Below are 72,089 nucleotides of genomic sequence, written 5' to 3' on the forward strand. Positions count from 1 at the left end.
CTCCAGTGTTGGGTACCTAGATATTTACAGTTGTTGTATCCTCTTGTTGGATTGATTTCTTTATCACTATGTAATGCCCTTCTTCATCTCTTATTATAGTCTTTGTTTTAAATTCTATTTTGTCTAAGTATTGCTATCCTGGTTTTTGTTTTTGCTTCCATTTGTGTGGAATATCTTTTTCCACCCTTTCACTTTTAGTCTGTATGTGTCTTTAAGTCTAAAGTGAGTCTCTTATACACAGCATAGTTGGGTGTTGTTTCTTATCCCTTCCTCCATTCTATCTTTAGTGTGGAACATTTAGACCATTTAAAGTAATTACTAATAGGTATGTACTTATTGCCATTTTGTTCATTGTTTTCTGGTTATTTACATTCTCTCTTATTTCTTATCTGCAATTCTTGAATGGTGTAATCTATCTTCCATATTAGTATAGAAGTTGCTCTTCCAAAATGAAAACCTCATGTCATCTAAAAATCCACTTTGAGTTCTAGTAAAGTGCATTGTATATAATAGAAAGTCCATGAATTCTTTTTAGATGAATGAATAAATAAACTAGGTGATTGACAGTTGAGTAGTTTCAGTTATTTTCAGACTTATTAGCTATAAAACAATTGTTGGAAGAATGCCAACCATTTAAAGACATTTGCTCATCCTTAACCTTTGAGACAACTAGCCATATCACATCAAACTATTGTAAATGAAGTTGTTTTTCTTTGTAAGTTTCTTGATTTTATTAAGTCAGCTGGAAACAATGATCATACTTTATATGAAATTTTGGAACTGAATACATCAATAATAATAATCATAATAACTACAATAGAATTTCTGCAGTATTATAGACACCATGGAGATGTATTTCCTAGTGGCAATTTAAAATTCAGAATTCTTTCAGCTCCAAACATATACTGTGCAACACAAAGGAAGACTCTCCCTTAAATAAAAGTGACTAATTCTCATCCACTACATTGTTATTCAAAGCACATTCTTTGTAACTGTACCTAAACACATTTCTGTAAAGCTAAAAGCATCCAGAGATATATAGCGCTCATCTTGCTATAAATTTAGATGCAATCCTGACCTGTATTTTTATGAATTAATAAAAATGTTACTTGGGCAATCCAGGTTTTGCAATTAATCAAGAGAATTGTATCTTTAAGAGAGTATCCTAGCAACCTTTCAGCAGCTCAGGAAAGACCCAACTGACAATATACACCGATTTAATTATGCTGCTGGCTCTATCAAACTTTGCAGTTAATCAAAAAAATACTTAAATACAGAAACAGAAATTAAGTCACAGCTGAAAATGAGAACTGGCAAAGGAGCGTAAGGGAGGAATTTCATAACTAAAGGAGAACTTTTTACTTGGAACATGTTTATCAATAGAGTAGAAGTGAAATTGGTAAAATTATGATTTCACAAATAAATTGGTAAAATCATGATTGCTGTGGGGGTGTCAGAACCAACATATTGATTTCTCTAAGAGACTGCTAGTCCAGGACCAAAATTACATTGGGATAATCACAGCTTTAAGAATATATTTAAAACTTGCAACCCCACTACATTTTCTAGTGGCAATGCATTTTATGGGACCTAAGCCCTGGAAAAATACATTTCTCCTGAGTACACTTTTGGGAATATAGCTAATTTCATTACCCCCACACTTCCTTTAACCACCACTCCTCCTACCTCACCACCACCACCACCACCACCACCACAATTTTACATGGTCCAATACTTTACACCATCTTTATCTGTTTATATATTTATCTGTTTATAACAGATTATACAGCATCAGGTCTGTCCTTGATGAGGTGGGGTTTTTTGGTAAGAGCCATCTAAATCAAGGAAGCCAGAGAAAGACAGATGGAGATTTTACATAGCATATAAAATCCAAACTCATGAAAACATGACCTACTTCATCTATAAGTCAAGCACTACCTCTAGGATGTATATCAAAATTCTTTTTTATATACATCTGTCTTCACCGATGCAAAAAGTGGACACACGAGAAATTCGAATACTTCTAATTTTTCTTTTATTTAACATATTCCTTGTCTATATAGGCTAATTTCATTTAGATAATTTCAGTATTTATTAAACCTCAAGCACAGAAACTATTTGCCTGGACCATTAAGTACACACACACACACACACACGCACAATTTTTCTCAAATTTTAAAAAAGCTAAACTTTTAAATTTAATAAACTTCTTGCTGTGCCAAAATGCATGCTCTACAAAGAATGTCAAATTTAAACCACATTGATTAGTTCTTCAGGCAGTACTGTAGGACATTGTGAAGGCTTTTCTGGAAGCTTGGGGATTAGAGACTATGATAGAGAAATGACATATGAACCACCCAATCGTTTTGGTCCTGGTTGTTCCAGTGGCTTTCTTCTTTCCTCAGTAGTTTAATTCTTCTGGTGTATTAACCACAGAGAACTGACAGTTACAGACCATAACTGTCATAGCCATAAAAAAGACAGTGGTTTGTTTCTAGTCCAGAAAGTACAGTGTGAGGGGGCAAAGGTGAGTTTGTATACTGTACGTGCACACCGTGATCCCAAGCTGTGCTAAATTTCAATTTGCAAGACCCTGCAGGTAGCCAGTCTAAATAGAAATGCCTCCAACCACCACCTACTAGTGTTAGCTTGGAGCACTGGCTTTCAAACTTGAGTTGCAACAGAATTCCTAGAAGACTTGTACAGATACAGACTGCCTCACCTCCAGGATTTCTGATTTAGGAGGTCTGGGATGGATGCTGAGAACTGGCATTTCTAACAAGTTCCCAGGGGACACTGGTGAGGCTTGGGGGTTGGGGAGAGGAATACTTTGAGAATTACTGCCTAACGTATAAAGCAAATTTGTTTATTTAAAACTAGACTTCAGAGTTATGGGCCCCCTTGATTCTGGACCCCAGTGATAATGTTTGAGGTGATAACATTAACAGATTTTCCTAGCATATGTTCTTTGGTTCTACTGATTCTGTTTCTCTACTGAAAAATATTCTGGACACAGAACATAGAGATTTGTGATTACTTGACTGAGCTTTTCTGTAAGTGCTTAGGAGCGTAAACTTTATGGATGTCACGGACATTAGAAACAAACATTAAAGCTAAATTTAAGATTTGGAGGGAAGTTCATGTAGAAGGGAAAAAGCTGCAATAAACCCTTGTTTCTAGGTGTACCCAGAAGTTTTCAGTACCCATGATTGCCTATGTATGGTAACTCTCAGGTTTTTAACAGGGTGAAAAAACTAAAGTCTGTGATCCTATTACAGATAGTGTGAAAAGTAGGCCTTACCAGGATCCATATTAACTGGGACAAAAATTCTGAAATTTGATATTCAAGTTAGTTAAAGAGAGAAGAAAGGCAGTGCCTTTGGCCATGCTCTTCACGGCCTCCCCCCGCTACAGTAGCAGGGCGGCTTCTTCCTGAATTCTAATGCTCTGCCTTCAGACCAGCGTATGGGCTCCGGATTTCTGTTACTCCTCCATGGAAACAGCTGGAGAAGCAAAACTATGTGTGTAAGACTGCTTCTCCCACAGGCTGCCTGCTCATGGAAGCAGCAAAGTGCCTTTTGTGGGAGACTGCTACTTCTGCAAGGGTCCATAAAGACAAGATGACTTCAAAGGTGGCAGATTATAGGAAAAATAACACATTTAGTTTTTAAAATACCACACTGACAAGCTTCTGTTGTTTAAAAAAAAAAAAAGTTTGGGGTGCTGATACAGAAACAAAAGAAAAAGCTGACTAGGTAATACTCTCCCTCTACTGACATGCCTATTTACCTATTCTCTTCTCTCAAGAAAACATCATCTCATTTAATCCTCACAATAACTGTAAAATATGATCAGTCCCATTTCACATCCGAGGAACCTTACGAAAAATTAAATTATTTGACCAAAGTTGTAATTAGTAAGTGGTAAACTCCAATCCAACTCCTGCCTGAAAAGCCAGTATTCTTTCTACCCTATCCTGGCTACTCATTTCTAAGTTTTGTTTTATTCTAGATTGAGAGACAATATGTTCATTTATATATGAATATATTTCACAGATATAGCATTTAGTATGAAAAAACATTTATCTGGAACTTTTCTGTGAATTCCAAAGTGTAGTTTAAATGTCTTGCATACTTATCTGACATGCTGACGGAACAGCCCACCCTTCAGTAACAAAATGAACGTCATAGTGCAACCCCATGGTTATAATGACATCACAAAAATAGCTCGCTCCTAGGAATAAGGTGTTTTGAGTAACTAATGCTTGTTCCATTAAGAGCCTTTCAATGTTTTTTCCTAAGAGCCATTAATTTAAACATTTTTCATTGGAAAATACAGGCATACCTCATTTTATTGTGCTTTACTTTATTGCACTTCACAAATATTACATTTTTAAAAAAAATAATTGCATTTTTTATCATTTGAAGGTTTGTTGAAACCCTGCATTGAACAAGTTGGTGTCATTTTTTCCAACAGTATTGGCTCACTTCACTTCTGTGTCACATTTTAATGATTCTTGTTAATATTTTGACCTTTTTCATTTTATTTGTATGGTCATCTTTAATCAGTGATTTTTTTTTATCGAAGTATAGCTGGCACATGATGTTACATAAATTTCAAGTGTACAACATAGTGATTGAAAAAGTCTGTATGTTACGCTGTGCTCCCAGCAAGTGTAGCTACCATCTGCCACCATACAAAAATATCTACGTGATCTTTGATGTTACTATTGTAATTGTTTTGGGACACCAACTGCTCCCATACAAGATGGCAAATTTAATCGATAACTGTTGTGTGTTCTGACTGCTCCACTGACTGGTCATTCCCTGCCTTTGTCCCTCCCCTTGGGCGTCCTTATTCCTTAAGACACAAAAATACTGAAATTAGGCCAATTAATAGTCCTACAATAGTCTCTAAGTGTTCAAGTGAAAGGAAACATGTCTCTCACATTAAATCAAAAGCTAGAAATAATTATGCTTAGTGAGGAAGGCATGTTGAAAGCTGACATAGACCAAAAGCCAGGCTTCTTGTGCCAAACAGCCAAGCTGTGAATGCGAAGGAAAAGTTCTTGAAGGAAATTAAAAATTCGACTGCACTGAACACATGAATAATAAGAAAGTGAAACAGCCTTATTGCTGATATTGGGAAGGTTTTAGGGGTCTGGATAGAAAATCAAACCAGCCGTAACATTCCCTTCAGCCAGAGCCTAATCCAAAGCAGGGCCCTAACTCTCTTCAGTTCTGTGAAGGCTGAGAGCGGTGATAAAGCTGCAGAAGAAAAGTCTGAAGCTAGCAGATATTGGTTCGTGAAGTTTAAGGACAGAAGCCATCTCCATAACATAAAACTGCAAGGTGAAGCAGCAAGTGCTGACGCAGAAGTTACAGCAAGTTCTCCAGGAGATCTAGCTAAGATCATTAATGGAGGCTACGCTAAACAGATTTTCAATGTAAATGAAACAGCCTTATATTGGAAGATGCCATCCAGAACATTCATAGCTAGAAAGAAGTCAGCGTCTGTCTTCAAAGCTTCAAAGAACAGGCCGACTCTTTTGTTAGAGGCCAGTGAAACTGGTGACTTGAAGTTGAAGCCAATGCTCATTTACCATTCTGAAAATCCTAGGGTCCTTAAGCTTTATGCTAAATCTCCTCTGCCTGTGCTCTGTAAATGGAGCAACAAAGCCTGGACGACAGCACATCTGTTTACAACAGGGTTTACTGAATATTTTAAGCCCACTGTTGAGAGCTAGTGCTCAGAAAAGATTCCTTTCAAATTGTTACTTCTGACGACACATTAAGTCACCCAGGAACTCCGATGAGGAACAGTGAGCTTCGTGTTGCTCTCACGCCTGCTAACACAGCATCCATTCTGTAGCCATGGATCAAGGAGTCATTTTGACACTCAAATCTTATTTAGGAAATACATTTTGTAAGACTGTAGCTGCCACAGGTAATGATTCCTCTAACGAATCTGGGCAAAGTAAATCGAAAACCTTCTGGAAAGGATTCACCATTCTAGACGCCATTAAGAACATTTGGGACTCATGGGAAGAGTTCAAAATATCAACATGAACAGGAGTTTGGAAGAAGTTGATTCCAACCCTCAGAGATGACTTTGAGGGGTTCAAGACTTCAGTGGAGGAAGTGTGAAGATGTGGTGGAAATAGCAAGAGAACTAGGAGCGGCGCCTGAAGATGTGACTGCATTACTGCAATCCTGTGATTCAAACTTGAATGGATGAAGAGCTGCTGCTTATGGGTAAGCAAAGGAGGGTTTTCTTGGGATGGAAATCTACTCCTGAAGATGCTGTGAAGATTGTTGAAATGACAACAAAGCATTTAGAAGATCACATATACTTGATAAAGCAGTGGCAGAGTTTGAAAAGATTGCCTCTAATTTGGAAAGAAGTTCCGTGTGTAAAATGCTGTCAAACAGCATCACATGCTACAGAGAAGCCATTCGTGAAAGGAAGGGTCAAGCGATTTGGCAAACTTCATTGTCTTATTTTACAGCCACCCCCACCTTCAGCAGCCATCACCCTGATCAGTCAGCAGCCATTAACATTGAGGCAAGACCTCCGCCAGCAAAAAAATTACAACTTGCTGGAAGCTCAGATGATGGTGAGCATTTTTTAAGCAATATTTTATTTTATTTAAAAGATTTTATTTATTTATTTATTTGACAGAGAGAGCCAGCAGGCAGAGGGAGAGGGAGAAGCATTTTCCCTGCTGAGCAGCGAGCCTGATGTGGGATTCAATCCCAGGATCAGGACCTGAGCAGAAGGCAGCCACTTAACTGACTGAGCCACCCAGGTGCCCCTTAGCAATATTTTTAAATTAAGGTACGCATGTTGCTTTTACGCATAATGCCATCGCACACAACAGACTATAGTGTAAACCTAACTTTTATATGCACTGAAAAACAAAAAAAAAAAATTTTTTTTTTGACTCACCTCATTGTGTTCTAGAACCAAACCCACAGTAACTCTGAAGTAAATGGATTTTTTAGGTCTAAAATTTCTTCACCAGGGAAAAACGCCTCCACTAGCCATAGAAATTGTGATTATTCCATGAAAAGGGATAGTAGAGTTTCATCCCTCTATACAATGCCACCCGCCCTGTAGGTGGGCATATAAGATAAACTAGCCAACTAGACTTTTGCCAGAGCTATAGGAAAGCTTTTCTTCTGGAAGTGGGTGCCAGCGGAAGGGAGCCAAGCTAAAAGGGAGACAGAGTAAGCACTATTACTTGAACCTCCAGATCAAACCACACTTTCCTGAGCTTTCCATATTCAAGCCAAAGATAATTTCCTCATTTTGTTTAAGATGGTTTGACTTGGGTTTCTGTCACTTAGCCCTTAAAGAGTACTAATGCAAAATTCTTTTCTAAAACATTTTATTTCTTTGGACTTCTTAAATTGAGACTACTGAATGTAGTCTGTATTACCTGTATCCATCACTTTCATATTACAGTCTACTAGCCCCAACTGTAAAATGGGGGTAACAGCATCTACTTCAGAAAAAATTTTATGAGGAGCTAAAGCACGTGCATAAAAACACCAACTGCCATGCCCGGCATTCAACAAATATCACTCCTCTTCCCTGTTTCTCCATTACCTTTCCAAAACATCAACAGCAAATATCTGAGCCTTTACAATTGTTTTTCACGTATCAACGCATTTAATATATGCAGTCACCATGAGCTAGGTACCATCAGTAGCCCCATCTAATAGACGGGGAGAAGGAGGTGCAGAGAGATTTTGTAGCTTATCCAAAGATACACACATTGTAAGAGAGCTGGGGTACAAATTATCACACTATGCAATCATAAAGTCCTGTGTTTTATATTTCATTTTTGCTGCGAGGCTTACTACAGTTAATGCTGAGTAAAGCAGAGAAAGTTCTAAGTGCAGACCTAAGGGACACAATATATTTAGTGTAGATGTTTTATGATAATTTGGAGGGTTTTTTGCTTGTTATCTTGTGCAACGTGTAGCATCCATATATGTACATACCTATGGTCTATTTTTCAATTATACCCTAAAAGAATCTCAATCAGCTATGAGAACAGCTAATGTTTACGGACCACTTATAATGTGCCAGGCACCCTGCCAAGCATTAACTTACGTATTTCATTCAGCCCTCATAACTGCCTTAAAAAGTATGAAACAAGAGCAGTAACAGCTTGGCAAACTCAAGGACATTGAGAGAGTGGGTGGGAGGGCAGGGATGGAAATGTGTGCAGTCTGGCTTACTGTGCTCTGCATTCACTGTGAGGGCAAGGGGCAGGGTCTATCCGACTCTCCTGGCACCGACTACATGCAGGGCGGGCACCCAGTTAATGAGTGACTATATGCTCTTTACTAAAAAGCGCTTTCAAATGATATAAAAGGCAACTTTAATGTGAAAGGGGCATTTGTTGTGTAGAAAGGAAAAAGCTTTAAAGGCAGATCTTTTCTTGACAATTTACAGTTCCTTTTTTAATCCTAAAACCCCACATTGTCACTGTAACACACATTTCCCTTCCCTTTTTCATCAGGCAGATCTGCATGCTGTATCCAACTAACACCCACCCAGGGATCCCAGAAGGTGAGTATGTCTGACAGGAGAAGGAGAGGAGGATCAGAAAAACAGTGAATCGGCCACTAAATAAGTTTATTTTATGATTCAATTTAATTCTCCTTACCCCCACCTCTTTTATATTATGAGCAATATATGCCATTAGGATAGCTATTAAGGGTGAAAGGATTAATTAAAACTATAATTATCTGATAAGACTAGCATACTGTCTAACCTGATTTAAGGCAAATTCATCTACTTCAATTAAAAGTACTGGACAGGAAAAAAAAAAAAAGAATAATGAAATAAAAATTAACTATGTAGGTCCTGTTTCTACCATGAATTTCCTAAATAACCTAAATTATCATTCAAACAAAGAGCCATAGTGTGTTTTTAGTTTTTATTAGTTAAGAGTTCTGAGTACAAATAACAATTTTAACTTGACATTTAGGGAAAAAAATGATTTACTCTGTGAGGTTTATTCATAGAGAAAAACCTGTTCTGTACATTTTAATCTCAATTTTAATGCCTAACACCATAATGCTTCTAAGTCTATAACTTAATTTTAGGTTTAATTTTAATAATTGTATTATATCTAGTGAAAGAGACTAGAAAACATTATGTAGAAAAAAAGCAAGAGAGTAATTAAATGACCTGAATATAAAACTTTACTGAAAGGCTTTTAAAAAGCCTCTTAAAACAACCTAAAAAGTAGAATACTTTTGGCAGAAAAATTAGCAGCTATGAACAAAATTAACATTACATAATATTTTTATCAAGAACTGCATTACAGTATTGTGGTTTACATATATTAGAATGATTTGCAACATACTAAAAGCTTATTTATATCAGACATAAAAATCTCTTTGCTAAAACAACTTTTTAATGTAGTTTAGCACTTTTGGGAGATTCAGTTCCCAATAAATGACAGTAACACAATTTAAAAGATGATAGATATGAGCATATCTTTTCATTAGAGACCTACCCAGGTAAGTCTTGCCAAATAGTTATGAACTTACATTCAATAATAAGCATTCATAAGAACTCAAGATAAAACAGTAACTCGGGTCCCCTCATCAGTATATATGCTAAATTCGGGGGCGGGGGGAGAGACTCACTTTAGAATAAATGTCAATCTACATTTTTTAATGCTTTCCCTGACACACAGTTCCCACCACTCTTCATTTTAACAGTGTTTTCTCCTTGGTTGGTGGCATATTACCACTTCTTAAAGACCAGTCGTACTCCACACAACCCAAGGTCATCAACTCCTTTGTAGCTGAAGTAAGCTACAAACAGGAGACCAACACCAGGCAGAAGCCCCATCTCTAAAACATTTTTAACCAAAGGTTGCTTTAAAATTAGTCCTATAAGCCCAACAGTATTACACTATCATTATCATTGGTTTTGACAGTAAGCTCAAACCTTAAAAGTATATATTAAAATTTCCAAGTTAGATTACTCTGGAAACATAATTGAGTTGAAAAATCTTTCTATATCAGGATGAAATTAAAGAAATTTCATGTATTTGCATATGAAATCTCATACCCAGTCATTGAAATACAGAGTATAGGAGAAGGAAGAAAAAAATTACTGATTATTACAGTGTACCCAAGCCTCCAGGACCCACGACAGGGGAATTATCCATGCAAACAGACAAATGTCTTCTGAATTCAACCTAATATGTTAGCACAGTTGTCGGTAAGCGATTTCATGTACCTCTGAAGTGGGAAATCCCTATGTCGTCACTGCTTCCACTTCAGAGTAGCTCAACTATGCTATGTAAGAAAGGAGCCCCTGTCCTGTCCACAGAGGACAAGGCTCCTAAGTAGCACCAGTGCTCCGCCATCTGGGAGCTACGCTTCCCAGCCCAGAGCTTCCCACCTTTAATCTCCACTCAACAAGACTATATTTAGCTCAGTGAGGACAGGACCAAAAATAAGTAAATAAATAAACGGATAAAAATAGGAAATAAACATGAACTCCAATGGAGTAAAACTTCCTTTAGAGCTGATTAAGAGGTAAAACCTATTTGTAAATAAAAAGCCAAAGCAAGTAAGATACATATCTACTTTGGGTTTCATTCAAAAGAGTCTCCTTCATTCCTGGCAAACTAGCTACGTGGTGTGATATGATCTACTTTCATTTACACTGTATTTGTCAACTAAAAATCATTCCTTAATAAGGACTTTTTAATATTAAAAATTCTAAAGGTTTATAATAAATATTGTATTAAAATATTTTAATATTTACAATTGGAAAAATGTATAGTGGAGTCAGTCATCTCAGGGCTACTTCTTCAATTTCATCTTCTACAGATTCCACTGCTTTCACTGCTGGTTTACTGTTTGCATGTTTTAATCGGTGTCTATTTGGATTAAAACTTCTTCCTTCGCTGAGGAAAAAGTCATCCTCTTCATCATGCTCTCTATCCCTGCTGCTCTTCTCCCCAGGGAGAAAATTTAGAGGGTCAAAGTCCCCTTTGCTGGCAGCCAGAGAATTTGGGTCACTGCTTTTAGAGGAAATGGTGCTGCTGCCACTGGCACCAAATAGCTGTTCCATCAGATTAGCTTTTTTCTCTCGTCTTGTAATTAAATCTACACTGTCTTTACCAAGCTTCTCTATACTGTTTCTTTGCACGTCCAAAAGGCCACTCTTTTGGCTAAATGGATTTGACTTCCCTGATGTTTTCGCAAATGAAGGCACATAGCTGCCAAATGCAAGCTCATTGGGGGAGGCTGGGCTTCTAATATGTCCTGGATTCGGACCATCTCCTTTTGTAGTGAAAAGGCTGATGTCTTGCAGATGATGCCCATTAAATACTCCCTCTGAGGATTCAGAGAACATGTATGTTTTGGGGCTTCTCTCTGGGGAATGCAGTTTTGATTCCAAATCAGGTAGCAAAGGCAGAGGAGGGCATTTTATATTCCGAGAATCTTGGAGTTCTCTGTTGATTTCATTCAGTTTAGCAAGTAGCATTTCTCTCTTCAGCCTTTCTTCCTCCTCTTCTTCCAATCTGTCAATATTTTGAATTTGGTACATTTCCATTTGGTATCTTCCAGTTTCCAATGCAGGCTTTTCTTCTCTCTCCAGCAAAGATATCTTGTCTTTTTGCTTTTTGGCAAGTTCTTCTCTTTCCCACTCTGTATGAAACCAAATTTTAAAAATGGGATTTTACAGCAGTCAATATTTTTAAGTAGGAAAACTCAATTCTCATCTTTTACAAAACAGTCTATCTAATTTAGTTATCCGTACAGGGAGAATGAACACCATAAATTTCACTGCTACACTTGATATTCTGGAATTCAGAAAGAATATACTGTGTGTTACACTTAAAATTCACATTTAGAGAAAAAATTTTGTTCTTCAGTGTAGAGGTAAGGAAGAAGGTTCTCTATTTTTTATACCTAATATAGTGCTGTACACTGAATGGAGGGTGATGGATGGATGAAGTTTAAAATAAACTTAAATTGAACCTCTGGATGTCATACCCTGAGAAGGACACAACATACTTATTTGGTATTCTGACTAAAGATACATTAAGTTGACTCTAATTAAGAGAACACTTCAGATAAACCTCAAATGAGGAACATTCTATTTTTAAAAAATGGGTCTTCATTCATCAAAAATGTTAACCTCACAAAATATTAAAATATTTAAAGAGATAGAACTAAATGCAATTCGTCATATCCTGGAGAGAAGAAAATGCTATAATATGACAATACTATGCCAACTAATAAAACTGTAATATGGACAGCAGATTAGAGAAATGTGTTGTATCAAAGTTAAATTTTCTGAAGTTGAAAACTATACCTGAATGGTGTAAGAAAATTATTTTGGAAAAATATCTTCAGGTATGGGCATGAGATACACAACTTACTCTCAGTAACTTTAGTAAATGGCATACATTCTCACTGATATTTGAGATCATTATTCCATATAAACTCCAGGGGGGAAAAATCCATAAAGATGGAATGGAAAAGAAGGGGCCAGTCTTCTGTTATTTTATTCCTTTTCCTGGTACCTAGATACAATACATAATACCTTTCTATTCTATGTTTTAATAATGTGAAAGCACCTCCCTTTGTGCCTTAGCCAATAGTAATATATCTTCTATTTCAACTGTTACATCGTTTTAAGTACACACACACAAATATTCACTCACTAATTTAAGCAACAATTAGGTCATAATTTTATATTCCATTAACTTTAAACAGAAAAAAGGATTTCTCTGCAAGAAACTTCTATAAAACTAATGAAATATATGCAGAGGACTAGAGTCAGGGATCCCTCTTGCCCATACTTTTCAGACATTTTATCCAGCTGGAAATGAATTTATCCCTGAACTTCAGTTTCAGATACTGAAACGACGTGAGTTGGTTCACTAAACTTCCACACTATTGGTTGAAATGTTAAAGATTTACTTTCATACTAAAATGAAAGAAAACTTACAGGAATATATTCAGGATCTCACAATTCCTTGATTTTAGTGTTTGGGCTAGTCTACAGACTAGAGTCGCAAGGTCAAGCCAATAGAGTGCATTGTCTTTACGTGTATGTTAACCAAAGTTTGATGAAGAGTTAACTGAAAAATTTCCTCTTTTATCTGAATTCTACTTCCTCTGACTTTTCTGAAGGTAACTTGTCCTTATTTCCTAACCCCAAACAGCAACTTAACAGTTATGCTTCTTTCCTTAGTAAATTTATTCAAATGTTTGTGATTTCCTAATAGACCATTCCCTACCACTGTATCAGCCTTTTCTTATTCTGTATAACCTATTCACTGTTCAGCTGGAAAATATCAGGGGATGTTAACCCTTTCTTTCCCAAAGGATGCTAATTCATCACTTGATTAAACAAATTCTTTCTTACCATCCTCCAGCTTCTCAACCTCCTGATTTACAACATGGAGTCCTTGATCCTTAACAAATTTTTCTTCTCTTTTCACGATTGGGTGTAGAATCTCTGCTTCTTCATGTTTACCTCTCTCTTGCAATTCCAGGTCCTATTACGTATTTTTTTTAAAAATGCAAGTTCACATGTCAAACGGGGAAAAACCTATTTAAATATCATAGAGTCATCTCTCATTAAGTATGACACCAACTAAGTTAGAAATTAAAGCAAATTTTAATTTAATAAAGCAGGAAGTCACAAGTTAGCACCCTTTAAAAGATGCTTTAAAAGCGCACAAGATTATTTACTTTAGTTAAAATTTTTTTTAGAAAGTATAATATATATCAGAACCAATATCATGGAATTAAAGCCAATACCCTACATAAAATTCTGAAGAGACATGTTTCAGAAGTACCCTTGCTTTGTACGTTTCACAACAAAATGCGGTAATTCAGTTAACCGGGAAGGTTAGTTAGCCAGCTATGGAGGCCTGTGAGAAGGTGCTGCTGAACTAGCATACAGGGAGTAACAGCCACACTGAATCTTTCGAGTTTATACTTACTATGTCCAAAGCCTCCAGTAAATTTTATAATATTTAAATCAAATAAAAATGTAAACTTAAAATTACTTGGTTTTTTTTTTTATGGTCCCTTTCACATGTGTAATTTTTCTGAATAAAAGTAAAATACCTATTATTACAGCAGAGGATTGTCCCCTAGTATTAATTTTCCTCTTCTTCCTTTTTTTACAGAATCCCTTGGGTTTTAGCAGGGCATAAGGCTGCTTTGCTAGTCTCCCTTGCACTTAAACAGGACCAAAGGGATTTGAGTGAAGGGATGTATGCAGCTTCTGATCACATTTATAAAAATAAAAGGTGCCTAGCCTCCACTTCCTTGTTCCTCCTCCTCACAAAAGTGGTGAGCCAGTTCAACCACACAGAGGAAGCCAACACTCTTTAAGACGCAAGAACAGTGAGACAGAGGATGAGGACCAAGGAACAAAGCTGTCTACCTATAATGGACTACCCACCGACCTTCAATCTATTAGAAAAGAAAGAAAACTTGCATCCTACTTGAGCCACTGTGTTCTGGGTCTCTTTTTAACAGCAAATGAGCTTGCACTTTAACAATGCTCCCTTTTCCTGAGACCCATTAAAGCGGCAGGATCAGGCTTAAGAGCTTTATAAACTTTGTGATTAGTTATTACCACAACCTGACGGGTAGCCCATCCTCGTTTTATAGATTAGGAAATCCAGGCTCCAGGAAGTCACTAAAGTCATTAAAAAGGCAGTGCTAACTCCAAGGCTATACTCGTGTCACTGCACCAGGTTGCTGCTCCTCATGCTGAATTGTACAAAGACCATTTTTTTTTAGTCCTTTTAAAGTTAAGCATGACTTTGCTATTCCACACTTTACCCTTTTCAAAAAGACAACATGATTTAGTTTCAATGATAGTGAAAATGTAGGAAGAAAGACACTTAGCAAATATGGCTACCCAGGAACCAAATCAGACCATCCTTTCTGTTTTATACCACAAGAAAAAATCTCAGGGTCACTGGGAAACCAATAAGGCACAAAAATGCAGGAATATATGAAATGTGCTGGATCCCTGGTGTATTGTTTTCTTTGGAATTTAAACTATAAATACAAAATATACAACCCTCTTAGAGAAAAGAACATTCTGGTATTCTATTTATAAGTCCTTTTAAATGAAGGCCCAATACCAACTCCCCTGAATTTCACTCTGATTTGAATGGTCTAAAGTCAGATTTCACTGCAATACTTTGCTCAGCATTCAGCTAATCTGTAAAATTCTCACATAATAGGAGGCCAAAAAAATATGTAGACAAATCCTAAAAAATTATTCAAAAACTAGTAAAATTTGCTATTATGTGTAAAAGCAAGGAGGGTTTTAGAGATTATCTGGGTACATAAAAGGTAAGAAACCTATCTCTGGGGCACCTGGGTGGCTTCAGTCGGTTAAACGTCTGATTCTTGATTTCAGCACAGGTCATGAATTCAGGATCGAGAGATCGAGCCCTGCTTTGGGCTCTGCACTGAGTGTGGAGCCTGCTTAAGATTCTCTCTCTCTCTCTCAAAAAAAAAAAAAGGGGGGGGGGGAGAAAAACCTCTCTTTCCAACCCAGAAGGTACAACTAACCTTCCTGAAGGATCTGGAAGATCCAATGATCTTCCAGAGTCAATCTAAAGGAATTTAATAAACATTCCCTTTAGAAGGCTACTTGCATATTTACAGATACAGTACTAGTTTCATTGCTTTTAAAATGTTTGATATTGTGTTTTTAGGAATAACTTCAAACCTAGAATTTAGTACCTCATCATGTTGCTTGACTCACCAAAGTAAGACGTTCAGGTTCTTCCCATCTGTTTTCAAAACACATAACCGTTTGTGGTGTTACAGGAAATTCTTCTAGCTCGAAGTCATCACAGGTTTGTACTCCCTTTGTACACTGGTCTGTAAAATCACTCTGGCATGCAGCTACCGTGAGAATTACACAAGAATTTTTCCCACCATGTTGAACAGTGCTCAGATCTATGGAACTGAACTGGTATGTGCTCACCATGTACATGAGCTAACGCAGGGTTTGCTCAGCTCTGTGACAACTCAGTATTTTTGTTTCTAGGATTTATTGGCAATTATGTCATTTGAGGACAATTTAGACAGGTAAACCCTACTAAGCTTTTACAAAGTTTGTTTTTAACTTTCTGAAATTCAGAAGAGGAAAATTTATACTTTTGTTTAAAAAAAAAAAGGTAAAAATATGCATAATACCACCAAAGTATTTATGAGTGAAATGAAATGACAGCTGGGATTTACTTAAAATACACTAAAAAAAACATAGATGAAATAAGATTAGTAAAATATGTAACTGTTAAAGCTAAATGATACATAAATAAAGGTTCATTAAAATATAACCAAGCACCAGTTTGGAGTCTTCTTACTTATTTTCATAAAAGTTTCAAAAATAAATAAATTATAAGAAAAAAATTAAACCTTAGGAAAAACTAAGAAAGTTGGCAGGATTTCTGAAAATTAACTATAAGGAGATTTAAATTTACTTCAATGAAGTTCTTTCCCCTTCCTCTACTTTAGAGTTATTTGATTTTATTATTAATAAGTGACAGCTACAATGTTTTTCAATAATAATAGCTACTATACCATTTTTTCTTGATCTAAGTTCTTTTTCTTTCTTTGGAGAAGACTTTGGCAGACGATTAGAATATATGTTTTTTATATCCAGTTCTCTCTCCTTTTCCTGAAAAGAAACCCAATACAATTAAGGATGTAGAGTATCAGTTTAAAATAAAACAAAAATTCTCACCTTGTCAACTGGTATTTTCCTTACCAAACTGGAATATACTATACTTAGTTCAGTTTCCCTTCCTAACTACTGAACTATAGAAAGGAATGTCTCCAGAACATCTAGGTTTGGGCAATGATTCTCCCTAAAATATGCAATATGTACTGGCAAACAAAAAAATTAGAGTAAATAAGACAAAATTCATTTTCTACCCACTCTTACCAAATAGAGCTAGTAGTGTCTTAAACTGTCTTTCAAGCTTGGCAACAGAGACCAAAAAAATTTCGTTAGCATCTTTTAAACATGGCTTTTGAGTTATTGACAAGTTAAAAATCGGACTTTTTAAAAACACAGTGTTCTTTGGCATTTTGAGGCTATGGTTCTTTCTGAGAATTTGTCAGACAATGCATGAACATTCAATTTTGCACAAAATTTCCACCCAGCAACGACCTCTGGATGGAATTAAGAACACCTTTAACAAAATTAAATAATGTGAATGCTCCCTCTCAACACTGTGAAAATGAAGGGCATTATTTGAAACAACTTTTAAAATAATCCTAAGATAACCCTCAACCACGCAACAGAGAAAAACTCTAGGTCCCATAATTCCTTTCAGGGTTTCGTAACTTATTTCAGTTATATCAATTCTATTAGGATTCAGTGTTTCACTTTGGGCATTTGTCATCGTGATTATATTTTAAAAAATTTCTTTAAAAGTACCAAAGAGAATAGAACTTTGTAACTTGTATTGTCCCAACTTACTAATGTGAGTGCTTTAAAATGCTAAGTGTTCAATATATTTTATATATATTATCCATTAAATAAATACATACTTTTAATTTGTGATACAGTTGTTGTAGCTCCTTTTGAAGGACTTTATTTTCATCATGAGCCTCATATGCCCTTTTCCTTTCAGCAAGCAACTGCCGTTGGAAACTGTTAGTACTCAGCTCAAGGTTTTTGGATAGTTCCTATGATGTGTATATAAACATATAAAAAATAGTACTTGAAAATAACTGAAGAGTAAAACATTGCACTTAGCATTGAAAATTTTTAGTAGTATCATACGAGACCTACAAATCAGGCTGGGCTTAGTGTTCATGAACATAAAATAAACTGGAAAACAAATCTACCAACAATTTAGTAAGGTACTTAGCCTATTATTCCTTATTTTGCTTTTCACAATGTTTTGTAAATAAATTCTTAAGCATTTGCCTGAAGCATACATGAATAGTCATTTAGGTTGGTTGCGAATTCAGCCAAAGGATGTGATGAGAAACACTGGCTTTGGGAATCACAGTTCGGGCAAATATATAACAAGACAGCTGCATAAAATTATACAGCACTATTCAAGGTGCAGAGATTACCCTGTAAAACATTTCTAGATAAAAATAATAGTCATTTCCATGGTCTTCAAACGTTTTCCATAAAGCCTGCGAAAAAGTTTAAAATATTTTCTTTTAGGTGACATCAACATCATGGTGGCATGAGTCATTCCTTTTTTCCCCACCTTTCAGTTTACAACTAATCAGATCCATAAAGCAAACATCCATAATTAAACAAAAGCACTTCTGCACGCACACCAGGACACCTGAGAGAACCACCCATCTCTGCACCTGAAAGTGGGTGGACTGGACATCAGAGAAGGCTGTGGAGCCAGGGGTGACGGTACAGGTGGCAGAGGAGGTGGAGGGTAAAGGTGTTAAGTGGGGATCTGTCCGGCCACATGTGCGGCAGTTGGAGGGACTCTCTCTCTCTGAGGAGAGACCACAGTGACTAAGGGGAGGGAAAGGAAAGGGAAGGAAGCAAAGAGAACTGAGGGAATACCATTTCCTGCTAGAGCAGGAAATCCTGCCCAGGATTCTGACAAGAGATCATCCATGAAGCTCTAGGAAACATCCCCCAACTCAAGGATCCCCTAGTGGAAAATGGGCACAGCCAAAGCATTAAGTGCTAAGCACACACCTCCCTCCACTCTGCCACCACATCTTTTCTTTCCAGTCCATCAGCTTTTTTTTTTAATTGTATAATTTTTTTCTCATATGCATTTTATTTGAAGGCCCCTGATTTTCTCAGTACTGTTACATATGTAGACCCTTCCGGTCCCTAGGGATGGCTTAAGGGCTTTCAGTAGCTCAAAGAACAATTGGTACCACTAACTAGATATTTGAAAACACTAAAAAGTTGTTAATTTTTTAGATGTTATTCTTGGTATCAGTTAATGGCATTGTGTTTTTAAAGTCTATATTTTAGATACAAGATGAAATATTTATGAGTAAAACAAGATATTCAAGATCTACTTTCAAATAATACAGAGAGGTGGAGGAGAGTATATATGAAAAAATATTTTCTATAAGGTGGTATTTTTAAAGTTTTAATTGGCACCCACTAAGCTTCAGCTGTTCTGCCAGGGTGTCCTCTACATGAAGAGACCCAGGACTGACCCGGCCCCGACCCACGTCAGCTCTAACCGTCCCAACACGGCAGGCCCAGCATGGAGTGCCCTGGGAACCACAGCCCATGCCAGACACAGCTTCAGTCAGCTAACCTAAACCCCAGGAACACACAGTCTACACAGGAGAGGACCATATACAAGACCACTCCTTCAAGTTTAGGAGAAGTAGCTGTTCTGCCTAATTCACAGAAAGTCAAGGAAATGAAGAGACAGAGAAATATGCAACAAATTCTAGAAAAGAACAAGACAAAAACCTCAAAAGACTAACTGAAACAGATAAATTTAGCTAATCAATAATTCAAAGTAATAATCATAAAGATGCTCACACCGAAGAGTGGAAGGCTCAGTGAGAACTTCAATAAAAAGATAAAAAATATAAATAAGAACCAGTCAGAGTTGGTTCTGGTCTAAGACGGCAGAGGAGTAGGAGACCTTAGTTTCGTCTGGTCCCGGGAGTTCAGCCAGGTAGCTACCAAATCATTCTGAACACCTACGAATTCAACCAGAGATCTAAGAAAAGCAAAGCCGAAACTTTACAAATAGAAAAGTGGCCACTTGTTGCACCACAGGATGTGCGGGGAAACGAATCTGAGGCGACGTAGTGCAAGATGAACTGCCGGGGAGGGAGCCTCCGCCAGCCAGCAGAGAGCGATACAGCCGCGGAGCACAAAATCAGAACTTCCAGAAGTCTGCTCTGGTGAGGGACCTCTCTGCCTGAAAGGTGCCTCGGTGGTGAAGTGGGGCAGAATCCTAGGTGGGACAGTGTGGTCTCTGGACCCCTGGGGTCACAGAAAGAATGGGGTGTCTGAGTGTGGCAGAGACCCAGGAACTGGAGTGGGGAAGCTGGCTACAATCAGCAAGCCCAGGAGTGCGCTTTCAGCTCAGTGTTGCCGTAAACCATGAACGGCAGGTCAGGTGGCCGCTCCCTGAGCAAGGACCCAGCAAGCAGCAGAACTTGGCAGAGCCCCTGCCTCCCTGGCCGGGCGGGTGCATGCTGCAATACTCTGCAGGGTTTGGAGACTCAGTGGGGTCACATGCCTGAGAGAGAAATGCTTGGTCACAGGCTGGGTGAGCACAGAGTGTGGATGGAGACCAGGAGACAGGAGTGACTGACTGCTTTTCCGAGGGTGCACAGAGGATGGAGAATAAAGAAGCTGAGGAGTTGGGGAGTGACCCTTCAGCTCCAGGGCTGGAGACTGGGAGGCCGCCATCTTCATCCTCATAAGCAGCATGGAAAGCCTTCAGGGAACAAAAGTCACATAGAGCAAACCGAAACCACTTATTTAGCCTGGTCCCTGGAAAGGGTGGTGCAATTCGGCCTGGGCAAAGACACCCGAGAATCAGTGCAACAGGCCCCTCCCCACAGAAGATCAGCAAGAACATCCGGCTAAGACCAAGTTCACCTATCGCACGGAACTGCAAAACTCCAGTGCTAGGGGAAAAAAGTATATAGAATTCATGCTTTTATTCTCATGATTCTTTAGTCTTTCCATTTTAATTTTTTTCTTTTTCCTTTTCAAACAATTGCTTATTTTATCAACGTTTTTAAAGTCTTTCTTAATTTTTATTTCTACAGTTACATTCTATCCCTTCCTTGTATTTAATTTTATTTTTGTATATATGTATGTTTTACTTTATAATTCTGGGATGCAGTTTCTTCTAACAAACAGACCAAAATACACCCAGAATCTAGCTTATTGCTCTCTTCTCTTCACCTGATTATATTTTTTTAAAAGTCTATTTTAATTTTCATCTTTACAGTTACATTCTATCCTTTCATTGTATTTAATTTCATTTTTGTATAAGATTCTTTTTTTTATGATTATGGGATGAAGTTTCTTCTAACACAAAAACTGTAATACATATACCCATGATATAATGTATTGCTTTGTTCTGTACACCCATCTGTTTTATATTCTTTCTATTATTTATTTATTTAAAAGATTTTGTTTATTTGAGAAAGAGAAAGAGGGACCACACAGAGTGAGAAGCAGACTCCCGGCTGAGCACAGAGCTGGATGCGGGGCTAGATGCCAGAACCCTGAACCAAAGGCAGACACTTAACCAACTGAGCCACCCAGGTGCCCCTATATTTTTTCTTTTTCTGTTTTTTTTTGTCTTTTAATTTTCATTTTTACAGCTACATTCTATCCTTTCATTGTATTTAATTTTAGTTTTGTACATTTCTTTCTTTACAATTTTGGGCTCTAGTTTTCTAACAAACAGACCAAAAAATCCAGTGTATTGCTCTATTCTGTTCACCTGTCTGATTATATTCTCTTTTTTCTTAATTTTTTTTTTTCAGTTTCAGATCTCTTCTGATATGCTTAGTGTATATTTCTCTGGGGCCATTGTTGCCATTTTAGTACTCTCATTCATCTATTATCTGGAGAGAGTGACAAGATGAAAAAACTCACCTCAGAAAAGCAAACAAGAGGCAGTATTGACTGCCAGGGACCTAATCGGTATGGATATAAATAAGATGTCAGAATTAGAGTTCAGAATAATGATTACAAAGACACTACCTGGGCTTGAAAAAAGCACAGGAGACACTAGACAATCCCTTTCTGGAGAAATAAAAGAACTAAAATCTAATCAAATTAATATATATATATAAAAGGAATATAAATGAAATACAATAAAAAATGGTGACACTAACTGCTAGGATAAGTGATAAAGAAGACAAAATGATGGAGAATAAAGAAGCTGAGAAAAAGACAGAAACAACTACTGGATCACAAGGGGAGAATTTGAGAGATGACTGATACCATAAAGCAAAACAATATTAGACTAATTGGGACCCCAGAGGAAGGGGATGCAGAAAGTATACTGGAGCAATTTATAGTGGAGAACTTCACTAATCTGGGGAAAGAAGCAGGCGTTCAAGTCCAGGAGGCACAGAGAAACCCCCTCAAAATCAATAAAAATAGGTCAACACCTTGACATGTAATAGTGAAACTTGCAAATCTCAGAGATAAAGAGAAAATCCTGAAAGCAGATCAGGACAAGAGGTCCATAACCTACAAGGGTAGAAATATTAGACCTGGCAGCACACCTACTCACACAAACCTGGTAGGCAGAAAGGACTGGCATGATATATTCAGGGTGCTAAATGAGAAAAATACATAGCCAAGAATACTTTATCCAACAAAGGTGGCATTCAAAATAGAAGAAGAGATAAAAAGCTTCCAGGACAAACAGAAACTAAAAGAATTTGTGATCACTAAACCAGCCCTGCAAGAAATATTAAAAGGGATCCTGTAAGCAAAGAATGAGCCCAAATAGTAACATAGACCAGAAAGGAATAGAGACAATATACAGAAACAGTGACTTTACAGGTAATACAATGGCACTAAATTCATATCTTTCAGTAGTTACTCTGAATGTAAATGGGCTAAATGCTCCAATCAAAAGACACAGGGTATCAGACTGGATAAAGCAGCAGGACCCATCGATATGCTGTCTGCAAGAGACTCATTTAGACCCAAAGACACCTCCAGACACAAAGTGAGGGGGTGGAAAACCATTTATCATGCTAATGGACCTCAAAAGAAAGGTAGAGGTGGTCACCCTTATATCAGACAAATTAGATTTTAAACCAAAAGCTGTAATAAAATATGAGGAAGGCTACTATATCATAATTAAAGGGTCTATCCACCAAGAAGATCTAACGATTGTAAATATTTATGCCCTTAACATGGGAGCAGTCAATTATATGAACCAATTAATAACAAAATTAAACAAAAACACTGATAATAATACAATAACAGTAGGGGACTTTAACACCCCACTTACTGCAGATCATCTAAGCAGAAGACCAACAAGGAAACAAGGGCTTTGAAAGACACGCTGGACCAGATGGACTTCACAGATAAATTCAGAGCATTCCATCCTAAAGCAACAGAATTCACATTCTTCTTGAGTGCATATGGAACATTCTCCAGAACAGATAACATACTAAATCACAAATCGGGTCTCAACCAGTACCAAAACATTGGTATCATTCCCTGCATACTTTCAGACCACGATGCTTCAAAACTTGAACTCAATCACAAGAGGAAATTTGGGAAAAGCTCAAATATATGGAGGCTAAAGAGCATCCTACTAAAGAATGAATGGGTCAACCAGGAAATTAAAGAAGAATTTAAAAAATTCCTGGAAACAAATGAAAATGAAAACACAACTGTCCAAAACCTTTGGGATGTAGCAAAGGAGGTCCTAAGAGGGATGTATATAGCAATACAAGCCTTTCTCAAGAAAGAAGAAAGGTCTCAAATACACAAGCTAACCTTACACTTAAAGGAGCTGGAGAAAGAACAGCAAATAAAGCCTAAACCTTTACGTTTAGGAGAAGAGAATTAATAAAAATCAGAGCAGAAATCAATGAAATAGAAACCAAAAGAACAAAACAGAGCTATGACATCAGGAACCGGTTCTTTGAAAAAATTAGTAAGATTGATAAACCCCTGGCCAGACTTATCCAAAAGCAAAGAGAAAGAACCCAAATTCATAAAATCATGAATGAAAGAGGAGAGATCACAACCAACACCAAAGAAATACAAACAATTATAAGAAATATGCCAACAAATTAGGCAACCTGGAAGAAACGGATGCATTTCTAGAGACATATAAGTTACCAAAACTGAAACAGGAAGAAACAGACAACCCGAACAGACCCATAATCAGCAAGGAAATTGAAGCAATAATCAAAATCTCCCAACAAACAAGAGTCCAGGGCTAGATGACTTCCCAGGAGACTTCTACCAAATATTTAAGAAGAATAACTCTTTTTCTGAAGCTGTTTCAAAAAACAGAAATGGAAGGAACAATTCCAAACTCTTTCTATGAGGCCAGCATTACCTTGATTCCAAAAGCAAAGACCCCGCCAAAAAGGAGAATTACAGACCAATATCCCTGATGAACATGCATGCAAAAATTCTCACTAAAATACTAACCAATAGGATCCAACCATACATTAAAAGGATTATTCACCACGACCAAGTGCAATTTATTCCTGGGCTGCAAGGGTGGTTCAACACCCGCAAATCAATCAATGTGATACACTACATAAATCAAAGAAAGGACAAGAACCATCTGATCCTCTCAACAGATGCAGAAAAAGCATTTGACAAAGTGCAGCATCCTTTCTTGATTAAAACTCTTCACAGTGTAGGGATAAAACCATATCCCTATTATAAAAGCCATATACAAAAAGCCCACAGCAAATGTCATTCTCGAGGGAAAACTGAGAACTTTTCCCCTAAGGTCAGGAACATGGCAGGGATGTCCACGATCACAACTGTTGTTCAAAATAGTCCTAGAAGTCCTTGCTTCAACAGTAAGTAAGTAAGTAAGTAAGTAAGAAAGAAAGAAAGAGAGAGAGAGAAAGAAAGAGAAAAGAAAGAAAGAAAGAAAGAAAGAAAGAAAGAAAGAAAGAAAGAAAGAAAGAAAAGGCATCTGAATCAGCAAGGAAGAAGTCAAACTCTCACTCTTTGCAGATGATATGATACTCTATGTGGAAAACCCAAAAATCTCCACCCAAAATTGCTAGAAGTCATACAGGAATTCAGCAATGTGGCAGGATATAAAATCAATGTACAGAAGTCAGTTGCGTTTGTATACACTAACAATGAGACAGAAGAAAGAGAAATTAAGGAGACAATCTCATTTACAATTGCACCAAAAACCATGAGATTCCTAGAAATAAACCTAACCAAAGAGGCAAAGGATCTGTACTCAGAAAACCATAGAACACTCAAAAAAGAAATTGAGGAATACACAAAGAAATGGAAAAATGTTCCATGCTCATGGACCGGAAGAACAAATATTGTTAAAATATCTATGTTACCTAGAGCAATCTACACATTCGATGCAATCCCTATCAAAATACCACCAACTTTCTCCACAGAGCTGGAACAAATAATCCTAAAATTTGTATGGAACCAGAAAAGACCCCAAATAGCCAAAGGAATATTGAAAAAAAAACCAAAGCTGGTGGCATCACAATTCCAGACTTCAAACTATATTACATAATCACCAAGACAGCATGGTACTGGCACAAAAACAGACACATAGATCAATGGAACAGAACAGAGAACCCAGAAATGGACCCTCAACTCTGTGGTCAACTAATCTTCACCAAAGCAGAAAAGAATATCCAGTGGAAAAAAGAGAGTCTCTTCAACAAATGGTGTTGGGAAAATTGGACAGCCACACGCAGAAGAATGAAACTGGACCATTTCCTTACACCATACACAAAGATAAACTCAAAATGGATGAAAGACCTAAATGTGAGACAGGAATCCATCAAAATCCTAGAGGAGAACACAGGTGGCAATCTTGACCTCGGCCACAGCAACTTCTTGCTAGACATGTCTCCAAAGGCAAGGGAAATGAAAGCAAAAATGAACTATTGGGATTTCATTAAGATAAAAAGCTTTTGCACAACAAAGGAAACAACTGACAAAACCAAAAGACAACCGACAGAATGGGAGAAGATATTTGAAAGATATTGAAGATACTGAAAGATGTATGGATAAAGAAGATGTGGTGTATATATATACAATGGAATACTACTCAGCCATCAAAAAAAAATCTTACCGTTTACAACAATGTGCATGGAACTAGAGGGTATTATGCTAAGCGAAATAAGGTAATCAGAGAAAGACAATCATCATATGATCTCACTCATATGTGGACTTTAAGAAAGAAAAATCCAGAGGATCATAGGGGAAGGGAAATCAGAGATGGAGAGAAACCATAAGACTCTTAATCATAGGAAGCAAACTGAGGGTTGCTGGAGGGCAGGGGCTGGGGGGATGGGGTATGGATGAAGAACACTGAAGAGGGTATGTGGTGTAATGAGCACTGGGTATTATATAAGACTGATGAATCACTGAACTCTACCTCTGAAGCTAATACACTATAATTAATTGAATTTTAAAAATAATTTAAAAATAAATAAAATGAAAAAAAGAGAACCAATCAGAGTTGAAGAATACATAACAAAAATGAAAAATACACTAGATGGAATCAACAGATTAGCTGATGCAGAAGAAAGGAACAGCAGTCTTAAAGACAGGGTAACAGAAAGCACCAAAGCTGAAGAGCAAAAAGACAAATGCATTAAAAAATGAGGATAGCTTAAATGATCTCATGGACAACATCAAGCAAACAAACATTCGCATTACAGGGATCCCAGAAAGAGAACAGTGAAAAAGGCAGAAAATTTACTTGAAGAAATACTAGCTCAAAACTTACCTAACTTGATGAAGGAAACAGACTTCCATGTTCAGGAGAAAAGAGAGTTCCAAACGAGATAACCCTAAGGAGGTTCATACCAAGAGACATAAAAATTAAATGTTAAAGATTAAAGAGAGAATTTTAAAAGCAGCAAGAGAGAAACAAGTTACATAGAAGGGAAAGCCCATAAGGCTATCAGCTGATTTTTCAACAGAAACACTGAAGGCCAGAAGGGAGTGGCATGATATATTCAGAGTGCTAAAAGGGAAATACCTACAACCAAGCAAGGTTATCATTCAGAATGGAAGGAGAGAGAGAGTTTTTCTGACAAACAAAAGTTAAAGAAAGGAGTTTATCACCACTAAATTGGCCTTACAGGAAATGTTAAAGGGACTTCTTTAAGTGGAAAAGAAAAATCCACATCACAAGTAAAATAAAAAGTTATAAATTAAAAGATATAAAATATGACAAATGGATGAAATGTAAAAAAAAAGATTTCTTTTAGAATGTGTCCAAACTTAAGGGACTATCAACTTAATAGAGACTTCTGCATACTTAGGATCTTATAAATGAACCTCATAGCAATCACAAATCCAAAACCTATAATAGATACATTAAAAAAAAAAAATAAAGCCAAGCATAACCCTACAGAAAGCCATCAATCACAACAAAAAGGAACAAAACAAGAAAAGAACAGAGAAGAAAAAAAAAAAAAACCAGAAAAGATTTAATAAAATGGCAAAATGCACATAACTATCAATGACAACTTTAAATGTAAATAGTCTAAATGCTCCACTCACAAGTTATGGAGGCAGGAGGGTGGTGATAAAAAACCAAAACCCATCTATATGCTGTCTACAAGAGACTTGTTTCACACCTAAAGACACATACAGACTGAAAGTGAAAGCATTGAAAAAGATACCTCATACAAATAGAAGCAAAAGAAAAGCTGGGGTAGCAATACTTCTATCAGACAAAATAGGACTTAGACTGTAATAAGACACAAAGAATGGCATTACATAATAATAAAGGGGTCAATCCAACAAGAGGATATAAAAAATTATAAATATATGAAGGAAATATTAAGACATTATGGGAGAAGTTGGTAATACTACAATAAAAGTAGGTGATTTTATTACCCCACTTACATCAATGAAGGGATCATCCAGGCAAAAAGTCAAGAAGTAAATAATCTCTCTGAATGACACATCAGACCAGATGGATGTAACATATATAACGAAAAACATTCCATACAAAACAACAGAGTACACATTATTTTCAAGTTCAAATGAAACATACCTAAGGACAGACCACATGTTAGGCCACAAAACAATGCCTAAATAAATTTAACAAGACTGAAATCATACCATGCATACTTTTCTGACCACAACAGTATGAAACTAGACATCAAGGGGAAAAAAATGGAAAACGCACAAACACATGGAGTATAAATAATATGTTACTAAACATCCAATGGGTCAATCAAAAAGTCAAAGAGAAAATTAAAAAAAAATACATGCAGACGAACAAAAGTGAAAATATAATGTTCCAAAATCTCTGGCATGCAGCAAAACCAGATGTAAGAGGGAAATTTATAGCGATAAAGACCTACCTCAAGAAACAAGAAAAATCTCAAGGAAACAATCTAGCCTTACACCTAAAGGAACCAGAAAACGCATAAAACCCAAAGGTAGAGGAGGGAAGGAAAAATAAAGATTTGAGTAGAAATAAATGAAACAGAGACTAACTAAAACAAAACAAAACAGAAAAGATCTGTGAAACCAAGAACTGGTTCTTTGAAAAGATTAAAAAATTGATAAACCTCTCACCAGACTTAATAAGTAAAAAAAAAAAAAAAAAAAAAAAAAAAAAAAAAAAAAGACAGAAGACCCAAATAAGGCAGAAATGAAAGAGAAGTAAAACCAACACCACAGAAATACAAGGGATTATAATAGTGTGAAAATGCCAACAAACTGGCCAACCTAAAAGAAATGGATAAATTCCTAGAAACATACAATCTTCCAAAACTGAATCAAGAAGAAAATCTGAATACACTGATTACTAGTAATAAAACTGAACCAGTAATCAAAAAACTCCCAACAAACAAAAGTCCAGGACCAGATGGATTCACAGGTGAATTCTACCAAACGTTTAAAGAAGAGTTAATACCTATTCTCCTCAAACTAATCCAAAAACTAAGAGGAGAGAAAGCTTCCAAATACATCAATGAATCCTCAATAATCCTCAATAAAATATTAGCAAACCTAACTTAATAATACCTTAAAAGAATCATTCACCACAAACAAGTGAAGTTTATTCCAGGAATGCAAGGATCGTTCAATATTTGCAAATCAATCAGTGTGATACACATCAACAAAACCAAGCATAAAAATCATATGATCATCTCAATATGTAGAAAAAACATTTGACAAAAGTCAACATCCATTTATGATAAAAACTCTCTACAAAATGAGTTTAGAGGGAACATACCTCAACTTAATAAAGACCATATAAACCCACAGCTAACATCATACTCCATGGTGAAAAAATGAGAGCTTTTCTTCTAAGAACAGGAACAAAACAAGGATGTCCACTCTCACCACTTTTATTCAACATAGTACTAGAGGTTCTAGCCACAGGAATCAAATATAAAGAAATAAAAGGCATCTGGATTGGTAAGAAAAAAGTTAAACTATAATGACGACATAATACTATACACAGAAAACCCCTAAAGAAATCATTTAAAAAAACCATAATTTATAAATTCATTCAATAAAGTTGCAGGTTGCAAAATTCACAGAAATTGGTCATGTTTCTATACACTAATAAAGTAGCAGTAAGAGAAATTAAGAAAACAATTTCCTTTACAATTGTACACCAAAAAAATAAAAAAATACTTGAGCATAAATTTAGCCAGGGAAGTGAAAGACCAGTACTTTGAAAACTATGAAACACCTATAAAATGAAGATGACACAAACAAATGGAAAGGTATTCTATGCTCATGGATTGAAAAAATTAATACTGTTAAAATGGCCATTCTATCCAAAATAATTTGGATATCACAATCAGTTTTAAGAAATGCTACAAAATGTAGTAATCAAAACAGTATGGTACTACCACAAAAGCAGACACATGGATCAATGGAACAGGATAGAGCCTAGAAATAAACCCACACTTAAAACATGGCCAATTAACCTACAATAAAGGAGGGAAGAGCGTAGAATGGGGAAAAGACAGTCTGTCAATAAATAGTGTTGGGAAAACTGGACCGTTTTCTTATACCATACATAAAAATAAACTCATAATGGATTAAAGACTTAAATGTGAGACTTGAAACCATAAAACTCCCAGAAGATAACATAGGTAGTATTATCTCTTTGACAGAGGCTGTTGCAACGTCTTCTAGATGTCTCTCAGGCAAAGGAAACAAAAGCAAAAATAGACTATTGTGACTACACTAAAATAAAAAGCTTTTACACAGAGAAGGAAACCAACAAAATGAAAGGGTTACCTAGTTAAGGGAGAAGATATTTGCAAGTAATATATCTGATGAGGGGTTAATATCCAAAATACATAAAAATTCAACAGCACAAAAACAAATAATCTGATTAAAATGGGCAGAGAACCCAAACATTTTTCCCAGAAGATATAAAGATGGCTAACAGACCCATGAAAAAATCCTCAACATTCTTCATCATAAGGGAAATACAAACCAAAACCACAATGAAATATCATCTTACACCTGTCAGAATGGCTAGAATCAAAAAATCAAGAAATAACAAATGCTGGCATGGATGTAGAAGAAAAGAAACCCTCGTGCACTGTTGGTGGGAATGTAAATTGGTGCAATCACTGTAGAAAACAGTATGTAGTTTCCTCAAAAAATTAAAAATAGAAATATCATTTGATTCAGTAATTCTACTACTTATCCAAAGAAAATGAAAACACTAATTTGAATTAGTCATTCTTTGAGAATTTTTATAATCTTGATACCAAAACTGGATAAGGACAGCCTGAAAAATAAACCATAAACCATTCTTGTATGTGAATACTGCTGTAAAAATCCCAAACAAATATTAGCCAAAGGAATAGAGCACTGTACAAAAAATATATCACAACTAAATACCATTTATACCAAGAAAACAAAGGATAAGAGTAGTTTAATAACAACATATAAATGTAATTTTCTGTTAATTAAATGAGAAAAAATAATCATTTCAATAGAAGAAAAGCATTTGAACATTTAATAAAATTCTATTATTATCCATGATTTTTAAAAAATTCCTAGCAAGCTAGTAATAGAAGTAAATTTCTTCACATATAATATGCATAATATGTACACACAGAAAAGATCCAGGGTATACACTAAAATGCTAAAATTGGTGATATCTGAGTGTAAGAATGTTTTTTAGTTATTTTTCTCGTTTTTTTATAATGCATATGTGCTACTTATACAAAAATAAAAGGACAATTTCTAAAAATATGCCTCAATGAAAATAAAATAGGAAGGAGATGTATCTATCACCTTCAGAAAAATAATTACTTCTGAGGAGAGAAAGCAGAAAAAGGGATGTTTTGGAGAAAAGTGTACAGGGAAGGCTTAAAGTAACATCTTTTAAGTATATGATTCTTTAGATGACTGTTTTAAATAGTCCCTTTTCTGTATGTTCAAAATATTTCATAAGAAAAAAAAGTGCTTTTAGAAATTAAAGATATGGAATTGAAAAACGTAAATAGTGATTATCTTTTGCTGGAAGGACTACAGGTATTTTCCACCTACTTTACTGTCAATTTCAAAATGTCTTTGAACAAAAATTTAAATACTTAACTGATATTTCACCAAAAGGAAACATCACAGAATTGTAACTCTTTAAAAGAAATAAAGGTTTATATAATTTAGCAACTTTTGCAAGCAAACCCAAATCTAATCTTACCTCCACTTACTGCTTTTTAGTAAAGCAATGTATACTTACATAACAATGCCTTTGTTTACAGAGGTCTATAAATGTCCGTTGTTTTTATCTCTGCTGAGTTATTGTAACTCAATCCTTCAGATTTAGACCCTTGAGTAAACAAGAACTATAGCCCAATTTACAGGAATAGTTTTTTGGGTTTTTTTTTTTTTTTTTTACAACAGTGCTAGTAGGTGATCATTCAGCCTCTGTACAAATAGTACTGGTGGCAGAAAGTTCAGTAATTCAAAGGGTCTGATTTCACTGTCATTGGACGATTCCAATTATTTCGAAGATCTTCCTTATGAATAAGCAGAAATCTGCTCCAAGAAATATCCGTTAGGTTTGCACTGCCTTCAGGAACATCCAAGAGCCTATCTATTTCTCCTTTTCCAACAAAACAGCTCTTTAAATACTGAAATAATTATGTTTCCCCTTAATTTGAATCTTATTGATGGTTCCACGGTTCTTCCACTGTTTCTTATATTCCTATTTCTTCACCCCCTGGTTCTCTGCTTGCTCTCTGCATGTCAGTTTATTACTTAAAATTTGGTACCTGTTTTCAGATATGATCTGGCTGGTAAAATTAGTTGTTATTAATTCCTAGGGCCTGGGCACCAGGATAATTGGTTAACTGTTTTTTTTTTTTTTTCCTTCTTTTAACTTTCTAAGCAGCTATATGACCATTGGTTCAACAACTAAAACACTGTGCTTTTTTTAAAACTTGAAATAAATCAGGTCTCCCCAGATGGTACCCATAAAAAACTGAGGACTCAACAGTTAACCAGATTAAATTTTATCTTGCTTGTTTGGGGCCAGATTTTGAGCCCAGAGAGATCTTAATCTTGTCATCCATCAACTTAGCTGTCCCTATTTCTGACCCTGTCATGAATGCCACTTTCTTTCACTGATGCATCTACCCACTCATTCCTTTAAAAAACATTAATTCTAGCCAGATAGAATGTCAAATGTTACAAATACAAAATGAAATAAGACTTGTTCTTGCCCTTTAGGAGCCTGGTCAAATTCACTGATAAATATGCTGACAAAGGGCCAGGGCCTAAGATGGCACCCCAAAGCACCTACCTATAAACGTTCTCTCCAAACTGATAGCTGTTTATTTATTTGCACGCTTTGGGTTCAGTTACTGATCCAACTGTAAAGCTTTCTAAGATTTTCAACCAGTCCACATTTCTCCATTAAAACACAAACAAGAAAGATTTCCCATATCTACTATACTGTATCTACTATATGTGAAGATACTATATCTACTAGCATATACTGTATCTATTCTTTGTATAGAGAAAAATTAATAGGTATAGTATACTTTGATGTACCAATCTTGCAGTCTTATAAGGAAAAGAGTAAGGGTAGTTCTAAGTGAGAGATACGTTCCAAATCATTTGGAAATTTGGTAGAGACTGGCATTAAGTTTACTGATTAATAATGTCTAACATTTACCTCTGCCTACCTTTGAAAATACTGGTACTTCCTTTTTCTCACTTTTCTTACCTGTCCCTAGTCTTCCTAACTCCCCAGTGTATACTAACAAAGGCTCTGAAATCACATTCATAAGGTTCTTCAGTCCTCTGGGGGATAATTCATTTGAATGTGGAGACTGAGCTCATTTAAATAAGTTATCTATCTCTTATTATTTCTTCTGCTTTGAGCAGGACAAGATAGAAGCGGACTTGGAATCTAATAGTTATACTTTCTCTGAGTATTACAACCAGTGGGGCTTTGCTCTTATTACTCCTAATGAAAACTCGGCTGTTTTCTTTTAAAGTATTCACAAACCTTTGCTCACTCTTGAGTTTGTCTTCAAACATATAACTAGATTTTACTCCATAGTATTTAGCATGGCTAGTACCAAAAATAAAACAGATTTCAGAAGTGGTTCCTGCTCAACAAATTGCATATAAAGAATCAGCATGATATGACTGATTTTGAAAAAAACAATTTGTTTCTTTTCCAGTGTGTGCATCATCTTATCAGAAGATACTGATAAACAGCCAAATTTAATTTTAATATTTTAATTCATGCTACCATAAAATTATGAAAACTCAAATGTACTATTACAAGAAGATATTACTCAGCTTTTAAAAATGTGATAAAATTACAAGGATTTTACTAAAATGGTAACAGAATAAAAAGAGCAACAGAATGGGAGACAGCAGACTGCAGTTCTAGTTACAGACATGTGGTTCTAGTGACCTGTGTGATTCTGTGCGACCTGGAAGAAGAAAAATAACATCTCTCTATCCCAGCTTCCTCAATTGTTAAATGCTTGAGTTGGACTAGAGAGTTCCCTGACAAGGTGTTTCAGGGCTGCATCAGATTGCTGGGCTACTGAGTTTCTGCACCCTAACTCACCAGTCACCACACAGAGTAATTCAACCTTTATCTGGCTGCCTGTAAAGAAATGCTAAAATTTGAAAAGCCAATGGATGAAATCGGTAGATTTTAAATATTTTTGGAAAAACAACAGAATCATTGAGGTACACTGAACTCACTTGAAAACCAATGCAAAAACAATTTCTATGGTCCTTCCAAAGTCTGGAATACTACTATGCTGTGATGTATTTACTTTTAAATAATGTACTTTGAGAGCACTTTGTTTTTCAGTTATACATTAGGTGCCTAATAAGTACCAGGCACTGAGATAGAATCATCATTAACTTTATCTCTAACACTGTTTATCACCACCTGCAAGATTTTATAGACTGAAAACGGGAGTTCGGATAATCTAAGTGGTAGTGGATATCATAAAACTAGACCAGTAGAGAACCAGAATTTGAACCTAGGTTGAGTATCTGTGTGCATGTATAAAATTCTGTTTCATGAGGAACTCAACATCTTCAGAAGTAGTTATTAGGTAACAGCATAACTAAATATAAACTAAATAATTTTTTAATTTGGTCTTAAATTCTGAGCCAATAATTTTTGACAAGTTAGCAAAAGTCATCACTGTTTCCATATTAAAGATGCCTTCATAAAAATGCATGTATTCTAAATCTTTTTGAGTGATATTAATCACAGGAAAGCCAATTTAATCATAGTTTTTCTTGTAGTAATAAAGTTAAATTCTTTTATTTTAAAGATTTTATTCCTTAAAATAAAAAAATTTAACTTTAAGAATATTTTATATTTATTATAATATTTAACTTTTATAATAAAGAATAAAATCTTTAAAAGAATTTAACTTTATTACTACAAGAAAAACTATTATTCAGTAGCATAGTTTAGATTCCTTATATCAACAAATAACCAAAACTGATCTGAAAATGCTTTACTGATTTCCATTTCCAGGAATTTTCCATTAGTATACTTACATATGCATGCGAAGACTTAAGTTCACTGCCATTATGTATATTTATACTACAACGAAGCAAGTTCCTAATATAAATGTTAGTAAGGGAAGAGGTTCAATATATTATGATATATATACAATAGAATAGTATATCACCTTCAAAAAGAATGAGGCAGGAGAAAGTGATGTCACCAAAATGATGACATACATCATTCCTGACATCATTCCCCCTTCTAAGAACAATTAACAATTACTCATGGACAAGACACCACTGAGACAACCCTAGAACACAGGAGTGAGGCTGAAGCAACCCCCTGCACCAGAGACCAAGACAGACTGCATCAGAAGGAACAGCTACACTCTGATCCCACTGCCCTTCCCCCAGGCTGCCACAACACCACACCTCTAGTTCCTTCCGTGGGAAGAGAGAGCCCAGAGGAACATCCAGCTCCTGCAGAACTGTCGGTTACTTTGTGGGAGCCCTTATTCTGGTTTCATTTTACGAGGATCACAGGAAACTGCAGGACTCAAGCACTGGGAATCTGACTGTGACAGAAGTGGAGAGAGGCTTCTAACAACCAGCACTCAGATCTTGGCAGACCAAATTCCTATCTGCAGAGCCCAAGCAGTAATACCCAAGCCGCGGCCCTGCTCATCTGCAGATCAAGTCTGGGGTGGAGTCTGACTAGGAAACTCAGTGGTGCAGGTCTGCCTACACTGGATCCCCAAATGAGGGGATCCCCAGCCCTCGGGTTTGGTCTTCCAAGACCAGCAGGGCTGAGTCACAGCCCTAACCTGTTGCAGACTGTGGCTCCCAGCCTCTTGAGACCAGAAAGCCCGTTGTAGAAAATTTAGGAGTTGTCTAGAAAGGGCCCCCCTAATCCTGCCTAAGTAGGAGACTGAGTCATAGCCCCCTCACTGCAGAACATGGCTCACAGTCCCATCTGACAGAAAGAGCTGGCAAGAACAGCTGGAGACTGCATAATAACTGAGTAACTCTCAAGCTGAGAGGTGGGCAAGCAGAGCTGATGACCTGTAGACAAAGCTAGTGGCCCTGTTCATCCAGGGAACTTGGGGCACAGGTCAGGTTGAGTCAAGACCATAAACAAAGAGCATTAGTGGCCTTGGAGCTGCTTCTCCTTCTCCTGCTGTGCCTTGACAGGGAAATAATTCATTGCCTCACCTATTGCTGAATAACAGCCTTCAGCTGCCTGACCAGGGCACCACATGGGAAACTGTGTAACCCATCCAACAGCCGTGCTTACAGTAACACTTGAATAGAAAGCACAGCCTGTGACTTTTCTTATCTGGAGAGCAAAACCAGTGGCTTCACCAGAACCGGATATTTGATGCACACTCTTGCTTTACTTGGGTCCCCAAACAATGAGCTGTGCAGGTGCTGGGTCCTGTCCTGCTGCCCCACCTACTGCTGTGAATAATACTCAGGCCCTGTCTAATAAGCCTGATTAAAGGGTCTAGGCAATAGCAGAGACCATCCTACAACCTCACTTGGGCAGGGAATCAAGCCAGCAGTCCTGCCAGCTGTTCTCAGTGGCATGTCCCACCACCCCTGACCTCAGAGTGCAACCAGTTGCCTCCCCCCAAAACAGACTGTAACAGCAGACCCCACCTGTCCAAGGACATTACCAGCAGAAACCCAAGCCAAGCTAACTGATGAAGAACCGTCTCTGCCAAAGTGAACCTGCAAAGTCTAGAAGAGACTACTTACTCAAATGTGCAATACCAATGTAAGTATCAAAGATCACAAGAAATCAAATAGGATACCACTAAAGGAAGCCAATAAAGCTCTAATAATTAATCATAAAGAAATGGAGATCTATGAACTGTGACAATTCAGAATAATCCTCTTGACAAAAGAGAACCCTCTTACACTGCTGGGAATGCAAACTGGTGCAGCCACTCTGGAAAACAGTATGGAGGTTCCTCAAAAAGTTAAAAATAGAAGTACCCTACAACACAGCAACTACACTACTAGGTATTTATCCAAACGATACAAAAATAGTGATTCAAAAGGGCACATGCACCCCATTGTTTATAGCAGCAATATCCACAACAGCCAAAATATGAAAAGAATCCAGATGTCCACTGACAGATGAATGGATAAAGAGGATGTGGTATACACACACACACACAGACATGCGCACAGTGGAATATTACTCAGCCATCAAAAGGAATGAAATCTTGCCATTTGCAACAATGTGGATGGAACTAGAGGATATTATGCTAAGCGAAATAAATCAGAAAAGGACAAATACCGTATGTTTTCATTCATACGTGGAATTTAAAAACAAAACAGATGAACACAGGCGAAGGGAAGGAAAGGAAAAATAAAATAAAAACAGAGAGGGAGGCAAACCATAAAAGACTCTTAACTATGGGAAACAAAATGAGGGTTGCTGGAGGAGAGCTGCGTGGGGGGATGGGGTAACTGGGTAATGGGCATTAAGGAGGGCTCTTGATGTAATGAGCACTGGGTGTTATATCCAACTGATGAATCACTAAATTCTACCCTTGAAACTAAGAATACACTATATATTAACTAAATTGTGTTTAAATTAAAAATTTTAAAAAGAATAATCCTCTTAAAGTTTAGTGAACTAAACAGGCTAGAATGTAGGATATTTCAAAATATCCAGTCAGAGGAGCATAAGAAAAAAGAATGAAAAAGAGTGAAGAAAGCCTATGGGAGGGGTGCCTGGGTGACTCATTCGTTAAGCGTCTGCCTTCGGCTCAGGGCATGATCCTGGGATCAAGCCCCACATCAGGCTCCCTGATCTGCTGGGAGCCTGCTTCTTCCTCTCCCTCTCCCCCTGCTTGTGTTCCCTCTCTCGCTGGCTGTCTCTGTCTCTGTAAATAAATAAATAAAATCGTTACTAAAAAAAAAAAAAAAAGGAAAGAAAGCGGATGGGAGTTATGGGACACAATGAAAAGAAAGGTTTTCACATAATGGGAATTCCAAGAAGAGAAAGAGAAAGGGACAGAAAGTATATTTAAAGGGATAATGGCTGAAAACTTCCCAACCCTGGGGATAAACACAGACCTCTAGATTCAAGAAGCCCATGGGACTGTAAAAAGGTTGAATCCAAATAAGCCTACATCAAGACATGTTATAATGAAATTGTAAAAAGTCAAAGACGGAATTTTATAAACATCAAGAGAAAAGAGAAGTTACACAGAAGGAAACACCCATAACACAATCAGTGGATTTCTCAACAGAAACTTTTCAGGACAGAAAAGAAAGGGATGACATGTCCAAAATTTATTTTTTTAAGATTTATTTATTAATTTGAGAGAGAGAGAGAGAGAGAGCAAGTGTATGACCAGAGGGGCAGAGGGAGGGGGAGAGAGAATCCCAAGCAGACTCCATGCTAAGCGTGGAGCCCCACATGGGGCTTGATCTCATAACCCTGAGATCACAACCTGAGCCAAAACCAAGAGTCGGACACTTAACCGACTGTGCCACCCAGGTTCCTGGACATATTCAAAATATTGAAAGAAAAAAACTGTCAACCAAGAATGCCACCTGGCAAAGCCGTCCTTCAGAAATGGAGGGATAAGGACTCTGCCCAACAAACAAAAACTGAGGGAATTCATGATCACTAAACCTGCCTTACAAGAAATGCTGAAGGGAGTTCTTTGAATGGAAATAAAAGAACATTAATTAATATCATAAAAACATAAGACAGAGTAAACTTACTGGTAATTGTAAATATAGAGTCACAGTTCGATTCTGTAATATGGTAATTTTGATGCATAATTCAATTGCAGCTCTAGATTAAAAGTTTATAAAAACACAGTAAAAATAACCATAGCTACAATAATCTTATTAGTTACACAATATTTAAAAATATGTAAGTTGTAACATCAACCTAAAATGTGAGAAGTAAAAGTGTAAAGCTTAAGAATTCTATTAACTTGGGGCGCCTGGGTGGCGCAGTCGTTAAGCGTCTGCCTTCAGCTCAGGGCGTGATCCCAGCGTTCTGGGATCAAACCCCACATCAGGCTCCTCCGCTGGGAGCCTGCTTCTTCCTCTCCGACTCCCCCTGCTTGTGTTCCCTCTCTCACTGGCTGTCTCTCTGTCAAATAAATAAATAAAATCTTAAAAAAAAAAAAATTCTATTAACTTGTTATTAGTTTAAAATAGAGTGTTATAGTTAAAAGATATTTTATGTGTAAATAAAATATCATGATAAATGACCACAAGGGAAAAATCTGTAGTAATTACACAAAAGGATATGATGGAAAGTCAAAGCATTCTGATAACACAAGGCATCAAAACACACAAAAAAGACAACAGGATAAGAAACAAGGAACAACAGAACCACAAAACCCCAGAAAACAATTAATAAAATGGCAACAATAAGTTGTTACTTATCAATAATTACTTTAAATGTAAATGGCTTAAGTTCACCAATCAAAAGATATAGAAATGATGGTGGAATACACTGAGGGAAAAAAAAAAAGATCCATAGATATGCTGCTTACAAGAGACCCAACTATAGCCTTAAAGACACACACAGATTGAGAGAAGCGATGGAAAAAGACATTTCAAGCAAATGATAACCAAAAAAAAAAAAAAGGCAGTGGTAGCTATAGACAAAGTAGACCTTAAACTAAAAATTATAAAAAGAGACAAAGATTATAATATAATGATAACGGGGTCAATTCATCAAGAAGATATAACAAACATCTTGTAAATATTTATGCACCCAGGATCCGAGTACCTAAATACATAAAGTAAAAACTAACAGAATTAAAAGGAGAAATAAAGAGTAATACAATAATAGTTGGGGACTTTGATAATCCACTTTTAACAACGAATATATCATCTAGACAGAAAATTAATACAGAAAGAGCGGATTTGAACAACACTATAGACCAAACAGACCTAACATATGCATATCCAACAACAGCAGAATACACATTCTTCTAAGTGAAAACAGAACATTTTTAAAAGATAAACCACATGTTAGGCCACAAAACAAGTCTTAGCAAATTCAAGATTAAAATCATACCAAGTATTTTCTCTAGGCACGATGGCATGAAACTAGAAATCATTAACAAGAGGAAAACTGGATAATTCACGGATACATGGAAATTAACACTCTTGAATAACCAATAATCAAAGCCAGAAAAGGACAGTACCAGAAAAACAAAAAAAACAGACAATATCCTTGGTGAAAACAGATGCAAAAATTCTCAATAAAATACTAGCAAACCAAATTAAACAGCATATTAAGGAATCATTTACCATGACCAAGTGGGATTTATACCTGGGATGCAAGCAAGGATAGTTCAACATACAGAAATCAACAATGTGATATATCGCATTAATTAAATGAAAGAAAAAAATCATATAATCATCTCAATAGATACAGAAAAAGCATCTGTCAAAATTCAACATCTGTTCATAATAAAAACTCTTAACGAATTAGATACAGAAGGAACACACCTCAACATAATACATGCCATATATAATCCCACAGCTAATACCATACTCAATAGTGAAAGGACGGAAGCTTTAGTTTTTCCTCTAAGATCCAGAACAAGATAAGGGTGACCACTCTCACCATTCCTATTTAAAAAAATCCTACTCAGAGCAATCAGGTAAAAAATAAAATAAATAAATAGCATCAGAATTGGAGAGGAAAAAGTAAAATTGTCTCTATTTGAGATGACATGATTTTATATGGAGAAAATAATCCCAAAGACTCAACCAAAAAACTGTTAGAATGAATAAACAAATTCACTAAAGTTGCAGGATACAAAATTAATCTACAAAAATCAGTAACATTTCTCTATACTAACAATGAATAATCTGAGAAAGAAAGAAAACAATCCCATTTACAATAACACCAACACAATAAAATACTTAGGAATAACCTTAACCAAGGAGGTGAAAGATCTTTACTTTGAAAAATACAAGACATTGTCAAAAGATATCAAAGAGGGCACAAGTAAATGGAAAAAGGTAACCTGTGTTCATACAGGGGAAAAATTAATAATATTGTTCAAATGTCCATACCACCCAAAGCTATACCTATAGATTCAATGCAATCACTATCAAATTCCAATGGCATTTCTTAAAGGAGTAGAAAAAAATCCTAAAATTTACATGGAACCACAAAGACACTGAATAGCCAAAGCACTCCTGAGAAAGAGAACACAGCAGGAGGCATCAAACTTCCTTATTTCACGGTATACTATAAAAAGCTATAGTAATCAAAACAGTATGGTACTGGCATAAAAACAAAGAGATCAATGGAGCAGAAATGAGAGCCCAGAAATAAATCCAAGTATATATGGTCAGTTAATATTTGACAAGGGAGCCAAAAATACTTAACGGAGAAAAGCAGTCTTTTCAATAAACGGTGCTGGGAAAACTGGATATTCACATGTAAAAGAATGAAACTAGACCCCTATCTTACACCACTCTCAAAAATTAGCAAAATGGATTAAAGACTTAAGCATAAGATCTAAAATGATGAAACTCCTAGAAGAAAAATAGAAAAAAAGCTCCTTGACATGGGTCTTGGTGATGTTTTTTGGATAGGACACGAAAGCACAAGCAACAATATAAAAAATAAACAAGTGGGACAACATCAAATTAAAAAGCTTCTGCACAGCAAAAGAAACCATCAACAAATTAAAAAGACAACATACTGAACGGGAAAAAATATCTGCAAGCCATATATCAGATGAGGTGTTAGTATCCAAAATACATAGAAATCCTACAACTCAACAGCAAAAAAAAAAAAAAAAAAAAAAAAAAGGTAAAAAAAAAAAACCTGAATAGACATTTTCCAAAGAAGATAAGGCCAACAAGAAAGATGCTCAACATGACCGGTCATTAGGGAAATACAAATCAAAACCACAATGAGATATTATCTCATAGAATAGCCATCATCAAAAAGACAAGAGATAACAAATGCTAGTAAGGCTATGTGAATAAAAGGGCCCTTACACATGGTTGGTGAGACTGTATGCTGGTACAGCCACTTTGGAAAACAGTATGGAGGATCCTCAAACAACTGAAATCACAATGACTCTATGATCTAACAATTCCACTTTTGAGAATACATCCAAAAGAAAGAAAAACACTAGTTCTAAAAAAATATGTGCACCCCCATGTTCATAGCAGTATTATCTGTAATAGCCAAAACATGAAAACATCAATGGATGAATGGATAAAGCTGTTGTGATGTATACATATGTATACAATGGAATGTTATCAGCTATAAAAAATGAGAAAATTCTTCCATTTGGAACAGCATGAATGGACCTTGAAGGCATTATGCTTAGTAAAATAAGTCACAAAGATACACTGTATATTCTCAATTACATATGGAATATTTAATTTTTTAAAAATCCTAGAAAAGGAGATCACATTTGTGGTTACTAGGAGGGAAATGAGGGGGAGGGAGAATTGGCGAAAGACAGTCAAAAGGTATAAACTTCCAGTTATATGATAAATAAATACTAGATACGTAATATATAACTTGGTGACTACAGTTAACACACTGTATGATATACATGAAAGTTGTTAAAAGAGTGAATCCTAAGAGAATCACGGGTAAAAAATAGGTTTTTTTCTTTTCTGTTTTCTCTTTTTACTGAATCTATAAAAGCTGATGGATGCTTACGAAACTTATTGTGGTAATTACTTCACAGCAAATGCAAACCATTAGATTGTACACCTATACAGTTTTGTATGTCAGTTATATCTCAATGTATCTGGAAAATTAAAAACAGAATGAGGCAGATTTTATATACACTGTGTTTATACACACCTATATTACGTGTACATGCATAATAATATGTAAAGAGTACCAAAATGTTTCAGTAAAAAAAAAAAACATACTTAAGCAGTGTACATGGCACACTCCCATTTGCAGTTAGAGAACGGTAGTTAAGAAGTGGATACATGATTACATGTATATACATATATGAATTTGCACATGTTGAGATGATTTTTTAATAGTGATTATTTCATGGGAAGGGGTCTACAAGGATAGCATAGAAGGGATACTGATGTTTCATTGTATACTTTGTATTATTTGAATTTTTAGACCTTTTGTAATGCTTGTATTACTTTTCAACAGAAAAATTATTTTAAATATTAACAATTGTTTTAAGTGGGTAGTTTCAAAGGACTCTGTAAAATTTATTCTCTGGAATGTTTTTAAACTTTACCCTTCAATCATAGATCTCATAATTTCATTGTAAATCTTCTCCCACCAAAATTGGTAAAAAAAATCTACAATGATATCTAGCCAATCCCTTGAATTATTATACAATGAAAACTTAGTAGGCTCTCAATAAATGCTATTTTTTTTATAAGTAGTTCCTTTTTTTTTCAATATTAGAAATCTTTCATTCTCCCAATATTCAATAATAGATATAATAAGGACTTAATTTTGGGGGGAGTGAATATGGTTTACCATGCTAAAAACACTTCTGGCACATAAAAGATTTAAAAATAGATTTATATTCCTCAGGTTTCAGAAACCAAAGGCGCCTCAGAATCATTCCATTTCATTCCTCAATGAAGCAACTGAAACCTCTTGGTTAAGAGAGCTGCACAAAGCCAGAGTAGGACAAGAACAAAACTGACCTCTTGGTTTGACTTCCATCTCTCCTAATTAGCTTCATTTTTTAGAAGTAATACAGAACAGGTAAGTGAGGCAAAGGCAGGCCTTCTGGATTTGAGTTTCTGAAGAGTGAAAGGGCAGAAAAATGCTTAGAGCAGATACCTAGCCACTAGAGTACAGTATGGCAGGGGGAGGTGCAGGAAAGGGCCTAATATTAGATAGTTCAATTTTGGTCCTAAGTAAATTAGGACGGGTAAGAGAAGATAATAATGAATCAATTCTTACTTCTGAAAATGGTTTACAGTGGAGGACAATATTGTTTTTATCACCAAGAAACAAATACTACTTGACGGCAGCTCTAGAGTCAAGGGAATTTGAATGCCAGTCTCTTACAGGAAAACCTATCAAAAGAAAAAGCTGTGAAACTTTCTTCCACAACTGTATGGTACTCAGCCTACTCAAACATTCCCCAAAACCTTCACAAATTTTTAAGAAGGGAAAGCCTTGTTAATATAGTTTATGTTTTCTAATAAGGTAATTTACTCTACGCCAATTCAATGTTAAAATAGAGTTGGATTTTTTTAATGTATTAAATGTGTACCCTACAGTCCTTTTAATGACATGTATATTGTATTATATGTATGATCTTTTCCAAAACTTAGTAGACAATTTCTCACTTAATGATTAAGGATTCTTAAGATAGTTATAATTCATGCTATTTTATTGGTCTTATCTATGACTAATATGATACTGCATCCTTACATCAGGAATGCAACCCCCAACTCTAAGTCTTTCTTATGAGGGGTTGGACAGAATTGGTGCCTTTACCTTCAGCCCCTAGTGGAGGCCAGTCACAGACCTAGTAGCAATGGTGCAGTTTGGCAGTCATTAAAAGAAACTGCATTTTAAGGGGCGCCTGGGTAGCTCAGTCAGTTAAGCTTCTGCCTCCAGGGTTCTGGAATCTCCCTCTCCCTTTGCTGTTCCCCCTGCTCTCTCACTCTCTCTCTCAAATAAATAAATAAAATCTTTTAAGAAAAAAGAAGAAGAAAAGAAAGAAACTGCATTTGGGGGGAGTCACTAATGAAGTTGCTAATAAAGAACTTTTTTTTTTTTTTTGAAGATTTATTTATATATTTGAGAGAGAGTGTGAGCGAGTGTGGGGCGTGCAGACGGGGAGAGAGAATCTCAAGCAGACTCCCTGCTTAAGCACACGATGTGGGGCTCTATCTCACAACCCTGAGATCATGACCTAAGCCAAAAGCAAGAGTTGGATGCTTAACCGACTGAGCTACCCAGGTGCCCCAGAACTGCTTATGTTAAATCTCAAAGGGTGGTGTGCAGGGGTCACCTAACGGTCCCTTAGACACTTTCAGGAGTCTGAAAGTTCAGAACACTTTTATAATGTAGTATTATTTGCTATTTTCACTCATTGTCATGAATATATAGTGGAATTTTCCAAAGGCTATACATGATATTATATAAAGAAAAGTGTCAACATCCAGAAGATCTGCCTAATACAATGAACAAGTATAAAAGTGATCTGACAGAGTACAAAAAGTTCAATGATTTATAGCTTCAGATTCCGCATTGCAACAAACCTTTAAGAAAGAAGCACCACTTACTAAGTTTTGATGCAGTATCAAAGAGGCATATCTAGTTATCTGAAAAGGCTATTAAAATATTCTTCCATTTTCTAATTCCTATAGACATCTGTGTGAGGCTGTATTTTTAAAATATTTATCAACTGTAACAACATATTGCAACAGATTGAATGCAGAAGCAGCTATAAGTACCCAGCTGTCCTCTATTAAGCCTGATACTGAAGAAATTTGCAAATATATAAAACAATGTCACTCTTCTCCCAATTTATTTTTAGTTTAGAAAATAGAATATTTTTCATGAAAAAATTTTATAACATATAGTGAGTTATTATTTTTAGGAAAATTAAGAAATATTTTTAAATGTTCTCAGTTTTAATTTCTGATATGGTAAATATCAATAGATATCCCACATAAACAAAAGCTTCTGGGGAAGGGCGGGGGGTCTGCAATAATTTTTAAACATATAAACAGGTCTTAAGACCACAAACTTTGGGAATCACTGCATTATATAACTATAAATGTTTTTTTGCTATAAAAGTTGGCACACCTCTACATTTTTTGCAGCTTTTTTATATAACTATTAATATTAAAGTAAATAAATATATTAAAATGGGGCTGCTACTATGACAAAACTCTATTCAATAAATTTATTGAAGTAAAAGTCAAAATAATGGTATAAAGCCAACTTTTTTTTTCTAAAGATTTTATTTATTTATTTGATAGAGATAGAGATAGCCAGCGAGAGAGGGAACACAAGCAGGGGGAGTGGGAGAGGAAGAAGCCGGCTCTCAGCAGAGGAGCCTGATGTGGGGCTCGATCCCAGATCGCCGGGATCCCTCCCTGAGCCGAAGGCAGACGCTTAACGACTGAGCCACCCAGGTGCCCGTAAAGCCAACCTTAAGTAAAGAAATATGTAGTCTGATTTAGCTGCCTACCCCTTTGTACAGAATTCAACAAGTTTAACCACATCAAGCAGTTCTTTATCCCTGGTGTCTGGTCCAAGATGGGGCATACCACATACACAAGGGAAAAACAGCAGTCATGGGTGGTTTCCTCCATGCATACCTTTGGCTGTTTTTCTCTCGAATCATGTATCCACTTCTTAACTACCGTGCTCTTAAATCACTGAGACTCTGTGCATTTTCTTGGTTCCATCAACTAGCAAAATAAGCCTGCACCCAACACCGAGGATGATATTCAGACAGAAGTTTTTCCACAGCTAAATTATTTACAGGTAACCTTGAAAACTGCTTTTTGTCCCCTCCCCTAAGAAGAAAATATAACTCTGAAAGGGAGTGAGATTGTGGCCTGAAATCCTTCCTGGAATGAGACGATCTATAAACAAACAAAGCTGCCTGCCACAAGTTTCAGCTTAAGGACAGGCTCTTAAAAGAAAAAGCTACACCAAGTGAAACAAATAACACCATTCTTAGCAAAGAGTAGCACAGAACTTAAAGACAGCACTACTAATATTTCACTGCAATTTCAAGGGATACTCAGGACTTTCCCGGGGTTAGTTAATGTGCAAAATGAAACACCACAATTGAGCTTCTAGATTTCTTCTTTACCTAATTAATGGTAGTGACTATAACCTACTGGGTTTGAAGAAAAAAGATTAACTTAGTGTTGGATAAAGTAATAAAACTGAGTAAATTAATGAGGCACAAAAACAAAAGCTAAATTTCACACTGAATTAAGAAACTCAATAGTAAATATTTCAAATTCTGGGTTAATTACTGAGATTATGAAAGATATAATTAGACATAATGGGCCAAAGGCTTTAGGAAGTATGAAAAAGTAAGCTAGAAAGTACAGAATTTCCCTCGGGTGGGTTGCTGAGGCTCCTGCATTCAGAAGAGAGCTAGTATATGGTGTGACAGCTGAAATGAGATTGATTTGAGAGAAGGAGGTTCATAATAACATATTAAATGTCAATTCCAATATAACTTCAAACACAACAGAAATGAAGTAGTTTAGATCTGCCAACCAAACTCTGAGGCTTATAGCTAATTAACTCAACACTCCTAAGATTTGAGAGTAAACTTTCAAAACCAAGCTATTCCTTCATGTGCATAAAACATTCATAACCTCTTGTGAAAATAATTATTACAACAAAATTAGCTTTGAAATTTGAAAATAAAAGTTCAAACATACTTTTCTCATCCAGAAAGAACTGAGACTATTCACAACTACTCTAAAGAAAATAAAATATTTAGGTGTAATCTAACAAAACCTATATGGATCTATATCCCGAGAATGACAAAATGATGATGGAAGAAATCAACGATGACCCAAATAAATGGAAGAATATACTGTGCTCGAGAGTAGGAAGGTTCAACACAACTCTCCACAAATTGATCCATGTTTAATGCATTTCCCATTAAAACCCCAGGAAGGTGTTTGTAGACAAAGACAAGCGTATCCTCAAGTTTATATGGAAAAGCAGAGGACCAGAATAGTTAAAATAGCCAAACTTTTAAAAATTAAGCATAACATGAAAGAAATCACTCTACCTGATGTTAAGGATTACTACGTTGCCTATAATGAAGAATGTGGGGTATTGGCAGAGGGACAGACTCATAAAACAGACTAAAGAATCCAGAAATAGACCAATAAAAATATGCCCAACTGATTTTTGAAAAAGGTGCTGAATTCAACAGAAGAAGGGTACCTTTTCAACAAATGGTTACTAGAGTAACTGGGTACCACAGGCAAAAAAAACAAAAAACAACAAAAAAAAAACACCTTAACCTAAACCTCACATCTTATACAAAAATTAACTCAAAATGGACTTGAAAGTAAAACAGAAAACCATAAGACCTTTGGATAAAAACACAGTAGAAAATCTCGGGGGCTACAGGCAAAGGGTGACAGAAATAGGCAAAGAATTCTTAGACTTTATACCAAAGCACAATCCATAAAAGAAAAATCTGATAAACTAGATTACATCAAAATTTAAAACTTTAACTCTGACCCTGTGAAGAAGATGAAAAGACAAGCTACAGACTGGGAGAAAATATTTGCAAACCACATATCTGACAAAGGACTTGTAACTAGAATATATAAAGAACTTAAAAAAAATCAGTAACTGCACAAACAAGCCAATTAGAAAATAGGCAAAAAACATGAACAATATGAATAGAACCTACAGATGGCAAATAAGCCCACAAAAGATGCACATCATTAACCAGAGGAATGATACGAGCTAAAACCACGAGATAGCACTAAACACCTATCAGAATGGCTATAATATAAAAGAGTGGTAACACCAAAAGCTGGCAAGGATGTGGAGAAATTGGATCAATTATACATTGCTGACAGAAATGTAAAATAGCACTGGCACTCTAAAAAGAGAACGGTGTTTCTTACAAAACCCAAAATGCATTTATCATACAACCCATCAAGTGTACTTTCAGGCATATATCCCAGAAAAATGAAAGTTTGTGTTCACACAAAAAACTATATATGAATGATCAGAGCAGCATTATTAGTTAATAGCTAAAAACTGGAAACAACCCTGATGTCCTCCAGTGGGATGTATCATAACACTCTGTGATACATCCATACCATGCAATACTACTCGGGGATAAAAAAGGAACACGCCTATTGATATATACAACTTGGATGGAGCTCAAGGAAAAAAAATGAAATCTATTCATCTCAAGGTTAAACACTACGAGACTCCACTTATATAACATTCTTAAAATGACAAAATTATAGAAATAGTGAACAGATTAGTGGATGCCACTAGAGAGAGAAGGCAAGATGGCAGCTGTGCCCATAAAGCTGGTAACACAGGATCCTTGTGATGGAACTGTTCTGCATCTTGACTCTGGTGGTGGTCACATAAATCTACACATGTGATAAAACTGCATAGAACTAAACACATACACACATGCAAACACAAATGAATGCATGTAAAACTAGTGAAACCTGAGTACGGTTAAAGGATTGTATCGCTGTATCAAAATCCATTTCCTGGTTGTAATATTACATTGTAGTTATGCAGTACATTACCACTGCAGAAACTGGATGAAGCATATATGGGATCTTCACATATACTTTTTATACAACTGTATATCAACGTATAATTAAAATAAAAAGTTAAAAACATTTTTTTACATCCAGTAAGAATAAAAAAGAATTGAGGACACTATACAGTTAACAACTATTTCAAAGTCATCACTACAGATGACTGATTTTCATGCTCCCAAGTGGACAGCTACATAATTAACCTCCATCTACTACTCAGAATCCAAAGACTTCTGTTTTTCCTCTCTTCCTTCTTTCTCTTCGTCCCCCCAACACTCCATAAACCTCCTTCATAACTGGCTATAAGAGAGAACCACAGTATTTATGTGTGTGTGTCTTCATTGCGACACCATGTTCTCTCTAGTTTTATACATACACAGAGATTTTGCTTTTTGTTTTTTTAATCATTATTAGCATTCTGTGCTCTTGGTTCCCAATTTTAAAATCCAAGATATGGCACATTTTATACTCCCCTTTAAAAATAATTAAAATGTTTGTCGTTTCTTGTGACAGTTAATTGCTTTCAGACCCTACCCCCACCCTACCTCAAGGTAAGTGGCCCTTTAAAAAAAAAAGTTTCTGGGGCATATGGGTGGCTCAGTCGTTAAGCATCTGCCTTCCGTTCAGGTCATGATCTCAGGGTCCTGGGATGGAGCCCCACATCGGGCTCCCTGCTCAGCGGGGAGCCTGCTTTTCCCTCTCCAACTCCCCATGCTTGTGTTCCCTCTCTCACTATCTCAGCTGAATAAATAAATAAAATCTTAAAAAAAAAAAAGTAGCATTAAAAAAAAAAGTTTCCATATGTTTGCTCTGCAGCTTGGGTTGATCACCAATGAAGCCTATACAACAGGGTATCTTCTGTGCACTGAAACAGAAGATAATGATTGCTAATTGTATAGAATAAGTTAGGTACTTTTTCTAACCACTGATTTACACAGTATTAGTAAGCCACTGCCCCTGGGCTTAGCAGTGGTATACTAAACATGGTATCCTATACAAAGATGCACTATAACATACCATGTATTAAAAACACCTAATTAATACATTGCAGAAAGTTAATTTATTTGTAGTTCTGACTTGCACTTGTTCAGAGAGCTCTCACAGCGGGCATTATTCCCATACTTTTTCTCTAGCTTTGCCTTCCTAACTACTCATCGATTTTCATAAGCCCTGACTCAGGGCTTCTGTTTGATATACATATATACACACACATATATTCATATATATATATGTTGTATATGTATTTAGTTCTACGCAATTTTATTATGTGTATGTAATATACATACATATATACATACATACATAGACACACACACACGTACGAGGTAGCATCTAATACAAATTCTTTGTGTAACAGTCATGGAGTAGTACTCTTTTTTCAACTCATTCCAAGAAAAATATCTTTTTAAAAGCTCTGCTCTATTCTCAGACTAGCAACTCAATATTTTTCCACCTACCTCTCATATTAGTTTCTATCTGGGGGAATAAGGGTAAGCCCTGCCCCCAAAAATGTCTTTTACAAATGTTCAAAGAAATAAAAACAAAGTATTTTTCATGTGGCATTTCTTACACAATGGCCCCAACTGTCAGTTTTATACACTACAGCTATTAGTGTATCATTTTCAATTTTAGAGAAACAGATAATCAAATAATGTATTTCCCCAAAATGACTAAGATTCATGGAATTAAACACTCATTCATCAACAGGTGGCCCATTAATGTGTAAATTTTTTCTATCTTGCTCTTAAATATACAATCTTAATTTTTTCTTAATCTCGTACTCAGAAAGATAGTTTTAAAATATTAAAAAAACAGTTTTCATTTTCAAGCATATGCTGAACTGCAATAAGCAGTCTTAACAGAGCACATTAAACACCCAATGAAAAACAACACAAAGCACAATTAGAAGCTGTGTAAGTTTTACCTTAATTCTTCTCTCGGTGTCATCCAATTTTAACTCTGCTGAAACTAGTTTCTTTGCCAAATCATCTCGCTCAGGTAGGTGTCTAGCTTCAGAGATCTTTTTCAGTTTCTGTAAGGAAAATTTTGTCCTAAATAGTTCACCTTCTGTATCTTTCACCCTTTTCTCAGTTGCCCGTTCTTTCTCTTGAGATTTTCTTAAGCGTTCTTTGAGTGCTGTAATCTCATTGTTATGACGAGCAATAAGTTGCGAGATTTCATTTTCTGTATCTTCAAACTTATGCAGGGCTTTCTCCTGTCTATATTGAAGCCTTTTCAAAGCCTTATTTTCTTTTAGCAGCTCAGCTAACTTGACCTGGAGTTCAGTTACTTCATTCTGCAATTCATTGATTTTTAGCAGTCTTGCAGAAAGAACCCGTTTTGTAACAAGATCAGTATCTTTCCGAAGTGGCTCCCTATTGAGGCTCTGGGAGCGAAATCCCACTCGGACTCCCTTTCTGTTTGGTGGACCCTTAGGGCTTGGCTTCCTAGGGGCTAAAAAAGAAACAGTAATAATGTAAAGGAAAAGCTATACCAATGTAATATTATCTTTTCATTCTAACACAAGTGGATCTATAACATTCTTTAGTTATTTTGTTCCTTAAAAAATGATCTTACCATATTAAAGTATCAGGTTTTACTTAGAGGTCTTAATATGTTTTTATTAAGAAAGGTTCAGAATCTCTTTTAAGGAAGGTCAAGAATATTCTGACTGGTACCAAATGATATCCCAATGGTTTACAGGAAATTATTTTACATTGCTTTAAAAAAATGGCAGCATCAGGCTTTACCATCTTTAACTTTATAGATAAGATGGCCAGCCAGAATTCGAACACGAGCATCATCAGCATTAGCATGGGGCTTAATAAACACTGGACAAAATACTGTGATAGTCAAGTAATTTATGCCAAGATATTTGGGATTATAATTTAGAACGTGGAAATACATGTTTTCTCTAAATTAATTAGAACTCTTTTTCTTTATTTGGTGAAACAAGACAACACCACACTGTACAGCAAGAAGACTTGGGTTTGGGACTTTGACCACTTACTAACTCCTTGGGCAATTTAGCTAAACCTTTCCAGGTCTATTTTCCCCACCCATAGAATGAGGATAACACCACCAAACATAATTAGGTTGTTGTGAGGATTAAACAAAGAATGAATGTAAAACAGGAAGTTCTCCACAAATATTCTCTGTCAGTAATAAGAACTTAATCCCACTTATCAGTGATTGAAAATGAAAAACACTTTTAGCAGTACAGATGTGATTTTAAATGCTTGCTTGGGGGCTTTCTTTTGTGTGAGGTTCAAATCAAAAACATTTGACATAATTTGAGAACAAGATGAAAAAAAAAACCTACACCCTAAAAAATACAGGCATATGAAATCTTTAAACTGTACATATTAAATAACATTTCACAAAAATTTGGAATGTCATTAGTTTTACTAAAAGTTCATTAAACTTAGGCCCCAATATACAAAGCCCCTGCCCTTTAAAAAGAGACATCTGGAAGTCTGCCACAGTTGAGAATAATGAACTTTAATCTCCAAGGTGACTGCATTTTTTCCATGGAGGAAATGCATTCCAGAAGGGGAAAAAAAAAAGAAAAACCAGAAAATTCAACCTTTCCCTACCCTCTCTCCAGCCATGGATACCTTGATTCCATTATGTAAACAAGTAAAGAGTAACAAGTAATATTTACAATTTACATTACAAAATTTCATCTAAAAAAAATGGAAGACTCCAATGTTTTGGATTTCAGTTCTATAACTGTTTGAACACACAAAAGGAAGTGGTAATAATAAGAAATGGGGAAAAGCCTACAACTTTGAACTACACACTCAAATATCGTAGTAGTCACTAGCCACATGTGGCTTGAGAGATTTGAAATGTGGATAGTCCAAAGTGAGATATGTATGCCATAACTGAAATACATACTGAATTTCAAACAGTTAAAAAAAATGCATAATGTTTCAAACCCAGTGTTTTATATTAACTACATTTTAAAATAAAAATATTTTGGACATTTTGGATTAAATAAAATATACTATTAAAATTAATTATACCTGTTTCTCTTTTTTAATGTGGTTATCAGACAATATGAAATTACATGTGTGGCCTGTGCTTCTGACTTGCATTGTATTTCCCCCGGACAGCACTGCTCCAATTTTAAATTGGGGCATCCATCATTTCGATTTTCTTTCCTTCCCCACATACTGAGTTAACAGTTTTGGTATCCATATACTTTTATGGAATATGGACTCAATTCTTGGAATGACAAAAACTTTATACATAAAAATGATTATAAAATTATATTTCTCAGCAAACAAGATTTCATACAAATAGAAACTTATTTTATTTGAAAAGTTAAGACCTATATAAGAATCAGGATAGAATTTTCCACTAATACCTTACTTCAAATGTTCAGTCAGACAGGAAGGGCTTCCAAAACCAACTTTTTCACATCCTAATAATCTTAACATTTAGTTTTAGCATGTTCTGTTAGCATGACTAAAAACTGATCATACGAAGTACATTTAACCTGAACTCAAAAATATCTCCTAGCTTACTTTATTTTCATTTTTAAAACCATCAAGATGAAATACGGTGCTAATAAGAGAAAAGATGACTGTCATGTGTTATCACTCTTCTTCTACCCCTGTTAAGTCACTATGAAAAGAGGGTGAGAAAATGTTGCTTTTTTTCTTCCTTCAGGTGATAAAAATAAAATATGACCCCTTTAAAAAACATGTAAAGATGTATTATGCATCTATAAAAGACTTAAGATGTTTATACTATTGATAAAACATGAAATATAATAAATATATAACAGGTAATATATAAACATGTATAACTTAAACTATCACATTTTATCATTATGCACATAACTTTTGATAAAGCAACAATTTTATTTTTAAAAATAATTAGATATGCTGAAAATTAAAAAGAGAAAGGAAGAATATGCTATCAAACATGCAAATCCACAAATTCAAGTGTTTAAGATACTGTTTTAATCACATTTGCTCTGTCCTTAGTTTACCGTACACTCGTGGTTGCCAGCTTAAAAAGAAACTAATTCAGTGTTTAACACTAAGGTGTTTAACTGTAATAGGTGTGGTCCTGTTGATTGATCTAAGGTAGACAAATTACCACAGATTTTAATTCAGAAGACAATACAAAGCAGAAAATAGTACAAGTCAGACTGAAGATAATAACTGAAATTTTCTGGGTGATGTTGGAATGGTTTTTCAAAGCTTTTTCTCAATTATCTTCTTAAATAAGGTAAGGTTTAAGAATTTCTGACTCCTTAATTAGGTGGCCTCCTAAATTGCTTCTGGGGAAGTGGTGAAAAATTAAAGTATTCCTACCAATAGCACCAATAATTCCCCAAATATGTAAGTTATTTCTTAGGAATAAATAGGCATTTTCTAAGGTTCAACCCTACAGTCCATTTGTTCTTAATTAGACAGCAAAAGTTTAATACCACAAAATCAAAACAAGAGGCTCACACTGAGACAGATTTAGAGGAAAAGACCAAAAACCTACAGCACTGTACAAGCAAAAGAAAAAGAAAAAGCACCCAATTGTTATAAGAATGGACATTCCTGGCAAGTTAGATCAGAGGTCCACAAGAGGGTTGCTTTCAAAAGTAACATATTCTTTCCACAATTTTTAAAAGCAAATATTACTTTTCAAAGTAAAAATTTATAAAGGCAAATTTAATTATACCCTGGCTTAAATCTGTTCAGTAGCTAACTATTTCCCCACGGAAAAGGAGAGCCAATATATTATTATAGGTTTCAAGGTGTCTCATGACCTGACCCCTGTTTTCCTTTTCGGCTTCCAATTTGACCCCTCTCTGCCTTGCAATCCAAACTCTATAATCATTCTAAGCTAGTGCTGTTATAATTGTGCTGCATTCATTAATGTATACTATAACTACCTCATTTACCTTAGCCTAATTTTCTATGGTGTATTTTTCTATGGTTGTCCTTAGATATTTTGTTACTAAAGTACATCTGGCATCTTTTGACCAGAAATTTATTAAGATGAAGAGATTTCTAGAACACTGCCTTGTCAAATATATATTAATATGTAGTTTCAAACTAGGAACATTTTAATAAGATAAATTATTTCTAATGATTAATCTTGTTTCCACTATAACACAGTTTTATAGAAAACAGTGGAAGTCCCAAGTCCCAAATTCCATTTCTAGATTTAATTTGAACTTTTGCAGTAAGCACGGTGTAACCTAGAGGAAGTAATTTTACTCTCTCCATAAAAATGCCCCTTAACTAATTTATAGCAATGTCTTTTGCTGCTTTTTAGAGGTTAAGATTTAAAAAGGTATAAAGATTTTGTGATTTTTTTTTTTTTTGCCTTTACAGTACCTCAGAAACACCAAGACAAACACTTATTTAGGAAGAAGAGAACAAAATGAGAAGGCTTATTAATGGTTCCTTCTTCTGTATATAGTATGATTTTGATTATAACAAAGGATAATACACAGCACCATAGGCAACAACTATATATAACACTATATATACAACAACTAAATATATATAACTACATATACAAAAATACATCTTATTCAAAACGTCGATCAGCCCATTTCCATGCACATATCAATATATACACAGTAATAGAAGTTTCATTCGTACAACTTTCCTAAACACTCAAAATGAGTCTTCTAGGTCCCCTGGACTCTTAGAGAATGCTTACCTTGATGATGCACTTGGCTATCTGAAATTTGTCTTTTAGGATTGTTTCCCTTAATACTCGTAGGCGAAGAAGAATTGACCAGCGATGACCGGCCAGAAGACTGTGGCGTACTTCCCAAATCAGATGAGCGATAAGAGTAATGGTGTTTGCCTGCCTTACTTTCTTGATCATTATCTGGACTTCTTTCTCTTTCCCCCATGGTTTTGAAAATAGTCTCTATTCACATAATTTCACAGATTCCTTTCTCCAGAAAACTCCATGACAAGCCTGAAGAGCAATGTTTAGAATCTTCAGATCCTGGTGATAATATTCACGTCTGCACTTTGTTTTCTCTAGGTATCTGTAGTAGAGATTAGCACATTAGCAATGAGAAGATACACTTTTTGCCCCTACAATTAAGGAAGGGGAAAGGAAACTCATTATATTTTGTTAAATAGGTTTTACGGTTAATTACAATGAAAGATACTAAAAGCAAATAATACACTGCTTATAATTTTTAAAAGAAGCTGTAATTCAATTTACCTATATTTTCACACACTGTTGTTTATCGTATGTGGGAAAAAGAATGTGTAGCTTGGACAGAGAACATGTAAAATGCCTGACATATAACTGTTTTTCAATAAAAATTAACTGACTTTGATTCCCCTGAATCTTAAGATTTATAATAAAGACAAATGCTGATTTTTGACAGATGTATAATGATCAAATCACCATTTTTTTCTTTTCTGGGGAGGCAGGGGGTGGTTAAGGCCAGCCTGCTAATAGGAACAACAACAGAAACCTAACTACATCAAAGTGTAAAACTAAAGTATGTAAAAAATTAATCAAATTAAAACACCTGATGAAAAACATCTGCAATATGACACAAAAATGGTTACCATCCTTAACATATATAACTCATACCACCTCATAAGAAAAATATGAGATCAAAAGTTAAATGGGCAAATACATGTTAAGACCCACAGATGACAATACAAATGATAGGCACATAAAAATATTCAACTTCAGATACCACTTTTTTTTTAATTTGGCAGAAAGAGAGAGAGAGCACAAGCAGGGGGAGCAGCAGGCAGAGGGAGAGGGAGAAGGAGAAGCAGGCTTCCTGCTGAGCAGGGAGCCCGACGTGGGGCTTGATCCCAGAACCCTGGGATTATGACCCGAGCCAAAGGCAGCAGACGCTTAACTGACGGAGCCACACAGGTGCCCCTTCAGACACAATTTTTAAACTTACCAATTATCAAAGATTTTTTCAAAACAACACTCAATGCTGCTAGAATGCCTATCAAGAAAAGATCCACAGGATTTTCGGAAAAAATGTTGGCAAGATGTATTAAAACTTTAATTGCACTTTAACCTTTGATCCAATAATTCCATTCCTAAATAATAAGAAAATAATCCTAAAAATGGGGGGAAAGTTATGTACCAATGTTTATACAGTACAATTTTTTTTAAAAGATTTATTTGAGAAAGAGAGAGAGAGTGCAGGTAACCAACTGTGCCACCCAGGTGCCCCTACAGTACAATTTTTTTTTAAAAACAGAGGCAATGTAAATGTCTAACAATTGCAGAATAATTAAGAATATTGTAAAAATCAATACAGCATAACATCATGCTGTTGTTAGAAACACTTATAAAAGGTTTGTGTTACCAGAGGAAATGTTTATAGAACTACAGTAAAGAGGAACTTCAAGCTAGTGAATACAATATGATCTCAGCTATACATATTCATTGAAAAAAATACTGAAAATACTGAATATTCTTCCCTCAGAAACTGAAAAAATTTTATAAACCACGAGATACATATACAACAAAATAGTGTCTGTGCAACATGAATTTTAGATGATTTTCTTCTCTATGTATTTTTATTTTCTAATAAAATAAAATTGGATTACCTTTTTAATTGGAATAATTATTTTTAATATTCAGAAAAAAACAAAATCCCATTGACAAAATTAGTAATTCAAGTATAGTCGTTCTAGTACTATACAGCAAAAGACGTACGTACCAGGCAACACTACTACTGTTCACTGCAGCAGTATTACAGTGCTGGAGGACTAAAACAATCAGAAGGACCATCAAAAAGGAACTGGCAACATACTATAAAGCTACTAAAGGAATGAGCACTACCTCTGTGTATTTTCTGCAGTCTGGAGTGATCTCCACAATATATTAAAAGGAATATGGACAAAGCATGTATATTACCATTTATCAAAAAAGATTACAAATTTGTATATATAATGTTTCATATTTTTAAAAAGTAAAAGGACAAACTAAACACTTAATGAAAAAACACTTAATGTCCAAAAAAACTTTCAGCAAGAATGGAAATGTTTTATAATCTGTGCTATCTGGTATGGTAGCTGGCCACATATGGCTACTGAGCCCCTGAAATGTGGCAAATGTGACTGAAGTATAATTTTTAATATTGTTGAATTTTAATTTTTAAAAATGATACATAATGATGTTTGGCTCACTGAATCTCAATGATCTCATTTTTAAAGAGAATAATAATAGTAACTTCCTTAGAGAATTGTTCTGACAGTTAAATAGGATAATTCAATAACTATGACACAATAAGCACTCAGTAAAAATCAACATTTACAATTCAAACATACAAGATGCTCAGTAAATTGATTGATAGTCCTTGTCAAAGACTTAGTTTTAATTACAATATAATTAAAAGCTGATCATATGGTATAAATAAGGATTATTTGTTTATATGCATATAGCAGAAATAGCTCCCTATGACCAGTTCCATCCTAATCGGAGTTGCCACCTAACTTTTCACTGCAAAAGACAGACCCCACAAAACATTACCTGCCATTCATCTCATATGCACTAGCACTCATTCTTCCCCACCCCTGCCACAAATATATGCATATAGTTTATTTAAAAAAAGAAAAAAAAAAAGAGGACACATCCACTGCTCCCTTATTCAAGTACTTCTCCCTGGGATAGCTAGTTTAGTGGCTTATACTTTCATTCTTATGGTATTTCTTGAATTAGCAATTTAAGACTATGAAAGATGAGAGAGAGGAAACGATGGCAGAGGAGTAGGGGACCCCTTTTTCAGCCGGTCCCCTGAGTCGAGCTGGATATCTACCAGACCATCCTGAACACCCACAAAATCAGCCTGAGATGCAGGAAGATACATCTGGATCCCTACAAATGAACATCTCCAGCGCTGAGTATTGAGGTACAAAGCGGGGAGCCGTGAATCCGTGCACAGATATCAAGGATGAATGCAAGGGGGAGGGAACCACCGCAATCAGGCACCTGGAAGCAGTAGCCACCTGTACTGGGGAGCAGGCCGGACTCGCGGACCGGCACCCTCGAGAAAGCAGACTGAGATCGTGAGCCCAGGAACGCGCGTTCGACCGGACTGAAAACCGGAGTTCCCGATTGAGCACTCGAACTAGACTGAAACCAAGAGCTTGGGAGCAGGTGCTCTGGAGCGCGCACCACACTGAAACAGGGAGCTCGGGAGCATGCGTAGAACCGGGGCGGCTGGTGGTGTTAGAAGCACAAACGACAGAGACGTGCGGGCCCTGGAAGTGAGGGCTGGGAGAGCGACTGTGGTGCACACAACCCCGGACCCTGTGGGGTTTTTGGCAGCACCGACAGAAACAGAGTTAAAGTGGCCAAGAGAGCTCAGTAGAGAGCAGACTGCGATCTATCCGTTCTGACACAGAGGCTAGGATACGGCCACTGCTGCTCTGACTCTCAGAAGAGTCACAGCAAACCGCCAGGGAAAGCTGCCAGAGAACAAAAGCCTGGAAATACCGGCTCACAGTGTGCCCATCCCCATCCCCTCACGCAGGGGACGCGGAGACTCTACCCAAACAGGGTTGCCTGAGTATCGGAGCAGCAGGCCCCTCCCCCAGAAGGCAGGCTGAAAAATCAAGAAGCCCACATCCCTAAGGTCCCTATAAAACAAGTGCACACTGTCTGGGTCGTGGTCAATAATTTGGGCTCTGGGCAACCCCGCAACCTCTCCTCATCGGAATGAGGAGGAGGAGAGACCCTCAGCAAAGAAAGGAGACAGAGACTGTGGCCTCTGCCACAGAAATTATGGATATGGATATAACCAAATTCTCAGAAATGGAGTTCAGAGTAACAATGGTCAAGATGTTGTAGGCTTGAAAAAAATATTAATGAAAATATTAACAAGAATATAGAATCTCTAAGGGCAGAAATGAGAGCAAATCTGGCAGAAATTAAAAATACTATGAATCAACTGCAGTCTAAACTAGATGCTCTGACGGCCAGGGTAAATGAGGCAGAAAAACGAATTAGTGAATTAGAGGATGGGATGGAAGAAGAGAAAGTTAAAACAGAAACTTGGCTCAAAAAAAAAAATCGAATCTCAAGAATGTAGAATAAGGGAGATTACTGACTCAGTGAAACGTTCCAATGTCAGAATCATCGGCATCCCTGAGGGGATGGAGAAAGAGAGGTCTAGAAGAGATATTTGAACAAATTGTAGCTGAGAACTTCCCTAATCTGGCAAAGGAAACAAGCATTCGTGTCCAAGAGGCAGAGAGAACCCCTCCCAAGGTCAATCACGGCAAACCTACACCAAGTCACGTCATAGTGCATTTCGCTAATATTAGATCCAAGGATACAATATTGAGAGCGGCAAAGGGGACAAAAATCTTTACCTACAGAGGTAAAAATATCAGAATAACGTCAGACCTGTCTACAGAGACCTGGCAGGCTAGGAAGGGTTGGCATGGTATTTTCAAAGCTCTATCTGAGAAGAAAATGCAGTCAAGGATCCTTTATCCAGCAAGGCTGTCATTCAGAATTGATGGAGAGACAAGGACCTTCCAGGATCAGCAGAAACTGACCAAATTTGTAACCACCAAACCAGCCCTACATGAGATATTAAGGGGGGTTCTATAAAAGTAAAAAGGCCCAAGAGTGATACAGAACAGAAATTTACATTCTATAGAAACAAAGACTTCACAAGCAACATGACATCATTAAAATCATCTCTCTCAATAATCACTCTCAATGTGAATGGCCTAAATGCTCCCATAAACGCCACAGGGTTGCAGATTGGATAAAAAGACATGACCCATCCATTTGCTGTCTACAAGAGACTCATCTTGAACCTAAAGATACATCCAGACTGAAAGTGAAGGGATGGAGAACCATTTTCCATGCCAATGGACCTCAAAAGAAAGCTGAGGTAGCAATTCTCATATCAGACAGATTAGATTTTAAACTAAAGACTGTTGTTAGAGATACAGAAGGATACTGTATTATTCTTAAAGGATGTATCCAACAAGTGGATATGACAATTATAAATATCTATGCCCCCAACAGGGGAGCACCTAGATACACAAGCCAACTCTTAACCACAATAAAGAGACACATAGATAAAAATACGTTAATAGTAGGGGACCTCAACACTCCACTCTCAGCAATAAACATCACCTAAGTAGAAAATCAACAAAGAAACAAGAGCTTTGAATGACATACTGGACCAATGGACCTATAGATACATACAGAACACTACACCCCAGAACAACAGAATACTCATTCTTTTCGAATGCACATGGAACTTTCTCCCGAATAGACCACATACTGGGTGACAAAACAGGTCTCAACCGATACCAAAAGACTGAGATTACTCCCTGCATATTCTCAGACCACAATGCTTTGAAACTGGAACTCAATCCCAAGGAAAAATTTGGAAGAAACTCAAACACTTGGAACTAAGAACCATCCTGCTCAAGAATGACTGGGTAAACCACAAAATTAAAAATCAATTTAAACAATTTACGGAGACCAACGAGAATGAAAACAAATCAGTCCAAAACCTATGGGACACTGCAAAGGCAGTCCTAAGGGGAAAATACATAGCCATCCAAGCCTCACTCAAAAGAATAGAAAAATCTAAAATGCAGTTTTTATATTCTCACCTCAAGAAGCTGGAACAGCAACAGAAGAACAGGCCTAATCCACACACAAGAAGGCAGAGATCAGTGAATTAGAAACCAGGAGCACAGTAGAGCAGATTGACCAAAATTAGAGCTGAAATCAATCAAGCAGAAACCAGAAGTACAGTAGAGCAGATCAACAGGACTAGAAGCTGGTTCTTTGAGAGAATCAATAAAATTGACAGACCACTGGCAAGACTTATCCAAAAGAAAAGAGAAAGGACCCAGATTATTAAAATTATGAATGAAAAAGGAGAGGTCACGACGAACACCATTGAAATTGGAAGGATTATTAGAAATTTTTATCAACAGCTATATGCCAATAAACTAAGCAATCTGGAAGAGATGGAATCCTTCCTGGAAACCTATAAACTACCAAGATTGAAACCGGAAGAAATTGATTCCTTAAACAGGCCAATTAATTATGAAGAAATTGAGTCAGTGATAAACAACCTTCCAAATAACAAAACTCCAGGCCCGGACGGTTTTCCTGGGGAATTCTACCAAACATTCAAAGAAGAAATAATACCTATTCTCCTAAAGCTATTTCAAAAAATAGAAACAGAAGGAAAGCTACCAAACTCATTCTATGAGGCCAATATTACCTTGATCCCCAAACCAGGCAAAGACCCCGTCAAAAAGGAGAATTACAGACCGATTTCCCTAATGAATATGGACGCCAAAATCCTCAACAAGATACTTGCTAATAGAATCCAACAGTACATTAAAAGGATTATCCATCACGATCAAGTGGGATTCATACCTGGGATGCAAGCGTGGTTCAATATTCGCAAATCAATCAGCGTGATACATCATATCAACAAGAAAAGACTCAGGAACCATATGATCCTCTCAATCGATGCCGAAAAAGCATTTGACAAAATACAGCATCCTTTCCTGATTAAAACCCTTCAGAGTGTAGGAATAGAAGGTACATTTCTCAATCTCATAAAAGCCATCTATGAAAAGCCTACTGCAAATATTATTCTCAATGGGGAAAAGCTGGAAGCCTTTCCCTTAAGATCAGGAACTCGACAAGGATGCCCACTCTCGCCACTATTATTCAACATAGTACTAGAAGTCCTTGCAACAGCAATCAGACGACAAAAAGGGATCAAAGGTATTCAAATTGGCAAAGAAGAAGTCAAAATGTCTCTCTTTGCAGATGACATGATACTCTATATGGAAAACCCAAAAGAAGCCACTCCCAAACTATTAGAAGTTATAGAGCAATTCAGTAACGTGGCGGGATACAAAATCAATGCTCAGAAATCAGTTGCATTTCTATACACGAATAACGAGACCGAAGAAAGAGAAATTAGGGAATCCATCCCATTTACAATAGCACCAAAAACCATACGTTACCTTGGAATTAACTTAACCAGAGACGTAAAGGACCTATATTCTAGAAACTATAAATCACTCTTGAAAGACATTGAGGAAGACATAAAAAGATGGAAAGATATTCCATGCTCATGGATTGGAAGAATTAACATAGTTAAAATGTCCATGCTACCCAGAGCAATCTACACTTTCAATGCTATCCCGATCAAAATACCGAGGACATTTTTCAAAGAACTGGAACAAATAGTCCTTAAATTTGTATGGAAACAGAAAAGGCCCCGAATCTCCAAGGAACTGTTGAAAAGGAAAAACAAAGCTGGGGGCATCACAATGCCGGATTTCGAGCTGTACTACAAAGCTGTGATCACAAAGACAGCACGGTACTGGCACAAAAACAGACACATAGACCAATGGAACAGAATAGAGAGCCCAGAAATGGACCCTCGGCTCTTTGGGCAACTAATATTTGATAAAGCAGGAAAAAACATCCGGTGGAAAAAAGACAGTCTCTTCAATAAATGGTGCTGGGAAAACTGGACAGCTACATGCAAAAGAATGAAACATGACCACTCTCTCACACCATACACAAAAATAAACTCCAAATGGATGAAAGACCTCGATGTGAGACAGGAATCCATCAAAATCATAGAGGAGAACATAGGCTGCAACCTCTTTGACATTGGCCACAGCAACCTTTTTCATGACACATCCCCAAAGGCAAGAGAAACAAAAGATAAAATGAACTTGTGGGACTTCATCAAGATAAAAAGCTTCTGCACAGCCAAGGAAACAGTCAAAAAAAACTAAGAGGCAGCCCACGGAATGGGAGAAGATATTTGCAAATGACACTACAGATAAAAGACTGGTATCCAAGATCTACAAGGAACTTCTCAAACTCAATACATGAGAAACAAATAATCAAATCAAAAAAAGGGCAGAAGATATGAACAGACACTTTTCCAATGAAGACATACAAATGGCTAACAGACACATGAAAAAATGTTCAAAATCATTAGCCATCAGGGAAATTCAAATCAAAACCACATTGAGATACCACCTTACGCCAGTTAGAATGGCAAAACAAGGCAGGAAACAACAATTGTTGGAGAGGATGTGGAGAAAGGGGATCCCTCCTACATTGTTGGTGGGAATGCAAGTTGGTACAGTCACTTTGGAAAACAGTGTGGAGGTCCCTTAAAAACTTAAAAATTGAGCTGCTCTACGATCCAGCAATTGTACTACTGGGTATTTACCCCAAAGATACAGACGTAGTGAAGAGAAGGGCCATATGCACCCCAATGGTCATAGCAGCATTGTCCACAATAGCTAAAGTGTGGAAGGAGCCGAGATGCCCTTCAACAGATGACTGGATTAAGAAGATGTGGTCCATTTATAAAGTGGAATATTACGCAGCCATCAGAAAGAACAATTACACAACATTTGCAGCAACGTGGACGGGACTGGAGGAGATTATGCTAAGTGAAATAAGTCAAGCAGAGAAAGACAATTATCATATGGTTTCACTCATTTATGGAACATAAGAACTAGGATGATCGGTAGGGGAAGAAACAGATAAAGAAAGGGGGGGTAATCAGAAGGGGGAATGAAACATGAGAGACTATGGACTATGAGAAACAAACTGAGGGCTTCAGAGGGGAGGGGGGGGGGGGATTGGGATAGGCCGGTGATGGGTATTAAGGAGGGCACTTATTGCATGGTGCACTGGGTGTTATACGCAACTAATGAATCATGGAACACTACATCAGAAACTAAGGATATACTGTATGATGACTAACATAACAAAAAATTATTATAAAAAAAGACTACGAAATTGAGGATTTAACTTGTGACTCATTTTAAATGGTTGCAACATACAACGACTTGTTAGTTATGGAACATTTTTTCTTGGAATTCCTAATTGTCCTTTTTTCTTTTCTTGTCCTTTTTTCTTATTGAAAAGAAAAAAGAACCTTCTTATATCACTAATATTTACCTAGCTTTCCAGTCATTCTATCTACAGCCTGAAATGCATTCCATTCCTTCTCTTAAAAACATTTTTCTTGGAGAACAATCATTTCTGATTCTAATTTAAACCAATTATTCTGTAGACCTGTGGTACCACTGTCATTCTGAATCATTTTTATAGTAGTTCTGAGTTAATCCACCATTTCTAATAGCTCATGTCATCATATTTATTAGTTTTGGTCATCATTTTACTAGCCCATATCCTCAAATAACTTCTACAGAAAGGGTAAATAGGTTGAGATAAATGTTCTGTGTCCTTGTATGCCCCAGAATGTCTTTATTTTGCCCTCCAGTTTGGTAGTTTTCATAAGTTCTGCATTCTAAGTTATTTTTCTCAGAACTTTAAAGACACTATTCCACTGTCTTCTAAACCCTCAGAGGTTCTTGAAAGATGTTACACTCTTTCTTTTAACCAACATGTATTTCTTTTGAGCTCTCACCATGTAACCATAATGAAAACAACCACCACACAAATCCCTGCCATTACGGAGTTTACGTCTGATGCTCATCTAGTTACGCTCATCTGATTCGCATTCCCTTACAGGTTATCTTTTGCTTTTCGTCCCTTGTAATTTTTAGGATTTTCCCTCCTCTTATACTGCAATCCCACGACATGTGTAGGTGTCTTTTTTCACTGATTGTGTTGCCCCGTTATTTTCCTCTTTCTTTTAATATTGAAACAAGTATCTTTAAGCACTAGAAATGTTTTTATGTTACTTTTCTGATAACTGACTTTCCTGTTTATTCTTTTTGAGACCTCTACCATCTAAGTAACAGACTGCTCTTTCTATTTTCACCCAATTTATCTTTTAACTATCCAGGGTTGTTGTGCTTTTGTTTACTCTGTGCAAACACCTTAATTTCCAAGAATTCTTTCTTGTTCTGACTTTTTTAAAAAAAATTCTCCTGTTCTTGCTTTACTCAGGCAATATATATTCATTTCTCTGAGAATATTAAATAGACATTTTATTTGCTTTAAAGTCTCTACTGATCCAGGAACTCTCACCTGGTGAGTTTTTCTCTTTACCACTGGCTTTTCATTTATATATGGTTTTATTTCTTTGAAGGTAATTTTCAGTTGTCCATTGATATATAAAAGAGAAAAAGAAAAGAATAAATGGAAAACAGGTACTTATGAATAGGGCTTCCTGACAGGTACACTTTGCTTTAGGAATAGCAGAGAATCAGCCATTTTCCAGGGGACTCCCTAAAAGCTAGAATTAGGAGGGATAATCTCCAGATACAAATATCCACCATGGCAACTCTATTTCTCTTTTAAGGTTGTCTTTATTTTGATTTCCTGAAGAAATTACTTCTGTATCTTTTGATGGGAAAGAAAGGGAGTGGTGAAGGGCAGGGACTATTACACTGAGTCACTGTGTATGGGACTGGGTAGGAAAGGAGGCATAACTGTTACAAAGTTTTTCAACTATTCTTCCTTCCCATTTTCAATTACCCTTTCTCTCTGACTTTTCAAATTCTAAGATCTTCCAAGATTCTTTTGGGTACACCTAAATCTTTCTTTGCTGTAGTTCTCTCTTGAATATTTTCAGACACAGTTTTCTCTGTTTCAATGTGTTTCATCTATCATTACTCTTTTCCTCTTTCAGAAATGTGCTGTGATGTCTTATCTACTGAGAGTACCCTAATATCCCTTCAAAGTCATAGGTTCATTCTGTTGCTTTAATATACTTTTAATGTGGTCTTCAAGAAGAGAGGAGAAAAACACAAATCTACATCTTTAATAACAAATATATTTTAAAACCAGTATTTCAAACAGTTATTCTCACCCTTTTAAGACAACTTGATATAAGCAATCACTTTCCCAAAGTCCTACTTTGGGAATAGAAACTACTATTCAATTCATGCACCAATTCAGTCAACAAAAATTACTGACAGTACAGATGCCATTATAGACAATGAGGAAAGCAATCTGAGCAAGAATACACTGTGAGTTGTTTTAGGGCAGGGTCTGGCTCTTCCATCAAACAGGGACAATTAAGAAAAAGAAATAATATATTATGTACATATCATTTATATATTCCCTAAAAATATTACCTGTTAATTATATGAAAAAAAAACTTTAATAGTGACAAAAAATACAAGAGTAACCCCTAAAATACTAGACAATTTCGTATCTTTGTTCAGTTTCTGATTTAGGATCTATTCTGAACTAAGGTGGGTATTTCTAACCTACATAAACTTGTAACATCCCGCAGTATGTTAGAATTCTTCATGAAAACAAATATTCCTTAGAAAATATAGCACTCAATGATCTAAGCTTTCCCAAAGAATAGACACTTAGAAACGTGAAAATTCACTTTTAAAAAATTAGTACTTAGACCTTGTGGAAACACTGTAGCCTGGCTAATAGTACTGCCAGAAAAACAGTTCACATAAGCAAACAAACAAAAAGTAACAAGTTAGAAACAAAAGACATGAAATACTAGATTAAAAGAAACAGGAAGAAATAAGGACGAAATAAGACAACTACTAAAACAACAAATATTAATTTTTTTTATAAAGTACTGGGGCGCCTGCGTGGTTCAGTCAGTATGCGTCTAACTCTTGATTTTGGCTCGGGTCATGATCTCACGAGCCCTGCATCTGGGCTCCCCACTCATTGGGGAGTCTGCCTGAAGATTCTCTCCCCTTGCGTTTCCCCCTACTCTCTCTCTCTCTAGCATAAATAAATCTTAAAAAGAAAGTATAAATAAATGCTAAACAACCAATGAGTCAATAAAGAAATCAAAGAGGAAATAAAACAATACCTGGAGACAAATGAAAATGAAAACACAGCAGTCTAAAATCCTTGGGACACAAGCAACAAGCAAAATTTCAAATAAACAAGAAGGAAAGAAATAATAAAGATCAGAGTGAAAATAAGTGAAATAAAGACTAAAAAAAAAGAAAAGAAAAAATATCAATGAAACCAAGAGCTGGTTCTTTGACAAGATAAACAAAGAAAATCGATAAACCTTTAGCCAGACTCACCAAGAAAAAAAGAGAGAACACACAAACAAGATCAGAAAAAGAACAAATGATATACAAAGAATTATAATAAAGTATTATGAAAAATTATATGCCAACAAATTGGATAGCTTAGAAGAAATGGATAATTTCCAAAAAAAATACAATCCTTCTAAAATTGAATCATGAAGAAATAACAAATCTAAACAAAGGATTACTAGTAAAAAATTGAATTGGTAATCAAAAAACTCCCAACAAACAAAAATCTAGGATCAGATTAATTCACAGGTGAACTCTACCAAACATTTAAAGAAAACATATTCTTGGCATTTTCCCAAAGACATATAGATGGCCGACAGACACATGAAAAGATTCTCGATATCACTGATAGGGAAATGTAAATCAAAACTACAAAAAGATATCACCTCACACCTGTCAGAATGGCAAAAATCAAAAACCCAAGAAACAACAGGTGTTGGTGAGGTTGTGGAGAAAGGAGAACCCTCTTGCACTGCTGATGGGAATGCAAACTGGTACAGCCACTGTGGAAAACAGTATGGAAGTTCCTCGAAAAGTTAAAAATAGAACTACCTGAGGCACCTGGATGGCTCGGTTGGTTAAGCATCTGACTCTTGATTTTGGCAAAACTAAACTATTGGGACTCCACCAAAATTCAAACTTTTGCACAGCAAAGGAAACCATAAACAAAAAAGGCAACCCAGCACATCTGTTAAGTGGTTAACATCCAAAATATATAAAGAACTTATCCAACTCAACACCAAAAAACAAACAATCCAATTAAAAAGTAGGCAGAGAACCTGAATAGACATTTTTCCAAAGAAGACATACAGATGGCCAACAGACAAAAGAAAAGATGCCTAACCTCACTAATCATCAGATCACAAATCAAAACCACAATAGGTATCACCTCACACCATTCAGAATGGCTAGTACCAAAAAAAGAATAAATTACTAATACTGGAGAGGATATGGAGAAAAGGGAACCTTCACACACTTGTGGCAGAAATGTAAATTGGTGAACTGGCAGCGACAGACAGTAACCTCACTTACAGTAAGCACAGCATAACCTATAGAGCTGTTAAATCCCTATGCTGTATGCTTAAAACTAAGGTAACGTGTGTCAATTGGACTTCATTTAAAAAAGTATAAACAAATAAAAATAAGTAGTATAGCTTAATAAGATTACATACCAACTCTGCACTGGAAGGAACCCCCCGGGGAATCACTTTTTTCTTTGAATAGAGTAAGGAAACTAACACCCAGGAAAACAAACTGACTTCCTCAAGATTACAATTTACTTAAGGTGACAGAGTTAAGGTACTAAGCCTTGAAATGGACCACAGGCACACCTCAGAGATATTGCAGGTTTAGTTCCAGACCACCACGATAAAGTTAATACTGCAATAAAGCAAAGACTACAATAAAAATAGTCAAATGAATTTTCTGGCTTCCCAATGCATATGAATGTTTATACTGTAGTCTACTAACTGTGCAAGAGTACTGTCTTTAAAAAATGTACATACCTTAATTTCAAAATGCTTCATTGCTTAAGAAATGTTAATCACCATCTGAGCTTTCAGTGAGTCATAATCTTTTTGCTGGTGGAGCCTTGCCACAGTGTTGATGGCTGCTGACCGATCAGGGTGATGGTTGCTGAAAGCTGGGTGGCTGTGGCTATTTCTTAAAATAAGACAATAAAGTTTGTCTCATTCATTGACTCTTCCTTTCATGAATGATTTCCTGTAGCATGCAAAGCTGCTTGAAAGCATTTTACTCACAGAACAACTTTCAGAATTGGGGTCAATCCTCTAAAACCTTGCCACTGCTTTATCAACTAAGTTTCTATAATATTCTAAGTCCTTTCTGTCACTTCAACAATCTTCACAGCATCTTTACCAGGAGGAGATTCCATCTCAAGAAACCACTTTCTTTGGGCATCCATAAGAAACAACTCCTCTTCTGTTCAAGTTTGATCACGAGACTGCAGTAATACAGTCACATCTTCAGGCTGTACTTCTAGTTCTCTTGCTATTTCCACCACATTTGTGGTTACTTCCCCCACTGAAGTCTTTAACCCCTCAAAGTCATCCTGCGAGGGTTGGAATCAACTTCTTCCAAACTGTCATTAATATTAATATGTTGACCCATTTCCACAAATCACAAATGTTCTTAATGGCATCTAGAATGGTGAATCTTTCCCAGAAGGTTTTCAATTTACTTTGTCCAGATCCATCAGAGGAACCATTACCTATGGCAGCTACAGTCTTACAAAATGTATTTCTTAAATAAGAAAACCTGAAAGTCAAAATTACTCCTCGATCTATGAGCTGCAGAATGGATGCTGTGTTGGCAGGCATGATAACATGAATCTCCATCAGCTTTTGGGTGACCTGGTATGTGGTCAACGAGCAGTAATATTTTGAAAGGAATGTTTTTTCCCCTGCGCAGTTCTCAACAGAGGGCTTAAAATATTCAGTAAACCATGTTGTAAACAGATGTGCTGTCATCCAGGCTTTGTTGTTGCATTTATAGAGCACAAGCAGAGTAGATTTAGCATAATGCTTAAGGGCTCTAGAATTTTTGGAATGGTAAATGAACACTGGTTCAACTTAAAGTCACCAGCTGCATTAGCCCCTCACAAGATAGTCAGCCTGACCTTTGAAGCTTTGGCGACAAGCACTGACTTCTCCTTTGTAGCTACGAAAGCCCTAGATGGCATCTTCTTCCAATAGAAGGCTGTTGTGTCTACACTGAACATCTGTTGTTTGGAGAAGCAACCATCTTTATTATCTGAGTTTGATCTTCTGGATAACTTGCTGTAGCTTCTATATCAGCACTTACTGCTTCATTTTGTACTCTGATGTTACACAGAAGGTTTCTGTCCTTAAGCCTCATGAAACAACTTCTTGCAGCTTCCAAGTTTTCTTTTGCAGCTTCCTCACCTCTCTCAGCCTTCATTGAATTGAAAGTTTGGGCTTTACTCTGGAATAGGCTTTGGCTTACGAGACTATTGTGGCTGGTTTGATCTTCTACCCAGACCACCAAAACGTTCTCCATATCAGCAATAAGGCTGTTTCACTTTGTTATCTTACTGTATGTGTTCATTTCAGTAGCACTTTTAATTTCCTTAAAGAACTTTTCCTTTGCACTTGCAACTTGGCTGTTTGATGCACAGGACTACCTTTTGGCCTATCTTGGCTTTCAACATGCCTTCCTCATTAAGCTTAAATCATTTCTAGCTTTTGATGTAAAGTGAGAGATGTCTGACTTTCACTTGAACACTTACGAGCCATCATAGGGTTATTAATTGGTCTAATTTCAATCTTGTCATATCTCAGGGAATAGAAAGGCCCAAGGACAAGGAGAGAGATGGGGGAATAGCTTGTTGGTGGAACAGTCAGAATGAACACATTTATCAATTAACTCCACTGTCTTATATGGGTGCAGTTCATGCCACCCCAAAACAATTACAATAGTAACATCAAAGATAACTAATCAGAGATCACCATAACAAATACTATAACGAAAAAGTCTGAAATGAGAATTTAGAAAATGACACAGACAAAAAGTGAACAAATGCTACTAGAAAAAATGGCATCGATAGACTTGCTCAATGCAGCGTTGCCACCAATCTTCAAATTAAAAAAAAAAAAAGCAGTTTCTGCAAAGCACAATAAATCAAAGTGCAATTAAACAAGGTAAGCCTGTACAAGTTTTCTCTTGTAACCCATTAGATATTTCAGTGTCAACAATCAGATGAGAACTACCTCATCTTTGAAGTCATCTCCATTTGCTTCTATCCCATATTATTGCCTTCCTGACACTAAAATGAAGAAGCATTTCTGCTCCTTTTCAGAGCTAAGCCCTTCACCATATCTCCGTATCTCTCTGTCTCCTTTCCCATATCTTCTCTCCATCTCAGGACTGCGCCCCTGCTACTGTACTCTGTACAGGATCATTCCTACCAACAAAGACGCTCTAATAAAGCTGTTGCTTGACTCCATGTCCTAATACATCTATGACCCAGTTGCTCTATTCTAATTTTCCAATAAATCTCTTTTGAAGAGTAATCTAGAATGTTATCTCTACTTTGTTGAATCTGCCTCCTCTTCCTTATCTCTAAAT

The 72,089-nt window shown here is 36.2% G+C and overlaps 1 protein-coding gene across 1 annotated transcript; it reads right to left on the reverse strand.

Annotated features, from left to right (window-relative positions):
* Window positions 1-8,955: 8,955 nt before the first annotated feature.
* LCA5 (lebercilin LCA5) lies at window positions 8,956-56,436 on the reverse strand. The gene is made up of 7 exons (XM_008684853.2): window positions 55,657-56,436; window positions 50,897-51,426; window positions 17,601-17,738; window positions 16,626-16,722; window positions 15,802-15,944; window positions 13,426-13,558; window positions 8,956-11,696 (listed from the first exon to the last, which is right to left on the reverse strand). The coding sequence occupies exons 1-7, from the start codon at window positions 55,853-55,855 to the stop codon at window positions 10,834-10,836; spliced, it is 2,103 nt and encodes a 700-aa protein (XP_008683075.1). The 5' UTR covers window positions 55,856-56,436; the 3' UTR covers window positions 8,956-10,833.
* Between the last annotated feature and the right edge of the window lie 15,653 nt (window positions 56,437-72,089).

Source organism: Ursus maritimus, unplaced genomic scaffold (assembly GCF_017311325.1).
Source record: "Ursus maritimus isolate PB19 unplaced genomic scaffold, ASM1731132v1 scaffold_29, whole genome shotgun sequence".
NCBI classification, from domain to species: Eukaryota; Metazoa; Chordata; class Mammalia; order Carnivora; family Ursidae; genus Ursus; species Ursus maritimus.

Excerpts from the sequence above, each read along its gene's own strand:
- LCA5 (XM_008684853.2), bottom strand. The coding sequence starts at position 55,855 with ATGGGGGAAAGAGAAAGAAGTCCAGATAATGATCAAGAAAGTAAGGCA. Across the intron at positions 17,739-50,896 it reads ACACCGAGAGAAGAATTAAG|GAACTATCCAAAAACCTTGA; the intron begins GTAAAACTTACA and ends TACACATCATAG. Across the intron at positions 15,945-16,625 it reads ACTTAGATCAAGAAAAAATG|CTGCATGCCAGAGTGATTTT; the intron begins GTATAGTAGCTA and ends TTCTCACGGTAG.